At 33.5% G+C, this 72089-nt stretch overlaps 1 protein-coding gene across 1 annotated transcript; it reads left to right on the top strand.

Moving 5' to 3' along the window:
• The first annotated feature begins 65153 nt into the window (after positions 1-65153).
• Positions 65154-69704, top strand: LOC138933591 (uncharacterized). Its single transcript, XM_070296412.1, has 2 exons — positions 65154-65755; positions 65954-69704. The coding sequence occupies exons 1-2, from the start codon at positions 65154-65156 to the stop codon at positions 69702-69704; spliced, it is 4353 nt and encodes a 1450-aa protein (XP_070152513.1).
• The last annotated feature ends 2385 nt before the right edge of the window (positions 69705-72089 follow it).

The raw sequence follows: 72089 nt of genomic DNA, 5'->3' as shown, positions 1-72089 counted from the left end.
ATTAATTCTTTTGTTTCAAATATTGTAAGAAATCTAAAATCAAATATAGTAAATTAAGCGACATTGTTTGTTTTATTGAAATTAATACTTTTGAATCAATAGTTTAAAATAAAATAATATTTTTCAATTAAATCCTTATTTAAAATTAAATAACATATGTATTAATCAAATTAATAAGTTACTTTTTATTTAAACCTTGCTGAATAGCTTCAACTAATGAATGGCAATCTATAAGGTCAGATTTATTGAGATTTTCTAATTTTCGTTGCAAGGTACTTAGAACTGGTAGTAACTGAGAGCTCTGCTTTTACGAAAAGATAAAGCTCTCATTGGATATCGCGCGTCGCGTCGTCGCACTGGTCTGCAAGAGCCATAAGTTGATCAATCACATTCAAGCATTTTTACAACATAATAAGAATGCTAATTGCTCGATTTGCTTACGGCTTTACGGTTAAGATAAAAATTTTATCATGCACAATAGCAAGAATAATATCTTAAATAAATCAAAAAATTTGAAAAAAGTAACGATAAAAGTAACTGTTAAATTCGTTACTCGTTACCGAAAAATGTAACGAAGTTACTTTTTCCGTTACAAATAAAATTTGTAACGCCATTACCGTTACAGTTACCGAAAAAAAGTAACTGTAACGGCGTTACAAGTAACGCGTTACTTCCCAACCCTGCATTTTTCAGCTTCTTCGTCGTCGTCTTTGCTAAAAAAGTTGATTTCATCGGCGTTAAGTGGCGAGAAACGGTTTGTCATATCAAACGCAGTTACGAACGTTACGCAAATATTACGCCACCATAACTTTCCACTTCCTTCGTCGACCGATTAAGAAACTTGATTACGAAATGGCGACAGGAGAAAGTCGGGGCAATATTTTCTTTCTTTTTACGCCCTCACGATCCTGTAACTTCGCGACTGTCTTCGCGAGTTCTTTCTCATCCCTATTGTACATACCAAGTCATTGAGCAGACATCTTGCGTTGATGAGATAAATCGCCGTAAAATTTTGTAGTCATTTGCAAGTTGGTATAAAATATAATATCTCAATTTTAAAATATAAAATATAACATTTTTGTAAAATAGAATCGTTTTCTTATTAAATAAATATTTATTTGTAAAATTAATTAATTTATTGTTTATAATATTTATGTGTTAGCACGTTATGTTTATATACCACGTATATACAGGGTGGGGCATTTATATTGAGACACCTAAATATCTAAAAAATAAAGCAAGATAGAAAGAAATGTTTCAGACAAAAGTTGTTCGGTTCTAAGGGGGTCATAAGATGGTACCATTCAGAAGTTTGACCTTGAGTGGAGGAGCTTCGGAGATTTCAATGTCAATCTTGTTTTATTTTCTTTACACCAATTGATGTCTCTCATTTTTTGAGCTTAAAATATTAAAAGATAACATTATTGCAAAATAAATAATTTTATGAAATATTTCGTAGTTTATGTAAAATTATGTCGAAGTAAAGTAATAAAATAAAGTATAAAATATCTCGTAAACTATTAAACTTTTGGCCATCATATCCCTATAATTTTTTATGCAGAATATTGCAAGGAGTCGATTTATGTAAAATAATTGGGGTGTTTCCATTTAAAAAAACAAGATTGACATTGAAATCTCCGAAGCGCCTTCACGCAAGGTCAAACTAATGGCACCATCTTATGATCCCCTTAGAGCCGAACAACTTTTGTCTGAAACATTTCTTTCTATCTTGCTTTATTTTTTAGATATTTAAGCGTCTCAATAATAAATGCCCCACCCTGTATATATATTAATTTTCTTGTTATGCATACATTCATTTGTGTATTATATATCTAAATAATAACGAAAGAATGCGTTACTCTTTCAACAACAGAGATAACAAATCACAATTTATAACCTAACACTTAAAAAAAAAATAAAATTAAAATTTATTCTACTCTGCTCCTCTGACAATGTAATTAATAACGGAAAACGGGAAAATGTATAAGATCATATTTCGAATTTTTAAAAGCATTTTTCAATAAAAAGCTAAGAACTTTGACTTTAAGTTATTAATTTCTCTTTTATTCTAAAAATCTCTCTTTCACAAAATTCTCGTAAACTTGTTACAAATATATGTTTAAAAATTCTAACTGAGAAATATGCTGAATTTGAGAATAGTTGCCTTAGAAAGACATTGGCAGTCGCGTTCGCGATTTTTCGCAAGATTCTCAAAGGCTTATATCCATCCAATACAATAAACTGGAATGAATAAAATCGACAGGAGATTCGTTTGAACGCATACCGGCAATTTATTGTGGCCAGCAGCGTATGTTGCATTGAAAGTTTTAGTGCGATCGAATCTTCCGGTACAAAAGGAAAAATACGATCGCAAACATATGAGCGAATTCCGAACTTCTTATTCATACTCTCGATCGCAATTGTCCTCGAAGAGAAGATTCTAATAATAAATTCCTCAAGAGCACGATCGAGGAAAGAAATAACGAGATAAAACAAAATATTTGTAATTCTAATAGAAACTTTGTTGGCTAATATAAAATGCCAGTTTAAAGTTACATGCAATTCTTTTTTTCTAAACTTTATTTTTTAAATGAAGATATTTTATTTTATTAGAAAATAATTTTACTTTGATAAAAATGACTCTAAGCTATAAATAATTATTTTTCAAACTTTTTTTCTCTTTTGAATATTAAATTATTAACTATTTAACGATTCTAATATCGATCTGGGACTTTTAAAATTAAGAAAACAATTATGATTTAACATATTAAAAAATTCTGCAATAAAAATAAGATTTTTTTCAATCAAGTAAATACATTTTGTTAATATAGATTTTTTTATTTAAATAAATATTTATTTAGATTGCAAAAGCGTATTGTTATATTAAATAAATTATTAGTTGTATGTAATAAAAATTATAATCTTTAAAATACATTATTTAAAATTTTGATATAAAAAGATATTTACACACACATACACATACATACACGCGCGCACACACGCACGCACGCACGCATCTAAAGATAAAAAATTATTTATTAAAATAAAAAAAATCTGTTTTTGAAACAAACAATCAAAAATTAAAATATTTTCTTTTGTAAGGAAGTAATTTAGTGTAATAAAAATAAAAGAAACAAATTCTTTTTTTATTTCCAAAAAAAGCATATTTTCCTTTTATTTTATACAATATTTTACGAATTCAAATCTATTTGCTGCTTGATTGAAATAACTAATTCTTTTGCAAATATTCAAATAAATAAAATTTTTTAATCAAAGCGAATCTTTTGTATTTGGTACATTTTTTGGTGTATATATTATGATTATTATTTTTTATAATGGTTTTTATAATGGATTAAAGCTGTCATGCGTGCGCGCGATATATTTGCAAAATTTTTTTATCATCCTGGAATATTTAATATACGACAGCAACTTTGCTTCGAAAATCTAATATATTATTTTTATACATACGAGATAACATAACTCGAAAAGCCGCGAATTCTTTCGTTTTACACAAAAATGTTTCTCTTCTTCTTGAGCTCGGCACAGCATCCACTTTCTGAAATATATTCGCGACATAACAACAGGAACAGATCAATGCATGTTGCACACCGGGGCTAGTCGCCGGCAAAGAAATTCACTTGCGGCTTCTAGTTAAAACAGATGGATGGACAAGAAGAAAGATCGAGGCATACGCCGGCTTGAGAATAACGCAGGTGCGCCCGGCAATAGTAGCAGAAGCTCTTAAACCCTTGAAAAAAAATGGAATTTTGTTTTTTATTTTTGCTAGACTCGCATGCCGGATACGCCCTTGACCATCGCGTTGTCCCTCGGGAATCATCTCCTTCCCGTTTCTTCATAGCCGCATTTTGCTTCTCTACCGAGCTTAAAATTATTTTTATCCGCGACGAGAGAGAAGAAGAGAAAATAACGGCATCTACGGATTATTCTTACTTTTCTATTTCTCTCTCTCTCGCTTTCTCTCCCCCCTCTCACTCCTCTCTCTTTTTCTCTCTCTCTCTCTTTTTTGCGTTGTGCATATTTTTCCAGTTGCAATTTGCCGAAGAAGAACTTTCCTACCCATTTGTCCCCGTAGATAATTAATTTCTGACGAAAAACGCGCCGCGTAAACTTGTGATTTTGCTATGACTATTTATACTTTGTCCATTTTAATTAGAGCTCGATTTGAACAAATGGTGATCTAAGAGATAAGAAAACTTGTAATATAATATAAATATTTTCAAAATAAATAAAACATTGTATTTATTTGAGAGAAAGATATATGTATATGAATAAACATATACCATAATTCGCGAATCACCTGTCATGTGCAGGTAGAGCAGATGAAACCGAGAAGAAAAGTCCTTTACCATTTTTTTCTAGAACACTTAATAAAAGAGTTATTATTGAATAAAGTCTGGCCAATCAGCGCCAACCTTTAGCCGGATGCACATCAATGAACCGCGCGCTGTGAAGTGCACGCCATCAGGCGCGCGGCTCACTGACGTGCATCCGGCTAAAGATCGACGCTGATTGGCCAAACTTTACTCAATAATAACTCTTTTATTAAGTGTTATAGAAAAAAATGGTAAAGGACTTTTCTTCTCGATTTCATTTGCTCTACCTGCACATGACGGGTGATCCGCGAATTATGGGACACTCTGTATATAAAATAATTTTGTATTAAACGTATTAAATGTATTCTTCTTAGATGATATCAATTTGTCATATATATTATGACTTGATATTTACTTCTTAGTCAATTGAAGTTCCTTACATTTTTTTTTAAATTATATAAATTAGAAAAATATAAATATATTAAAAAACAGAATGAGAATTTATGTTGATTGTTACCTCGTTATTCTTTGTCTTGAGAGAAGTAATAAAAAAGTCTGGGCCATAATCCTGCTAAATGTTACTTTTTCTCTTCTAATTTTTATCTCTTCTGTAGTTACATTCCCTGCAGCTTGAGATCGGATCTTCTCTTGTCCGAACCAATTGTTCTGAAATTAAAGAACGAGATCAGCCGAGAATGCCTTTGACGAAATCGCGTGTTCTCAGTATTAAGACATCGTAATCCGATGAGTCTCTTCTCTCTTCGTACATTCTAGCTGTTTAATACGAAAAATACCGAAGAAATTGCATTTCTTCGGTATTTTTCGCCCTTTTTGCCTTCGATATTTTATATCTCTTCTTCCACAGGCGATGACGAATTCTGTTACCGACGCGACGCTTCCAGATAAAATTCTCCAAGACTTCTCCCATTCTCGTCCCTGCAATAGGATCTACAGTGGACACTATTAACGTAATTAGTCCCTGGAGAATAAGAGAGAGGGAGAGAGAATGAAAGAGAGAGCGTGTCAAGCGAAGCTCTTTACCTCTCGATCATTAACAGAGACTTTCTTCCGGTAACTTTGCTCGAATTTCTTCAAGTTCTTCGGAGCATTTCTCGCGCGGGCGGCAAGCGCTTTATTCATTTTTAAGTGGAAAGTGGAACGACCTCGGAAATATGCTGCCTTGCACATTTTTCCATCATGCTGCCGGCTAGCTCGCCTTGTCTTCAAGAATAACGAACCCTCGCTCGGTTGATTAAGCCCCGCCTCATTCTCATTTTCGTCCAATTTTCGCGATTTTTTTCCGCATTATTTTCTTCCGGAACAACGATGCCCTCCGATATAATTAACGCCGCGAAAGGGAGATTCGAAACTTTGTTCCTCTTAGCAGTATTTCATCCACCTCAGCCCCGCAAGTGTCTCTAAATATAATAGAAGCGTATAAAAATCTTCATTAAAAGTTTTTAATATATAATCTATCAATCACACTAAATTATGCGTAGAGAGAATAAATCTTCCTATTATATACTTATCAGGAATTTAATATACTGGAAGAAACTAAAAAGAATTCCATTTGTCATTAAAAAAAAAAAAAACATAACTTTTTATTATTTTTGCTTCCTTATAGAGGAAGCTTTGTTTCGAGACAAAATTTTTTTTCAAATTTTTTATCCCAATGTGTTCAGAATCTTTCAAAACGTCAAAAAATCATATTCTTAAAAAATGTCTGTATGTATGTATGTATGTATGTATGTACGTACGCGATTTGTTGTGCAACCTCTAACTTCCGCAATTTTTGAAATTTCCAGTTAAATTATTTTACATGGATAGAATATTGTTAAAGGATGGTTGGTATGAAATTTGATGAGAATCGGTGAAAGGGTTTATTTTTTATAAAATTTGGAATTTTTTGAGAAATGTCTCTATACGTTGTAACTTTCACAAATTTTGAAATATCGGATCAAATTTTTTTATTTCTTTATTTTTTTATTTTGTTCACAAAACTTCTATAAGGAAGCAAAAATTGAAGAATTCGCATGCTTAAAGGAGCTTAAATTTTGTGAAATGAAATGATGAGGAAGCAATGTGCAAGTTTCTAATTTGCACAATTTAGCTTGTTTTATTTTAATTCTAGGAAATAATGTCAATCTCTCTTTCTTATTAGAAGTAAAGAGTAGCCTTCGATAGATTTAAGATTCATAAAGATGTGTGCAAGGGGAGAGGAAGCTGACGTTACTATTAAAAATTATATAATTATTGAAAATAAAGCCTGAACTGTTTATGAATTTTCCTGAAATAATATGTTTTAGATTCTCACATTCTAAAGATTATGTAATTAATTTCTCCAACGCACTAATTACTTTTTCGAATAATATTTCTACCTGTACGGTTTAAATCCCGAAACGTTCAGCTTCGCTCACTGCCATCATCATCTTTATGCTTGGATCCGAAAGATCGCCGACGAAGGGCTGTCGTGTTCCCCCTGAATTAATTATTCGGCATCCAGGCTCGCGCGGATTAGAAAGCACGTGGGCTGAATCGTTGATGGGTTTCTTTGGTATCGAGTAGATTGAAGAGCATGAGATAAGGGGGCAAGGGGAGATCGCGAACGTAAGAGAGAAGGAACATCGATGATTTACGAACATGCCGGATTTCTGATCGATGGTTATCACTTATCTTTACTGGCATGCGATATATCTCGCGGACGTAGTAGTGAATACAGAAAATACGAGGGTACAGGCGTAAATTTGCTGGCTAAATTAAATTCTTTAAAAAATTTTAATTATGTGAGAATTTTAATTTAAGTGAGAAAAAATCTGGCTATGCTGTTAATACGTATTACAAGTATTGTGATAAATAATAATGATAGAATTATACTTACGCAAAGTAAGTAAGTAAAAATTGTCGCTAAAGATAAATGTTTTAATGGGAACAAAGTTCTCTTCTTATATTTTCTTTATTTTTATTTCTCTCCAAAAAAAAAATTTTCTTTTAATTTCTCTGAAAGTTGTTTATATATTATATATATATATATATATATATATATATATATATATATATATATAATTAAAAAAGAGTTTAAAAATATATTATATACAGAGTGTCCTAGACCACCTGTACACCCCTTTTCTTTCAAAAACTAAGCATTTTAGAGAAAAACGTTTTGAACAAAAATTGTATGGCTTTAAGGGAAAAATAAGATAGTGTCATTGGTTTGACCTTGGATGGCATCGTTAAGGTCAAGTCAAGGACACCTTTAATTTCTTAAATGAAAATCCCTATTTTTTATTGCATATTTTTGTAGCTTATCTTGAGAGCTTTCCAAAACACTATAATAAGGTATTTTTTCCTTAAGTACTTTTTGAGTTATTTTATATTTTAATTTGACATATTTTGACATAAAAAATAAAATATTTCGTAAAATATTCAGTTTTCAATAATCTTACCGTAATACTTTTATGTACAGAATAATGAGACAAATCAATTAGCGCCAAAAAAAACAAATAATTATCTAAGAAAATACATTGTAAATAATTTTCTTAAAAACAATTATTTTTAAATACTAATTGATTTGTCTCGTTATTCTGTACATAAAAGTATTACGGTAAGATTATTGAAAACTAAATATTTTACGAAATATTTTATTTTTGATGTCGAAATATGTCAAATTAAAATATAAAATAACTCAAAAAGTACTTAAGGAAAAATATCTTATTATAGTGTTTTGGAAAGCTCTCGAGATAAGCTATAAGAATGTGCAATAAAAAATAGGGGGTTCTATTTAAGAAATTAAAGGTGTCCTTGACTTGACCTTAGCGATGCCATTCAAAGTCAAATCAATGACACCATCTTATGTTCCCCTCAAAACCATACAATTTTTGTTCAAAACGTTTTTCTCTAAAATGCTTAGTTTTTGAAAGAAAAGGGGTGTACGGGTGGTCTAGGAGACCCTGTATATTATTAAAAATATATATATTATATATTAAAAAATTTTGTTTATATATATATATTATATTATATTATATATATTATCAAACGCAAATAAATCCTAAAAACACGACTGAGGAATCCGACACTACGCGAACGAAGGAGGAGGATAATGGCTGATGTTTCTTCACGGGCTCCTAAATAAACTTGCGAGGCGCAATAATTCACGGCAAATGCACGGTGCATCGAAGAAGTTTCGCGAGTGAGTGAATCGCACGCTGAAACAAAACTTTGAGGGAAGTATTTATCGCTTGTCTCTTCTTTAAGAACAGTACTCTCTCTGCTCGCAAACATTCTTCAAACCCTTCCCTTTGAATTACATTCAGCTTGTCACAGTTTTCATGCGTATTCTGGATGTTATATTGACAAGACTAAATTGTCTTTCTTCAAGACGGATTCTATTTTTAACTCCGAAAAGACAGAATTGACGTAATTTTAACCGAATAAGAACGAAAAATGATATTATTAAATAACTCGTCGCTTATCTAGAAGTAGACACACAGAAAGAAATACAGTTGAGTGATAATAATTAAGTGATAATAAATTTATATATATAAATATTATAAATACAATATATTGATTCAGATTGATTCTAGAAAAAAAAAATACAATTTCAGATATTATATTAATCTTATAATACAATAATTTGGTGAAATTATAAGAAAATTAATTTGATAAGACTTAATGAATAAAATAATATTATCTATATCTGTTATATTTTCACAATATGTTTTAAAATTTTTTGATAACGTAATATTTAATTTGCTTATTGTTAAAGAAAATGTAAATTAATTAAAAAAATAATAAGAACTTTAATGTATAAACAAAATTAATAGAATCTGTAGAATTAAGTGAAATACAAATATATTTTGAACAAACCAATTTTGAACAAACAAAAATAAAGTTTTTTAGTTTTTGTACCTACAATGAGTAGTTGTCAACAAGTAAAGAAGATATCATTTACACCCCACTCGAAAGACTTTAGCTTCGCACGTACTCTCATCAAAGTAGCCAGACACCGAGAAGAGACTGTAATTAAGAATGCAAGACGAAATGCACTTTAAAAGTGGAGAGAGAAGAACCGCGTCGAGATTCTCTCTTTTTCTCCCTTTCTGTCTCTCTCTTTCTCTCTTGACCTGAAAACAAATGTCAGTCGGCTTTAAAGCGGGCAAATGTCGCTCCTGCAAGGACTTCGCCAGGTTGTAACGATCGTTGTCGTCGTCGAGCAAGGGAGGGCAAGCAGAGGGACGTTTTGGCCACGTTCCAGCAGGATAAAACCCTGAAACGGACTTACAGGCGCTAACCTCTTAGCCCCTCCGACGGGATTAAGTCCTTTTGAGATGCGCGGGTATTCACTGAAGCTCTTCTTCATCATTGCCGAAATGTCTTCTCCGATCTACTCTGATCTCCCGCTGTTGAGAATCAACCTCGCAGCATTCTCGGTGCAATATTCTCCCTTTTCGCTAATCTGTCTACCGTTATCTTTAATGAAAATTTCTGTTTCTGAATCTCTTTATGTAACTTTATTTTTTTATTTAATTAATTATTATATTATATATATATATATATATATATATATAAAATTTATCAGCGACTACAATTATTTTAATTATTTTCATCCATATATTAAGTTAATAATAATTAACTATTTACATATTATCTATATATTATCATCTATATCTCTTCATCTTTATTGCTTATCAACATGTTATTGTCTATATATTATTGATATTAACATTTATGTATATTATTAACAAAAGCAAAAAATTGTTTTAATACTGATCTTATCGTAAATAAAATATTTAAACTATAAATTGATTTTAAGAAATTTTTACATATTTTTTATATCTCTATAATGCACAATCGAATAGGCCTATAAATATTTTACGTATCATGTTTATTATTTAATTTATAACTAATAGAAACAAAATTTTTAATTCTCAATAATACTATTTGCTCGGTCTATTAAAATAACAATCTCTTTGCTGTCTCAACAATGGCTTCGGCTACGTGCAACTATTTTCGTCATTTTTCCATCCAACTTATCGTCTGCCATTTTTTTCTCGTCCTCGTTTTACCAGTTTGTTCCCGGAGCTTTTTCGAAATTAATCCCTAGGCACCTACTACTTTTTCCTAATTGCTTTCTACTAGTAATACTTTCATTTCCACGCCTCCGTGCGCCATTGTAACGTGTCTCAATTCCTAAGCGAGCAACCCTCTCCCCACTTCAATTCTTTTCCTATCTGTTTTGCTTTTTCTCTCAATAGTTCGAACAACTAGGACTTGACCTTCTTTGCCAAATTATTTTTATTTTTGTTATAAAACAAATATTCAAATATCATTTTTTGTTCTCATTATATCTAAAAAATATCAATTCTTAATTTCTTTTCATACATTAATTTCAAATCTTTTTCCGATATAATTTTTATTGTTAGCTACTATAGAGATTATGAGTAACTAACATATTGCCATATTTAAAGCACGTTTAAACTGATGTTAGATTTGATTTTTGAAGATTTGAATATAATTTTGCGTCAAATTTATTTCAAGACTAAGTTTTAGTACAAATATTTTTTTCTTCTTGCAAGTGGCATAAGGCAATTGAAGATGGCATTTGTTCCTCGAATCGTTGTCAAACGGTTCTTTTCGTTTTGTATGACACTAATACCGTGCTATTGGAACGAATAAATTTACCGTATCCTAAAAACCTGACACATCCAATCTACCAGCTCTTTTCCTTTTGATCCCAAATCGATAGTTACAAATGGAACGGCAAATATATTTGCAGCGCAATTGGTACATAATACGTTTAAATAACGGAATCATTTTAAATTGCTTGGCTTTTTATCAACACATATTGATAATGATCTAATTAATGTGCATACACATTTAACAAATTTAAATATTTAACGATATTTATTTTTTATATTTTGTGATTTTATTTACTACGATCTTGCTGATAATTAATTATTCATTAAACATTTATATATTATATACATATATATTTATTTATTTATATTACATACAAATATTAGGTGTACAACTTTGCTTCCGCCGTTTTTTTTCCAAAATTCGAGGCTTTATTGTAAAAAACTGGTTATACATTTATGATTCAAAGTATTGTCCACTCCCAATGATCGTGCCAATTCTTTTTGACTTTGACTCGAGTCTTCATTAAGTAATGCCTCCAATTCTGCATCTTCGAAAACCTTCTCTCTTCCACCGCTATGCCGGTCTTCGACGTGAAAATCACCGTTCTTGAAGCGTTGAAACCACTCGCGACACGTTCTTTCACTAATAGCGGCTTCACCATAAGTGTTTGAGAGCATTCGATGAGCCTCAGCCGCAGATTTCTTCATATTGAAGCAGAAAATTAAAACCTCCCGCAAATGACGAGAATTTGGCTCGTAAACTGAAATTTTCAATCGAGAATAACTTTATGATGCAGACACGACAAATCGACTAATGTTTCTATGGGGTTATGTTGACAGATGCCCAAGTTTATCGCATGACGTCTATGATCTATTTATTTCGACCACTACTTACCGCTAAAGCCATCTATAGGAAAACGGCGGAAGCAAAGTTGTACACCTAATAGTACAAAAAAATAATTATTCAACAATTTCTTTAGATGAGCGAAACAGTCAACTATCATTTTTTCAGAAAAATATAATACAATAATAGTAAAATAAAAGGCATTATTAAACAAAGCTTTATATTTTTAATTTTCAATTAGTACAACAAATCTTGAATTAAAAAACGTAACTTCCTCTTTTTTGCAAGAGAAATGAAAATACAACGAGCCGAGCACTCGCTAATGACAATTTAAGGTGCGGCATCGAACAAGGGAAAAAGAGCTATCACGATATATCAATCGACTGCAGCACAATTTTTAGCATAGAAGAAAGTTGACTGTAAATTGATAACGCAAGTACGTTAATCTAAATTAAGAACGAAAAAGCAGATCAAAAGTGTAAGAACCAATCCGATATGCGTACATGTATGACACGACTTTATACAAATTGTAATTAATCGAGAAAAAAGAAAATGCGACATCAACCTGAAATGTTTAGCTGATGTCTGAGGGAATTCGTATATTTGTTGTAAGTACAACCGGGAAAATTTATTTTAATAAGTCTCAAACTTATAATAAATAATGTGTAAAGTATATTATCATCATATGAAAGAATAATATAAAAATAACGCAATAAAAATTTTACAATTTTCTGCTTTGCTGATATAAAAAATCTGTGTTATCAAAAAAATTAAAAATACACATTGAAAGATTATCATAAATTCGTTCAAGGGCACAATGCTTTAAAGAATTATAAAATAATATATATTTTTAATTTATATAGAAAATTATTAGAAAATATAGTAAAATAATTGAATGTTTAAATGTAAAATATTTTTGGATGCGAGAGATACTTGCCCTCCAAGTTTTATCGCACTGCAAAATAATCGATAGAAGACAGTTCTCTTTCAACGTGAAGATAATTCATTTGGGCAGGGAATTTCGAAGACGCCCGAACAGTTTTAACTTACCGGCAGTTCTGGCGCGCAAACGTTGCAAATCGAATTTAAATCTACGAGGTATAAATACTCGTCTTGGAACACGGAGAGAAAGAAGACGGAAAAACCAAAGTGCAGTTACTGCATCCAGAATAATTAAACGTTCGGGGCTAATTTTACGCGACTGAGAATGAATTGGCGAGACGTCGCGAGAAGTCTACTTCGAAAACGTAGCGAGAAGTCTATTTCGAAGACGGGGCATAAGGAGCGCTTTATCCAAACCGAATTAAATTGAAGTAGTTTCCTGATTGTTTGATGCTGTCTATGCACCAGGAATGGGACAATGGCAGCGGAATAACGCGAAACCAGGGAGAGGATTTGAGAAAAAGAACATATCCGTTTTCTCGCGACCATTTCTCAGAATGGAGAGAACGCGCGATTTAATTTAATTAACAAATTTAAGAAATTAGGCTCTCGTATGACATCACAAATTTCTGATAATCGCGGGCTAGTAAGAGCCAGAACGCGGATGGTAGTGCGTCAGTTTCATGGAAAAATAAGTTTTCTATGAAACTAATTATGTGCACAGAGTATGAAATTTACTTGGTGCTATATCAAGATTTTTTTTTTTAAATAATCTCAATTCGAGATTTATAATAATCCCTTTTTACCCCCCTGGAAAGACGAAGGCGAGAAAAATATCGGGGCTTCAAGAGTCTTAAAGAAAAAATAAAGACAATCACGAAAATAGATATAATTTATGTTCTATTTATATTTTGATTGAATTTTTTATGCGGAAATTAATTGTTGAAAAGGAATAAGATAGAAGTACATATTAACTCACCCAATGACCTTGACATATGTTAGCAAGACCATTGTCCTGCATATCCTTTAAAAGGTTTCAAACTCGTTGTTAATTAAAAAGTTATTAACAAAAGAATTTCTATAAATTATATGTAATTTACAGACACATACCCATACAGCACTGAAGCTTGCAAGAACATTGCTGCAACATTGTAATATTGCATATTGCTGTTTAATGTTGCAGAAATATTGCAAAGACATTATTTTACAATATAACTTTAGCAATGTTACAACAACATTCCGAAAATATTACAAAAAAAGTATTCAATAATTGCTAGTTCATTCGTTTGCGCTATGCGGCGCATGTGGCGCTATCTATTCCGCATTTAATTTTTAATCATGATGATTATATAAAGTTTACAAAGAGCGGCTAGTAAGATTAAAAAGACATAATAACTATCTTTGTTAATTTAAGTCGTATGATATGACCAGGGTTGGGAAGTAACGCGTTACTTGTAACGCCGTTACCGTTACAATTACTTTTTTTCGGTAACTGTAACGGTAATGGCGTTACAAACTTTATTTGTAACGGACAAAGTAACTTTGTTACATTTTTCGGTAACGAGTAACGAATTTAACAGTTACTTTTATTGTTACTTTTTTCAAATTTTTTGATTTATTTAAGATATTATTCTTGCTATTGTGCGTGATAAAATTTTTATCTTAACCGTAAAGCCGTAAGCAAATCGACCAATTAGCATTCTTATTATGTTGTAAAAATGCTTGAATGTGATTGATCAACTTATGGCTCTTGCAGACCAGTGCGATGACGCGACGCGCGATATCCAATGAGAGCTTTATCTTTTCGGAAAAGCAGAGCTCTCATTTACTACCAGTTCTAAGTACCTTGCAACGAAAATTAGAAAATCTCAATAAATCTGACCTTATAGATTGCCATTCATTAGTTGAAGCTATTCAGCAAGGTTTAAATAAAAGGTAACTTATTAATTTGATTAATACATATGTTATTTAATTTTAAATAAGGATTTAATTGAAAAATATTATTTTATTTTAAACTATTGATTCAAAAGTATTAATTTCAATAAAACAAACAATGTCGCTTAATTTACTATATTTGATTTTAGATTTCTTACGATATTTGAAACAAAAGAATTAATAATAGCAGCAGGTTTACATCCAAAATTTAAGTTAAACTGGTTAACCGGAGAAAAAAGAAAACGTGCTGAAAATTACTTGGAGGATTTATTGGGAATCCAATCAACTGAAAATTCTCCAAAAGCTGGAAAATCTGACGATCACGATGATTTTTTCATTTTTGAGCAAAAAACGGTGCAAAATGAATCTGAACAAGAAGAATTGCAACGGTTTTTAAAATCAAATAATTGTAATATAGAAATGTTAAACGACTATCCAAAACTTAAAAAACTTTTTATTAAATATAATACAGCTCTACCAAGCAGTGCATCTGTAGAAAGAATGTTTAGCATCGGTGGCTCTGTATTAACACCACAAAGAGGGCATTTAAATGATGATACTATGGAGCAACAAATTTTATTAAAAATTAATAAAGAATTTCGATAAAATTTAATCATTTATTTTGTAATAAACCTTGAATGAAATCTTGCTTACAATTTTTTAAAAGTTTTTCTTATGCAAAATAATTTATTAGTTTGTATTGTAAAAAAGTAACGGAAATTGTAACGACTCGTTACTTTTTAGTAACTGTAACGGTAACGAGTTACTTTTTAAAATTGGTAACGAGTAACGGTAACGAGTTACTTTTTCGAAAAAATAACGGTAACGGTAACGAGTTACTTTTATAAAGTAACTTTCTCAACCCTGGATATGACCCTAATACAGGGGCTCAGACATTGGACTAAGAATTCTTTTAATAGTTTCCATTCTTATATAAAATCAAACATTTGATAATAATTTTCTAATATGCAAAAGATACTTCAGATTTTAATAAATAAATTTTGAGATTATATAAAGACAAGAGAGATGTGAAAAAACTCGTTGTATGCGTAAATTCACCACAATCTTTTTGCATCCGGATATCTGAATATTTCGGATACAAAGAAATTGTGAATTTACACAATTGCAAATTGAGTTTTTTCTTATTTCTCTTAGATATTCTCTGTCACTGAAGGAAGTCGAATGTGTACTGAAAAATTAACATTTTATAATTTCGTTATTATTATAATACAGAAAAATTATATACACGCTAGATCCTGACTCTTATAGGCCTAATTTCTTATTATTTTTTTCATATGTTAAGGATATTATGTCGATAAATATACATAAAGCGTTATTGCATACATATTATATTGCTATGTTGCTGCGATATTATATTGCAATATTTCTGTAGGCGGACATTTTACTGTTGTTGCAATGTCATAACAACGTTGCAGCAACATTTCGGAATGTTTCTGCAATGTTGCAATCTTGCAGAAAAATGTTGCTGCAATGTTGCAATCTTGCAGAAAAATGTTGCTGCAATGTTATTGCAATCTTGCGATGCTGTATGGGAAATGTCTATATCAAACACATACTACAATAAATAATACGCTTTTATAGAAAATCTGTAAAAATTGTTTCGCGTTGCCCGTTAATATGCACTTTTACCAAGAATAATTAATAACTAAGATTTAGATTATTTATAATATCCAACATATTTAGACTGCAACATATACCAATATGCATTTTCTGTGAGAAATATATGTAAAACAGTGCTCGGATTTACTTGTACATTTTGGCCCGATTCCGTGGCTCACGGCGCCTATTGCCCCCCATTCCCTGTGCGTTAGCAACGAGTCGCCAGATACGCATAACTAAGGAGCGCGACGTTTTATTTCAGGAGCGTTCATATGTAAAAATGCCCAAATATAATAAGACAATACTTTTCTAAATGCACCGCAAAAATTCTCAAAATTAAAAGTTTTTCTACAATATTTTATATTTCATTGATATAAAATATCGAAAAAAAGAAATAATTTAATAAATTTAATTATAAAAAAGTATTGTCTTATTATTATATTTGGGCATTCTTATATACGGACGCTCCTGAGGCAAAGCGTCGCGCTATTTAGTTATGCGTATCTGGCGATTCGTCGTTAACGTACGAGCGGTGAGTGGGGGCAATAGGCGTGAGCCATGGAATCGGGCTGAAATGTGCAAATAAATCCGAGCACTGATGTAAAATAATATGTATTATATGTATATGCAAAATATATGTCAAAACATGTTTTTATAAAAAACTGCCTTTTGTATTAACAATATTTATCTATGTTACTACATGAATGTTATTTATCTCTAAAACTGAATAAATAATATATTATTTAAGTATTTCCTTATTATTTTACTTATATTAATACAATTAACATAATTATTTTGAAAGGAAGAGTCAATACGGTAAGAGCATTTTTTGACCTCTATAGAATTTTCAAAAAATAATTACTTTTGTGTTGTATGATCATTAGAAATGTCAAAAATAACACATGCGCTCCACATCAGATTTCGTGGCGGAAAAGAACAAGAGCCGCATCGCGATCCAGCATCCAGCAGCAAATCATTGCCGTTGCAATGAAATGCAATGTTCCGAACCCGTTTTACGCGCATGTGCAGAAATACATGTATCAATAAACTATCTCGTATAAGAAAAAGAGGCACTGTTACTGGCTGTTACCATGTAAAGTATTTAAAAATTTGTTTAGGATGTATTGAAAAATAAAATATATGTATACATACAATATACAGGGTATCCCTAAAATCTGACACCACCCCATCTCGGAAACGGCTATAAATATAGAAAAATGTTTCAGACAAAAGTTATATAGTTTCAAAGGGGACATAAAGTGGTGCCATTAATTTAACCTTGAATAGTTGCGTCAACATCACGCAAAGGTCATCTTCAATTTTTTAAATGGAACTGCCCACTTTTTATTACATATTCTTGTAGCTTATCTTGAGAGCTTTTCAAGATACTATAATAAAGTGTTTTTCTATTAAGTACTTTTTAAGTTATTTTATATTTTAATCTGATATATTTTGATATAAAAATTAAAATATCTTGTAAAATATTTAGTTTTTGATAATTCTACCGTAATACCTTTAAATTCAGAAAAATGAGACAAATCAATTAGTATAAAAAAAATAATTGTTTTTAAGAAAAAGTAAGTATGTATGTATGTACAATATTTATTAATCCTTTATACATTAACCGTTAAATTAAAAATTCGAATCAAAATCAAAATCTCTATATAAATATTAACGTAAACTTAAGAAAAAGTAAGTAATTATTTACAATGTATTTTTTTAACAATTATTTGTTTTTTTTCTTTACACTAATTAATTTGTTTCATTATTCTATACATAAAAGTATTAGATTGTCGAAAACTAAATATTTTACAAGATATTTTAATTTTTATATCAAAATTTGTCAGATTAAAATTTAAAATAACTCAAAAAGTACTTAAAAAAAAAATACTTTATTATAATGTTTTGAAGAGCTCTCGAGATAAGCTACAAGTATATGCAGTAAAAAATAGGCAGTTCTATTTAAAAAATTGAAGATGACCTTCACGTGACCCTCACGCAATTATTCAAGGTTAAATTAATGACACCACCTTATGTCCCTCTCGAGACCATACAACTTTTGTCTGAAACATTTTTCTATATTTAAAGCCGTTTCCGAGATTTAGGAGTGGGGTCAGACTTTAGAGATACCCCCTGTATGTAAAAAGATACATTGTAATTAAACAACATTTAAACATACAAAAATCTTATCTTATTGATATAGGATGAGTTCTTTTAATCTTAACAGGCAAATCTTAAAATGCATGCATACATAAACGTTGCAGTATCCTCATTGCCTCGCATGCGTAAAAGAACACATGCATGTACAGCTAATCCCTAATTAGAACTACCTGGTCACATCTAGGCCGAGTCTACAATAGGTATAGTAAATCTTTAGCTATCTGCTCTTTATAAACTCTAAAATATGACATAATTTTCGGTCAAAAATATTTCCCACGCTGTCTGAAGCTATAATCTTTAAGCGAGCTGGCCAGATCCCATTTTTCAAAGTTTACGACTTAAAACTTTCGACCGATATAATTCTAAAGCCTAAAGATTTATTACATCTATTGTAGATCCGATCTTACACTCAGTATTTAGGCCACAGTTTATATCTTAAATTCGAATAACTTATTTAAGCCGTCTGCTGTAAATATTTAGTAGTCGACCCGAGCTGGTTTTAGGTCAGACTTCATATTTTAGTGACCTGACATGAAATAGGGCGCCTGATTTTACTTACATAAAGCTAGCCGGCAGAAAATATTAAATATAATTATTTTTAACTTTTCTGAGTTTATTTTGTTTATAAATCATTTGTGATTGATTATGAGTCTGTTTTTAATCTTTGTAATAAATTAGGTTTTTTGTAATTAACAATTTTAATTTAGTCATGATGTCAGCCGATACTTTTTAATAATAAACAGATTTTATGAGATAACTGATAACTGTAATCGACAAGAAATCGTCTGTTATTTACAAATATACCAATGTTACGTTTGTGAATTGATAAATTTTTTAATAACTCAAAATACTTATTTTGAGTATTATAAACTTTTATAATCGTAGTAATTGCGTTCAAAATGCCATAAAATTGTTAATTACAAAAAATCTGATTTGTCACAAACGTTAAAAACAGACAATCAATCACAAACGATTTACAAATGAAATATACTCCGAAAAGTAAAAAATAATCATATTTAGTAATTTCTGTCGGCTAACTGTATATACAGGGTGTCCCATAATTCGCGGATTATCCGTCATGTGCAGGTAGAGCAGATGAAATCGAGAAGAAAAGTCCTTTACCATTTTTTTCTATAACGCTTAATAAAAGAGTTATTATTGAGTAAAGTTTCAGCGTCGATCTTTAGCCGGATGCACATCAGTGAACCGCGCGCTGTGAAGTGCACGCCATCAGGCGCGCGGTTCACTGACGTGCATCCGGCTAAAGATCGACGCTGATTGGCCAAACTTTACTCAATAATAACTCTTTTATTAAGTGTTATAGAAAAAAATGGTAAAGGACTTTTCTTCTTGGTTTTATCAGCTCTACCTGCACATGACGGGTGATCCGCGAATTTTGGGACACCCTGTATAGATACTGTTTCGTTGAGTTGTCAAGTTAGATTAGATCATAGACATAATATATCTGTGCCGAGTGTTAAGGAGTAGAGATCATAGTGCTCCTTGCATTCTCTCGGCTCGCGTATATCATAGCGAAAGAGAACGCTATGCTACACACACTACACTACCACTACACCACGTGAGAGAGAACGTAAGGGGCACGCCTCAGAATAAAGAATGGCTGCGTTCAGCAGAAAAAGCAGCTTTGCAACTGTTGTAAAATTCTTTAATATTGGTTTATATATTTAGATCCGGCAGGAACTAAGGGCAAGAACCAATCATATTAAAAAATTTTACAATAGTTGCAAAGCTGCTTTTTCTGTTGAACGCAGCCAATAACAGGAGTGAGCATATCGGTAGTGTGAGTAGACTTATCGCCAACGGTAGTACATCATCGCAGTCATCTTAAGCGTCCACTTTGACGTTTTTCAGAGCCGTGTACAACCATTTGTTGCCTTACTTGTTCCAGTCTGCATTCATTTTGCGCACGATCACCAATTCTAAATAAGTGAGAGGAAGAACCAATATTAGGCTAAAAAATATTATTAATGTGTTAATTGTAAAATCATAGTGCATTGCCAGGCCTTTGAAATACTTCCAGTATCTCTGCCATGCTGCGATTCGTCCCTGAGCGACCATCTTGAGCGTCCGCTTAATCCCAAATGCTCTTATTTCTGTTATTCTTTACTCTGAGGGGCACGTATTGAATCTATATATATGGAAAGCGCCGTGCTACTCAAGATGCGGGATGACAAAGAAGGCATTGTGTGACCTTTTGTCTCTTTTTGTTGTAAGCCTTCTTTTTTAGTAATAGAATCACCGTCAGAAGTCTATAGTGGTAGTAGTGTCGACTATATACACATACAAGTGCAAGAGCTAAGAAGAAAAGAAACAAAGGATCACACAATACCCTCTTTGTCATCCCGCACGTTTATGCCAAGCTTATATGAGAGGGCGCAGTATAGAGTTCATTGAAAGCACGAAATTTCATATCCTTCAATCGCCAGGAATGCTTCCTACGACAATGCTGTGCTATCGCGCGCGATCGCCCAGCAACTTATCAAATTTTTAACGTTTTGTCTTAATTTTAACAATAATGTAAATTTGTTAAAACATGTTAATTTTATTAAATTAATTACATAAAAAAGAGAAAGAAAGAGAATAATAAATTTTACTAAATATGAAAAAAAAAATAATAAATCTGAAAATAGTTATGATAAAGTCAAAAGCGCATATGTGTCACAAGTACTATTATACCTAGATGTTGGATTAATTGTTTTATTTATAAAATTAATTCATAATATTTATTCATTTTATTTATAAAATTAATTTAAGGTATTTTATTGATAATGATTAAAAATTTATTACATCCTTATGTTATTTATAGTCAGAGTGGAAAGACTTTGGGGCTAAATTTTTAAATTATATTATCATTATATTATCGTTATGATACAAATTTTGTACAAATAATAATAAGCTATATTTTCTTATAGTGCAATCTTTTCCTAGTGTGACGTGTGAAGAAATGAACCTTAGAAAGCTTGCCAACCTGTAGTGCGTGTACCCGAGACAATCAGTAGAACGTAAATAGCTAATGAAATCTTTCACATTGGACCTACATTTAATGAAGAATTATTGTCTGTGTAATAATGTGTTAATAAAGTGATAAGTGTAATTATAGTATAAGATCAAAAACGCTATGTTGTGCCATTTATCTGAGAAATCTAAGTCATTTATCATATTTATATCTTTGTCATATATTTTGACAGAAATAAAATATATTAACATAACTAAATTTTTTGCTCAACCTAAAAATGTGAGAGTTTCTATTCTCTTCTAGCAATCATTTGTTACTCGTAGATATTTTCCCATATAATTTCATGCAATGACCTGTAGAATTATTTCGTTTTATTAAAAAAAAAATTGCTAAATATATTTATTGATATACACTATTTTTCAAATAGATATAAGATGAATATTTTTACAGAGATACAAATTGTAAAATGACGTTTATAATACCTCACTGGAACCTGGATGGTATGATAGTTCTAATAATTCTCGTTATAGTCGCTTATCTTTACATGACGCTCAAGTTCAAATATTGGAAAAAGCGCGGCGGAATTATCACCAATATCTTTCTTAGGGTGCGAACCCATGCAGCGGAATAGCGTAACGCGGAACGAGAGCGGAACCAATCACAAGCGTCCTGCAGTTTCGTTCCGTCTTCAGTACTTCTTAGCGAAATAGGTTTTGCAGATCGCGTAATGTACGTACACATCTATACACATACGCATGGTAGTAAAAGTTAACTTCAAAATTTTTCTTTATTTCTCGAAAATGAGTAATAACTTGTAATAATTAATAATGTATCTCTGTTTCTGTACTGACCATGTATCTACGCTGCCAATTTAACAAAGTATATGTGTATATATATACAGTTTCGTCATTTTTGTTACGTAAATTTCAAGTCCCCAGATAGCTCCATTTAAAAAATTGAAGGTGACCTTCACGCAACTATTCAAGGTCAAATTAACACCACCTTATGTCCCCCTCGAAACCATACAACTTTTGTCAGAAACATTTTTCCATATTTAAAGCTGTTCCGAGATCTACGGTTGGGATCAGACTTTAGAGATACCCTGTATGTAAAAAGATACATTGTAATTAAACAACAATTAAACATGCGGAATGAGCGCAAGCAAAACGAGCAGAATGTCTCTAAAATGACTCTTAAATATCGTTTTTATTGGTCGTTTTTTATTATTATATACATAAATATTGAAATAAATGCGTTCTTCTTGGAAATATTAATTAAAAATGTTAAATAAGTTAAATAAATTTCAACGCGGTTTTAACGCTTTTGAAATAATGACTCGTAATTGGTTGCGCATTGGTCTGCGGTCGCGGTGCGCTCGTACGCTCTATAGGGATCTAGGGACTTGGAATCCACATTGCGAAAACTGCGGAACGCTCGTGATTGGTTCCGCTCCTTTTCCGCGTTACGCTATTCCATCGCATGGATTCGCATCCTTAGGCAATTATACGGAATGTATTCTTACAATTAGGAAAAAATTATCGGGATATTTATTACAGAAGTTCTATGATCAAGCGAAGGAGCAACCTTACGTAGGTTTCTTTGTTTTTAACAAGCCTTTCTTATTGATTTGCGATCAAAAAGGCAAGAACGTCTTTGTGAAGGACTTTAATTATTTCTCGGACAGATATTTCTGAATAAGAATGATCGTCTAGGTTATGCAAATCTCTTTTTTATAAAAAATCCAGTGCGGAGGATGCTAAGATTGAAAATGACACCGTTCTTTACGTCCGACAAATTAAAGAAAATGGTATATTTAATGGAGGAATGTGCCAAGGATGTAGTCGAGTATCTGGATTCGCTGAATTTGGAAAATATTAAATGATACTAAATGATTTACGGAATGCGCAGGATTCTAAAAAATTCGAGCCATCGGTAAATGTTCGGGTTAACTTATATATCACGCATCGTTTTCGTTTTCGTTGCTATCTATGGCTAACTTGTGTTATTAGTTGTAGATTGGCGCCATCATTATTTTAAAACAAACTCCGTGCCCCTGTGCACACGATATTTCTTTTTTAATAGAAGTTTAAAGAGTGTATCATTTTAGTTTTGATCAGTACTTTGTACGCCGGAATATACAATCGCCGTATTTGTTACTTTCCTTGCATTGGGGCAAAACCGGATACTTACACATATAATGAAAAGAGGAAGAATGAATGTTATCCTGACTTTGTGTCCCTACAAAAAACAGTTACAAAACGAAAAGTAACGCTCAGAAAAAGAAACCATTAAAAAAAAGCTTTTTGAGATCCCTAAAGTTAAAAAGCTAGATAAGAAAGTTCTGCAGCAATGTCGAACAAGAGGATATCTTTATTTGTGATTCTTGTCAATATAGAATACATTTTTATATTGTATTTTGATTAAAATAAATTTAGATTTTGTAATTGCACGACATTTTGTATATTTTCAAATGAGCACTCGGTTTGACTCTACCTGTAAGACAAAACCGGGTATTTGGACTTCTCCACAAAATCTTGTTATTCTTAGTAACCAAACTTTTTTTTTTCAGCAACCAACTTTATTTCCTTATAGTTTAAGGTTCACTAAAGATTACTAACGGTCGGCAAAATTTATAGTTTTATTTATAGTTTTACTTGTTACTTTTATATGTGATAATAATTTTTTTTTTATAAAGTACTCAGATGAAATAAGAATTTTTATTTTGATCTTACTTTCCAATCTGCTTTCTCAAAAAATATGCAGTTACATAAAAATCCGATGTGTTTTATATCATATAAAATACATACATACGTCGAGAGAATACTTCTTGATTCTTGACGTGCTTTATTTGCTCGACGACTTGGTTCGAAACGACGAATTCGCCTGATTGGTGTAGGACACGTGCAGCAAGTACCGAGCCAAGGAATACACATGTGTTTCAAAGACGCAGAGAGAGAGAGAGAGAAAGAGTACGAGCCAAGTTGCGAGACGTGGTTAGTTAACTAGTTAGTATTTACTAACTGCGAATAGAGACACGTGTCAAAGTGTGCGCCAGCAGTCAGGAACAACGTACCTGCGAAGGAGTCGCGCTTCTCTCATTCCCGACGTCAAAGTACGCCTTCGCCAAGTATATAGCGCGACGAATGTTGTTTCGCGAATTACGACAGAAATTAACACCGCGAATTGGCGTGATTATACGTTATTGTTACCGGCACACCGAGAGACGATGTTTGTGATATCCATATACCGCTATTTAGCGAGCCATTTAACAGTGAATATTGCAACCTGAGCTTTATTGGCTCGATATTATTTCCTTATATACGTGCACATCAATTATGCACAGTGACGTATCGCTAATTGACGTAAACATTATTGTATACGTATATCGCGGCATCTTACTATCTGCGACAAGCGTTCCGTGATTATAGCAAATTGACATTAGTAATTGGCGTGATTATGCGTTATTCGCCTCGGGATTGAGACGATGCTTGGTATTCATCTTGATATTTGACGCAATATTTATGCCCGTTTGCGAGACTTCATTTGATCGACATTAATATTTTATTCGCGACAAGACGTGAGATGAGAAGTAAAATAATTATATTGGAAATTGACATAATTAACGTACCATCAATATTAATATATTTGATATTCACGAGTAAATCATTCCGCAGCAAAATATTATCAACGTATACAAACGCAGTGATCTGAAATAAAATATTCAGTTTCTACAGAATCGAGGGAAAAGCTCGATATTCCTTCAACAGAAATATAATGCATTCAAACTATTGAGCAGATAGCGCATCCGTGTCCGCGCATACATGCTCCATATATTCAGGAAGCGTCCTGCGATATTTCGAAAACCGTTTAAAGCGACTACGTGACACACGATGAAATATGGCCGGTTATCTCATATACGGAATGTGTCATATAAGAAGCATTGATTTTTCATTCGTCACAACTCGTTAAAATCATTTTTCTTTTAGACCGTCCGATCGTTCTCATTACGAGACCCGCGCTTGACAAAGAGTTTAAATAATAAAAATAATTGAAAAAATTCTTTTGATACGTTCTTACTCTCTCTCTCTCTCTCTTTTAAATAAATTTAATTGAGGAAAATATATGTATTTCTTTTTTTCTGATTATTTTTAATTGTATCTTCTAATTTTCTTAATTATTTGTTTCTCTTTGTTTACAATTTTTTGTTTATAGTATTAGTGACAGAATAACACATTTATTAAATTAGAAAGTATAATATTTTAAAAAATACACTATTTTAAAAAGAGAGAGAGATTAGAGACAAGAATTCGAGAATATATATACTCAAAATAAAATTTTGTTCAAATCAAATATATACATTTCGTTAATTTTGATTTTTTATACTTAATATATAAATACACTTTATTTCCAGAAATTTGTTTTGTTATATTAAATAAATTATTAGTTACATGTAATAAAAATTATAATTTTTAAAATATATTATTTAGGAGTTTAATATAAAAGGATATTTGAAGATAAAAATTTATTTATTAAAATAAAAAAAAACATTGTATTTTTAAAACAAACAGCCAAATATTAAAAAATGTTGTTTTAGAGGAAGTAATTTAGAATAATAAAGATTGGAAACAAATTTTTCTGTTTTATTTGCAAATAGAAGCATACTTTAATTTTGATTTATATTTTACCAATTCAAATATATTTGCTGTTTGATTGAAATACCTAATTCCTCTTTACAAGTATTTAAATAAATAATTTTTTTTTTATTAAAAACAATTTCTTTTTATTGAGCGCACTTTTTTATTTATTTTGTGTGACAAATCACAAAACTTAGTAATCTAAGGGCTCGCCGAAAACTGAATTGCATTTCGACGAGCGGGAAAGGATGGGTGGAGAAAGAGGGGAGGGAAGGTGCGAGCGAAAATTTATGCGCGATGCCGTACGTGTACCCAGTGTCCGCGGAGTACGGTATTATTCCTGGCGGAGTCGTAGGGAGCTGATGGCGCTTACCATGGGCTATTGTTCGTGGGTGGACGAGAGGAGCTATTAGACGCCTAGTTTAGTGGTTACTGGTCTCCGGTTAGGCGCTTCTACTATCTCGCTCGATCTCTCCGCATCGCATCTTGTCCGTCCCTGGTGCCGTCCCGACCCAAACCCCTCCGGAGATGACGGCGGCGGTTTGCTCGGGGAAATGGAAGACTCATGGTTACTGGCACGTATTCTTGCTTGTTGGCGGTGAGCGCCGGAAGTCGCCCGGGGAAGGTAATGAATAAAATCTTAACTCTCGCGTATCTCCCGCATTTCTTAGATCCTTAAACTGTCCCATCTCTTCATGATTTATAAAATTAGTTGGTCGCGTGATTCTCGATTATGTCGATCCACATTGTAGACGTAGGAAAAAAGACATCCTCTGAAGTCAGAATGGAGATAATTTAGCAAATATTCGTTTGTTAAAAACTGAAGAAAGGAACGATTCTATCTATTTATCTTGATATCTATCAAATTATCTTATAATTTTTATTCTAACAAAATCAAAAAAGCTTAATAAGAATTTCTACTTTTTCTTACTATATAAAAGATTAATAAATTTAAATTATTATTAAATCTTTATAATCTACTCGCGTCTCTTTTATTTATCAATTATTTTACATTGCAAAGATTTTTATGTGAATTTTTGGTTCTCTCGCCTTTATGTACAAATGATTACTTATTTATTCTCGTGCAAAATATATAGAGCGAGTGGCGGTAGTTGTGTATGTACGTGGGACTTTGCAAACCCGGCAGGAGTTCTGGCTGGTTGGTCGTTGCTCGTTTGCGGCGACGTCTCGACCGGAAGACAACAGGGACCAGTAACCTCTTGAATAAAATCTTAGGATATATACCGCGTACATCCCCCGAGGTATTAACTTCGCCTATCTCTCTCTCTCTCTCTCTCTCTCTCTCTTTCTCTCTCTCTCTCTCTCTCTCTCTCTCTCTCTTTCTCTCTCTCTCCAACTATAAGATCGAGAATATCGTCGCTAAGCACATATTAATCCAGGGCGATAACTCGATAGATAGCTACGTGCATCTGCCGATATCTTCTCCAATAGAATTGATCTTAAAGAAGATTAGTCGAACTCCATGCAATTAATACATCTTCCTACAAAGATCATATTCTTGCAGAATTTTATTTACTTTGATACGAAAGAAAAGGAGAAATGTATGATAAAAAATTTTTTAATATTAAATTATATAGTTTATATATATAAAATATAGAATATATTCAGGATATTCTGCCGTTTCATTGTCATTTAATCTCAATTTTTAATTCAATTTTAATATTTCAAACAATTAACCATATAATTGCATTTTAATTGAAATCTATTATATATTTTTCTTTTATTTTTATTATATATATATATATATATATACAGGGTGTCCCCAATTTAAATGGCAAAACTTCAAGAGCGTGTAGGGGACCGAAAAACTTTTAAAAGATTGTTCGTTTTTGCTCCATTTTAGAGAAAATCGCAAAAATCCAATCTCTCATTATCAGTTGTTCTCTTGAGTTGATTGGCACCGAATAAACTTTCTGCTTCAAGGTTCCTTACATATGTAAACACTTGATGTTATCCTTTACGGTGCCAATCAATTCAAGAGACCAATTAAGAGACCGAATCATAGATGCAGTGTACTAAAATATCACTAGAACAATGTCTAGCTGCAATTAATGAGGTCAGTGCTAGATGTAATGCTTACATTGCTGCAAGAGAGCAACATTTTGAACAATGTCTGAATTAAATAGATGATAACATAAATAAAATATAAATAAATAAGTAAAAAAGCGGAAACTTGTTTTGTTTCTTTTTTCGTGATTTTCTCCAAAATGGAGCAAAAACGAGCAAACCTTCAAAAGACTTTCTGTCTTAGCTTTTCGATCCCCTACACCCTCCTGAAGTTTTGCCATTTAAATTGGGGACACCCTGTATATATATATATACACAATGTATTAAGAAAATTAATTATTTGCATTTTTCTTGTAATTGATTGGACAAATTAAAAATTTTTTCCTACAAAAGTTGTTTCTTTTTAAAGATTCTATTCAATGATACCTCACTCGACCTCTCTTCCCATTTAAAAAATGAATTTCATATCCGTTTTTCCAATTTCACCGCTTTTCCAGAAAACGCGAGTGTCATAATTTGATTCTTCACTATAGCTTTTACTATAAAAATTTTTTCCCCAACCTGCTACGACAAACCGTTTAAAAAAAAAAACACCTGATACAGGCGCCCTGTTACACCCTGTATACATATAATAATATATTTAAATATTTGTTTTTCTCATTTTAACATATCAGTAATCAAGATTACATTAAATATATTTTTTCTCTAATATACTTATCATTGCAATTAGAGACGTTTGGTGATAATATTGGATGATTGCATAAGTTCGTGCCCGATTTTCATAGATGGCATTAAGTTACTGCATGACGAAGTTCTATTGTTTTCGTGTGGTAATTGTTGCTTACACCGAATAGATGACGTTGTCTTATGTCAATTTAGCGTCAGATATTGTTCAGATAAGTCCATTTGTGCATAAGAAAAATCATTAAAAATGGAGAACGAAAAGGTGCATTTGCGGCATGTAATGCTATATGAATTTCGGAAAGGCGTGAGTGTTGGGATTGCACAAAAAAATATTCAAAGCGTTTATTTGGACCGCGCTCCTGCTCTTCGAACAGTCAAAAAGTGGTTTGGCAGATTTCGTAATGGTGATTTCAACATGGAGAATCAACCCCGCTCTGGACGGCCTTCTGGCATTGATGATGACATTGTGCATGCCTTAGTGGAAAGAAACCCAAGGATTACAACTGAGGATATTGCTGAGAGGTTGAACATCGATAATTCAACCGCTTTTCGTCATTTAAAAAAGCTTGGATACATTTCCAAGCTTGATACGTGGGTGCCGCATCTTCCACCACGACAATGCTAGGCCACACGTCGCTCAACAGACGCTGCGAAAACTGCAGGAGTTGCAATGGGAAATTCTGCAGCACCCGCCGTATTCTCCAGATATTGCGTCTTCAGATTTTTATCTGTTCCGGTCTTTGCAGAATAGTTTAAATGGCAAGAATCTCAATTCCGAGGAAGCTGTCGAAAACCACCTTACAAACTTTTTTCAAGAAAAACCAAGTTCTTTCTTCAAAAATGGGATCGACAAGCTTATAGATCGTTGGAAAACCATTGTAGAAAAGAATGAAGACTATATAATTGATTAATAAAAGTGTTATCTCTAAAATATAATCTATTGAAGTTTATACAGTATTTAAATTGGGCACGAACTTATGCAATCATCCAATAGAACTAAGATTTTTTTTCGACGGAATGTATAGTTGCTAAAGGCAATCAGGACGAACGAAACCGAGAATTAGACGAGCACAGATCGTTAGCGGCGATAATTAATTCTAAGAGCTAATATTAACAGAGAGAAAGAGCGAGAGAGGTTGGGGGGGAGGGCTCGACACGAGATGAGAATGAGATGGATCGTCGCCTGGCCAATTCTCGCTTTCGACAATTACTCGGCCGTGTTCGCGTCAATGGCTTCTTGCCGAATTAAACGTTCGCCCAACCACTTCTTTCTCCGTCTCATCTCCGGATTAAATGACCGTTCTTCCGGAGTCAACCTCGTAACACGGATCCTCCCGTTAGAGTCTCCCGGATTGCGACGTCTTCCTCGAATGGCTTCGACTCCTTAGCTCGATGAACACGAAAATTAAATTACTCATTTCAAAAAGTGTCTTATAATAAATGAATATGTGTTTACATCTATTAATGGAAAATATTTTATTTTTAATTTATAGATCTAGATATGGTATCGCAGTTTGCTTCAAAGAACTTTATTCGTAAAATTTTGCTCTTGAACTTTATCTTTTCACGTTGATAAAAATATTGTCTAGTCAATTTTGAAATAATATCCTTTCTTAAATAATTGGTTTCGTAGCATTCACTTTGGAAAAAATATATTAGAATATTAAATATAAGATATTTTGTTTTATAAAAATAAAATTGTTTATGAATCAAATTAAAACTCTAAATATATAAATTTCTCTAAAATTATTTATATATACACAAACATACACAAACACACAAGAAGAAAAGAAAATATTTGGAAAGATTAAAGTGTACAATTTGTTGAGCTATAAAAAAGATTTTTAATGAAATCGCGACAAACTTAATATGTTTAATTGTTTAATTGTTTAACAATTACAACTAATCGTTGAACTAAAAATATATCGATAAAAAAATTTTAATATGTTAATATATTTATAAAAATAGTTTATATTTATTTAAAAATACAAGTAATTTATATATTTATTGTCTTCTAAATTACAATAGTTACAATATTTTACTAGAATATAGAATTAATCCTTTCACTATTCTCATATATATTAGCTTTATTTAAAGAAATTAAATTAAAACAACATTTGGATTATAGCGAGTCGACCAATAAAATTGGATACAATTGTAGTGGCACTTTCTTTTTACGCAGAGTCATCCCTTTACGAGTTATCTCACTTGTCGAATTAAACGACCGACTGGCACAAAGTGACACTTCCAATCGTGCATTGCCGTCACCCTTAACGCTCTCAACTGTTTCTCTGTCAGTGTGCGCCGTCATTCCGCAAATGAGAACACGTGCTTCTTGATGGAACTAAACATCCTAGGGCACTTCATGTCGGGACAATACAATTTTGATGTATTAATTCTCAAATCAAATAACGGTCTCGAACAATGCCGTATTAATTTTTTACAATACATAATTTTTTATAATCTTTTTTTAAATAATTACATTTTTTAAATTAATTATTTAAATTTAAAATATTTAATTATTAAATTATTAAAAAAATTTAAATTATTAATTGTTTAAATAATTCTATTTTTATAAAAAAAGAATATCTGGGGCATTGCGGAAAAATGTAAAGAAAATGTATGAGATTGTGTTTCTTGCAAAAATTTTAATTTTTCTATCTACAATATACAGGGTATCTCTAAAGTCTGACCCCACTCCTAAATCTCGGAAACGGCTTTAAATATAGAAAAATGTTTCAGACAAACGTTGTATGGTCTCGAGAGGGACATAAGGTGGTGTCATTAATTTAACCTTGAATAATTGCGTGAGGGTCACGTGAAGGTCATCTTCAACTTTTTAAATAGAACTGCCTATTTTTTACTGCATATTCTTGTAGCTTATCTCGAGAGCTCTTCAAAACATTATAGTAAAGTATTTTTTTATTAAGTACTTTTTGAGTTATTTTATATTTTAATCTGACAAATTTTGATATAAAAATTAAAATATCTCGTAAAATATTTAGTTTTCGATAATTCGACCGTAATACTTTTATGTATAAAATAATAAGACAAATCAATTAGTATAAAAAAAATAATTGTTTTTAAGAAAAAATATGTAATTATTTACAACGTATTTTTTAAAACAATTATTTGTTTTTTTCTTTATACTAATTGATCTGTTGGCAGTTCGATTTAAAAAATCGAAGGTGACCTCCACGTGATCTTCAGGTGACCTTCACGCAACTATTCAAGGTCAAATTAATGACACCACCTTATGTCCCCCTCGAAACCATACGACTTTTGTCTGAAACATTTTTCCATATTTAAAGCCGTTTCCGAGATCTAGAAGGATGGGTCAGACTTTAGAGATACCTTGTATAATTTTAATTTTCTTTAAATGAATATATTTAAATATAAATATGTGATATAAAGGAAAAATTTAAATAGAATTAGTAGTTTGATGGATTCATAAAAGTTCAAGTTTAATCATAGCTTTAATTGTAAAACAAGATTAAGCTAATTGCAAAAAAACTGATTTTTAAAAATAAATTTGGTACAATATTTTTTTGTATAATTCTATAATTGTGTTGTGTGTATATGTGCTGTTCACAACTTTGTCATTCCAAAACTTTAGCATCTCATCAGTTTAAGTCGTGTTGAATGCGCGATATGATAATTAGTTAGTTGTCAAGACATGTACAGTTTAAAGTTAAACAGATTCGCAGATAAACGTGGAAAATTTGAATAATCACCATTTATCTTGAGTAAATAATGGAAGATAAAATATTCTTTATTTCAAAAATATTGTTTAAGTAAAAGCATTCACATGAAATTTGAAGTATTTTTATAAATTGACTATTACGCAAATATATAGTACGCAATATATAATTTATGCTGTATATTTATATGATAAAATAAATTTTTATAAAATATAAAACACACACACATACATAGTTATTCCTTTAAGTTAGAAACAAGTATATTTATGAAATTTTTTCGTATATTTTAATATTATATGACTGATTCATTGACTTCTATATAGATTTAATAAAATTTTCAATCTACGCGTAAACAAATTAATCGATTTAGATTCTCAAGATATCAGTGAATGTGAGAGGTGAGTTTTTTTAGCTGGTCCTAAGATCTATTTTCTAATTTTGGAGCTACAAATTCAATCTCCCTTTCTCGTGTACTACCCCATTCTACGCTCATTGAAACGAAGAGCTATCCGACAGACTTTGCCCATGATTCATAGATACTTGGTGCAAGGGTCAACTGGTTTAGCGTTTAGAGTGCCGCACGTTTGAGTGAAAGAGAAAGAGAGAGAGATAAAACGCGAGAAGGAAGGCAAGTGGAAGAGCAGTTGCCTGAGCCACTCATCAATCCTTTCCCTATCGGGCTCTTCGCACGCTCTTGTTAAAAATCCAAATAGCAAAACATGGCCCAGTTAGATCGATCGAGCATTCGTACCTTTTTTTTTCTTGACAGTCCGGAATTTTACTGTTAGTTAAATAATTTCTTCCGAACTGCAGGAAATTTCTTTTTAATATACATGTATGTATGTATGTCTTTATTGACTCCCCAATGGAGTTGCAATTTTATACTCTTACACTTTTATACAAATTTCCAAACATATTTCATTTTCTTACATTTGCGCTCTTACAACTAACGCTCCTACACCTAACCTAACGCTTTACACAACGCTTTACTACACCGCTTTCCTTTTCCCTCTCTCTTGCTCTTCCCCTTTTTGCTCCTCACGCTCCCTTTCCTCCTTCATCATTATGCTCTTATCTTTAACACTTCTAAACACACATAGCTTTCCTATCTTTTCTCTTTTCGCTCTTCTCCCTTGCTCCTAACCCTCTTTTTGTCTCCTCCCTATTCCCCTCCTTTTTATCCTTCTTTCCTTCTCTATCATTTCTCCTTCTCTTCTATAAAGAGGTATATGGTGGGATGAGATCCGAGCGGAATCGAACCTGGAACGTGGCACTTGTCAGCCCGCGACTTAACGCTCTAAGCCACTCATCGCCCCGTTTTTTTTTTTTTTTAAATATACATATATATATTAATTTTCTTTTTGTAATTTGTTTAAGTCTTCAGCTTTTTTACAAATTATTTAATTAATAAAATAATTAATTGATAAATTTAATTGGCAATGTTTTATGAATATACTACGTTAACTTCAAAAAAAATATTACCTATTCATCGACTACGAGAAATTGATGCAATTGCGTTTTTCAATTATATGAAATATTTCAGATTTCATCAACCATGCAGTTGACTATTCGCAAACAATATCTCTGTAATAACCGACAAAAATGTTAACATAGCATAAAGTACTGCCACTAAGCTCAACAGTTACGTTATTGTTTCCGTCGGAAAGAGCCAAATATGATTTCGTCGCTTTGCTCCCTATCTTCTTATCTTAAAATACGAGTTTGTAAATATATCCCACTTTCTTTCCGACAATTCGCGGATGCAGAAACCGCAGTAAACGCGCACAGTAAACGAAATCATGCCAGTACGTTGATTATTCTATCCAACAACGTATCTCTCGTATGAAAGCCGGAATTTTATTGCATTCTTCAAAATTCTATTTGAGACAACCGGCGAGATACAATCTTTGCCTTGATTTATCATGCCGTGAATATCGCGTGTAATACGAAAGTGGATAGAGAACAATAAGAAAAGCGTAAGCAAGTTCCACTCACCGAATCGTAAAAAATTGGATTGTATGATATTATAACGACGTAATCTTTATAAATTTTATCAAAAAATTTTTAGAGAAAGAGAGAGAGAGAGTTGTCTGACACTGCCCCTCGAGTGTTAATAGAAAAAATGATGGACATCTTAATATTTTACAATTTACATTTTTACGTTTTTTTTTATTAATATTTTTCGAACGAAATAACCGGAGGAGATAAATGAAATAATCAAATAACGAATCTTTAATAACAATATATAATTTTGTCATCATTTTATAGATATAATATAATACGATGGCAAAGAAAAAGAGAAAATTTTCAATATATGAAATTGTGATGCTCGCAACGTTTTGTTATATCTGTGAAAAATTTCGACGCGAAGCGCGTATCTTTTTTATATTGTCAACCACCTTCAACCAGATGTTTAATTCACACCGATGTTCGCGAATATTCATGAATAACGAAATACAAATCGAGAATAGAAAGAACAAGCGACACGCATGGCTGGACGGTGTTAAAATTCACGATATAACATTACTGTTTCATCGTGATACCGCATTATATGTATAATTAAAACACGCCTCCGAGTTGCGGTTGCATAATTGCAACGTCATAGCGAGCGTTGCACATTATGACTCACGCAGAGAAAAAAAGGGCTAATGCACATGCAGCGAGGCCTCTCTCTCTCTCTCTCCCCCTCCCCTCTCTCTCTCTTTTTCTCTTCCTCCTTCCCTCGCTTTGTTCGTTAGTTACTGCGAAAGAAATTAGTACTTTCTGTGGCGAGACATAATTCTCGCCATGCAAGTCGCAGCAAACTACTGAGAAGCAAGTAAAATAGAAAGAAGAACGACGATGAAAAAAAGAATGGAGAAGAAAAGGAGGAAAGCTCCGACCTATTCAGCAGTTCTTCCCATTTTCCAAGAGCCGAAAGAATAGGATCGGCAGGATAGAGACGGAAGGAATGGGTAGCCAGTGTTAATTATATCAATGTATGTTGGCACGTTGCCCGTCCCAGGTTCTGTTGCCTAAAGATGCAATTGCAGAATGGGTGCGAGGGCGAGGAGGAAGATAGAGTAGAAAAAAAAGAGGATAACATTAGCGCACTGATGAACGAAAGTTGGGACAAAACAATTAATGATAGTTACGCAGCGAAGAGAAGAAGTGAAGATCAACACACTAGTGTAGAACTAGAATCGCAAGTTTGTGTGACACGATAATAACGCAACAAGGGAGAAGCGAGCACAGGAAGAGATGACCGATATACGATAAGCAATGCTGGAACAACAAAGTCGGAGCGAGATAAAGCAAGATGTGACGAAGTTATATGGTGGAAGCGAACGGTAGCTTCTGGAAGGGAGTGTAGATGCGCCGGCGATCGATGAGGGGTTTGGTGTTGGAAGAAGGGGGAGGGGGATTGGCATGTTGCCCATTTTGCCTTCTCCTCTCTTTTAGCTCCTCCACCTATTTTTCTTCTCGTCTCTTCATCCTCAAATTTCTTCGGCGTCTTGTCGAGCAAGAATTCCGCGCTCTTAGCTCGAATCTCCGTTTCTACTGCGTGAAATTTAAATAGGGGTCGCGACGAAGCGAGTTACTCGGCCGATTTGAATGAGAATTTCGTCTGGTACGGAACTTCCGGTATTCGCTTTTTCGTTGGCCGATTGCCCGCTCCGTGTTAACTCTTCTCTCTCCCTCCCTCCCTCCCTCTCTCCCACCCTTCCTCCTCTCTCTTTTTCTCTTTTTTTTTGCTCTTTATCCTTGGCTTCGCCTGCAGGAAAAAATCTTTGACAGGATCACGTTTCCTTTCTCAATGATTTAATTGAGACCTGAGTTAACCGAACAAATTTGCATGATCTGAGATCGATGAAGAGCCGCATCTGACATTCTTTACACGATTTTATCTGGAATATAATCTCTTTATAATCACATCAAAAATATTAATTTTATTTACGCTCTTAGAATTCGAGGAATAACAAGCTTACCAAACGCTACGCGCGCTTTAAGACATTTACAAAAATTATCAAACTCATTTGAAAATAATTACGATAGGTACTTTAAAGCTTTTATAAAAACTAATTAAAGGAGACTTTTTACCTTTGATGAGAAAACACCGACATTTTTATTCAGTCAACAAAGACTTAAATGTGGAATTCGCCGAGATTCATGAAAATACGATATTTCATGCCCCAGACGCGGAAATCGTCGAAGAGCCAGTTATAAAGGCCACGATCGAAGGCGACGTCCGTTACATTTCGGACGAGTTTTCTTTTCCCGGGGAAAAATTCACGGAAAAATAAACTTCGACGTGCTCGACCCGGCGAGTTTTGGTAGTTCGTGTTCATTCACGCGCGTTCTTCCGCCAGTGTCCTTTCAGTATAGTGTAAGTCCATTGACTCGGCTCCAAAAATGGCAAGTGCACCCTTTCTTTCTTTGTTAAAGGGCGATTCCTCAGAAATAAAAGTCGCGGAGGAAAATAAGCAGGAATAGGATCAAGTTCAATATATACTTAAAAATCCAAATCGAATCTAATAATCAAGTTTTATTTTCTAGTATTCAACAAATACTCATAAGAAATAATATTTCATATATTATACTTGCAAAGTAATTGAATCTAGAACAGTTATATTCAAATTTTAAAATAAATACCTACAAGATTTGACATATACTTCTAAGTACTTTCTATCATAAAAAATCGAATATTTTATCAAGAGACACGGTAGTGTCTCGCGCCAAGACACGAAGCCAAAGATTGCGCATAGCGACAGTGAGACACATCGTGTATTTTCACGCGAGTCGATTAGTTGAGAGTACTTGAGATTATTAGATTGCAATAACTGCTGAATGGATCGAGTTTTTATTAGACTTAATCGATAGCTTGAGTTTGATTTATATAAGAAAAGTATCTTTATTTTCGTTCTACATATAATATAAACGGAGATATTACGATGCAAAGTCCGAAACAGAAAATTTATGAGTAAGAAACGTGTTGGTCTCCTTGGTCGTCTCGGGACAAACGTACGTTTCTCGTTTCTACCGCATCGCAGTAACGGCGCTCATAGGTGACTGTGATATAATATATCAATGATAACTATCTGTAATCCGTATACCGATCATATCGTTTAATATGTCAAATATTATCCGTATACCGATTATATTGTTTGATGTCAAATATTATGTATATATAGATCAACAAAATGGTTATGTATACATGTTTATGTGTATAATTTTATATATACAATATGGTATTCCTAGAATATGTAGAGTAAAACATAAAGACACTTTTCGTATCGTATATACATATAAATATAAATATATATATATATATATATATATATATATATACCTTTTCGATTTATTTGACTTTGTACAGATTTGCTACAAATTTATTATTGTTAATAATACTATCGTAGATTTGTATTTATTTGAAGATGTTACATATATTACAAAAAAGAATGATATCCCTAAAAACTTACCTTTTCAAAAAAGGTAAAAAAAAAGCGCTAAGTACACGCGCCATTTGTGAAAAATTATATTTATATACAATTTATGAAATAGTGTTATTTTAAATTATTGGAAATACAAACTTAAAAAAATATTTTAACCTCTAAAAAATAGCACAAATATATTTTATAAAAATAATATTACAAAAATATCAACAAATTGCACCAACTGAAAATAAAAATTAAATAAATATTTTAACCAAAGACAATTGTACAAAAAATAACTGTTTTAATTTCTATAAAAAATTAAAAATTTATACAAAAATTAAAAATTAATACAAATAAAAAAGAATTTAATTAAAAAAACTTGGCGCTGCTAAACTAAACAATATGCTAAAATTTATATATTCTTTAATACATTTACATTGTAGTTATTAATGTAACTAAATTAAATATATTTCTATAAATTAAATTTAAATCTAAATTAAATTTATTATTTGTTGGTTTTAATACTTTGAAAATTAGCAGGGCCACATTTTTTTAATTAACTTTTTTTTATTTGTATTAATTTTTAATTTTTGTATAAATTATTAATTTTTTATAGAAATTAAAACAGTTATTTTGTACGATTGTTTTTGGGTTAAATATTTGTTTAATTTTTATTTCCAGTTGACGCAATTTGTTGATGATTATTTTTGTAAGATATATTTGTACAATTTTTGGGGGGTTAAATAAGTAATACTCGAACACCAGAATTAGACCTACTTATGATATTTGCTACATATACACACAACTTTTATTCCACCTATGTCCACAACCAAACGCATACACAAATTCTGATAAAAGATTCGAGCGTATTTCATTCAAGTTCGAATCTTCTTGAACGTAGTGTTCTTGTTTTTTGAGGTACTCATAAAAGGTTCGAACCTATCGTTTAGGTTCGGCATCTACTTGAAAGTATTATTTTCTTTCTGAAGTAATCATAGAGAGTTCAAAACAATGCAAACGAAATTCGTATCTACTTGTAAGATATTTAATCCCATCGCCAAAAACAACGTCCCCGCGTTTGTCCAATTCCAATCTCGTTCGCGTCACGTGAGCCGAGCATCGATCTTGCGATCTCGAGTCAAGAACTTACGACGGCGCATATAATGAGGGTAATTAATTTCGTAGTTCCTACGCTACCTAATCGTCGGAATAGACTGAGTCCGAGTTGCGCCGCTCGCAATTAACCCGATTATCTCGTATCAATCTGGCCATTTATCTTGCGCGAAGAGTCGCGCCAGCACGGGGGTAACAGTTTTCGTAGAAAGTTGTTGAGTCGAGTTTATATCACGATTCTCGTACCATCATCCGAAGAAAAGGAATCGCTTGTACAATGTCCATAATTCAATCTATTCATAAGTTTTAAATCTCTGATGCACAATTTCGAGAATTTCGATGAAAACCTATTTCCTTAGAATTCCATTGTGAATGGAATGTGACAAAAGAAATTTTCTTAGAGAAATAGCACGCGTAATAAAAATTTTGCAGACTTGGAAAAGGACGTGTGTGTGTGTGTGTGTGTGTGTGTGTGTGTGTGTGTGTGTGTGTGTGTGTGTGTGTATGGTGTGTGTGTGTATCTGTGTACACATGCATATAAAATCATTCCGAATATTTTTCATCGTCAAATTTTGAAATTTTTAGCTCTCTTTTCCGAGTTACAAGCTGCGAGTTGCAGTTTCCGCTGCGAAATTCTGCGGAAAAATGCGATAGGGTATGGGGAGTGGTATTACCTTCATACATGGACGACTGAATTCGGAGAGATGGATGAAGGACGAGGCAAGAATGTGAGGCGAGGCCCGCCACGATGCAGAAACGATTCGATTCTCGTGAAAGATAAAAGCGGATCCGCCCGATCCGTTAACATTATAAGGGCGGTTCTCTAAGTTTCCTCGCGACAATCTCTCGACGATAGTAATCAGCGAACGGCCGAGGAGAGGTTTTAAAAACGATGTGAAGCTAGCGGGTAGCTAGTGGAAAATTGGCAAACAGTCGAAGCGTTATAGAAGTCACATTTAGATAGGTTTATAAAATGTGTCTTACTCTCTTAAGTCGAAATACGTATCTTACTTTTCAGATCGATTATTATAATACAAAGATATTGCCTCGAGATAAGAGTTTAAATATGATTTTAAGAGATTCGAAATTTACAAAAAAATGTCTGGCTTCTTAAATATATTTTCTGAAAGAGAAATGTGTAAAAATGCCAATAATTAATCGTATCTCAAAAATAGAATGCGAAATCTTAATTTAAACTATTGGAATTAATGATATGCTGATATATGTCTCTTTAGTTTAAGAGAGCAGTGTAGTTGAAAGGACTCTTTCAACCGAGAGAATTTAGGACAAAAGTAGATATCAGGTGCATAATTTATAACGTCCACTTTAGGCAATGAAATCATATGTAAAGAAGGTTTATAAATTATGAACTTGGTTCATTTTTATATCCGGAATTCTTCAATTTTAAAAGTCATTTCTCGTGTTTGAAGTCCTCTCGTGTTTGCCTTTTTTTTTAATTTTCTCGCACACAATCTAATATTGTAATAAAATGACATTTATATAATGACATTATATCTATATTATACTAAAATAACTTATTGGTATATTTACGAAAAGTCTAAGAAGAAAAAAATAATAAATTTAGAATACAAATTCTTAAAAGCACCTTTATCGATAAATTGCGTTATTACAGGTAGGGATGTGTTGCATTTCCTAAAAAGTAGAAAAAAATGAAGACAAAAAGCAACAGGAAAAAAAGCAAGAAAAAGAAACAGTTGGACTCTTCAACGACGTTCGTGGTTCCAAAACATGCTCGAGTTCTTGCTCGTTGAATTTCAAGCTTAAGTGCGCTGATGTTTCGAGTACGCCGTGTTGCAATCTCGTATCTTGATACTGATAGTTTAACGCCAAAAAATTATCACTTGGATCGCTCCTTTTCTTTTTCTAAACGAAAGAAGTTGTTGACACTTTAAAAAGAAGTAATGCTCTAGGGCCGATTTTTTTTTCGTAAATTATTATTTATTGCACAATTGCAAAGGAATAGATTTATGATATTTATTGATCACTTTTTATAAACTTTTTCGTGAATTTAAATTTTATACGCTGAGAAAACATCGCACATTTGTTCAATGAATGAAATATAAGTTGAAAGCAAGACCGGCGAAGGCAATGAGATAAAAATTTAACTCATCTCACGTTCGAGTGAGAGCGAGATAAGAACCGAGGGTACCGAATCGATTTCCCAAATAAAGCACCGAATTTTTATTTAAATTATCCAGCCACTCTTTTATACGAGGATCAATTCCAGTTCTACAACCCCTCGACTTTTACCAGTCAGCATCGTTTCGGAGTTACTTTCCGAAAAGATATATCTTTTGCAAATCATGTTTGTCACATTCGATTGATGAAACCCTCTAAATATAAATTTAAGGGACGTAATATTGTTTTAAAAACTACTATTTTTATTTTACGCATATCAGAAATATTAATTTTAAGAAAACAAATATATGTGTATTTATTACAATATGTGTATCTCAAATTATATAATTATGATTATTATTTGATAAACAGTATTTAATTTATCTGTTTCTAATTTATTTTTTAAATTCTTCACTCAAAGTTGCGTTCCATCAAATTAAAATTCTGTTTAGAAGGGCAATTCGATTATACCGTATTAAAAACAAAATTTGTTTCTATTAAATAAATATATTTTGTTAATTTTAATTTCTTTTGTAACTCGAATAAAATCCTTTTACTTAAAAAAATATTTTATTGTATTAAATCATTATATGTAACCAAAAATTATAATTTTTAAAATTAATTATTTAAAATTTTAATATAAAAAAAAGTAAAGGTTAATATAATAAAGATAAAAAAAAACAATTTTTTTTTAATTAGAAATAAAAGCACACTTTGCTTTTATTTTATATTTTACTAATTTAAAATATTATTTGCTACTTGATTGAAATAACTAATTCCTTTGCAAGTGTTTAAATAAATAATTTTTTTCAATAAAAAAAAATTTTTTAGACAGTATATTTTTTTCAGTGCAGCGATATACTACATCATTTATTCGTTAAAAAGATTTGAAATAAATATCGTCAAACAAATACTTCTGTAATCGCAGCAGGGAACGTAACCACTTTTTTTTTCTTTTCTTCGTGCACGCGCGAGGCACAAAATCCGCTTAGCGTGCGACTTGACGAACGACGCTTTTAAACCTCGATAATACGCCGCCGTTTTTTTTTCCTCATGCGGGCTCTCGAAATCTCTCCGGAGCGAATTTCATGAATAAAAACGAATGCGAAACGGGAGGGTTCGTGCGAGAGGGACGAGAGGGCGAACAGATAGATCTTGAATCCGAGAGGATCATAGATTAAATGTTACAAAGCGAAAGCGCGTGTCGATCTGGGCAAATCATCTTCATAAATCATTAAAAGACGATTATTTTTAATCGAATCGTTTTATCCAACACCTGGGATTAACTAATTTCCTGTCTAAAATACCATTTCTTTTCAAGGTACGTTGTGTTGTACTTGAGTGACCGCGAAATTAGCTTAAGGCAGTTATCGTGTTCCTTAATCGGTATTCCTTATTCGACCTTTTATATCACGACACAATGCACCTCGTTACGAGACTGGATTAGGAGCCTGACTACTTTCGTCCTTTCTTCTTCTTTTTCAGAAGCGACGAAGAAAGCCCGCGGCGGTTTCACCATGAATATGCATCAAAAGGTAAAGTTTAATTTCACTGGGTGATAATTAAATTCTTCGGGTTAATTTCGGGCTTAAGTTTCTTTCGTTCGGAATTCATTACGTACATCCGCCGGCGCCACCGTTAAAGGAAACACGCGTCTTTTATTTCCTACTCATTTGACTTGCGATTACAAGCTTTAAAGCCTTGCAAATTGGAAAACCGCGGGAAATCTTATTAATTCTCGTGAAGATTCGCGGTTTAATGGTATTATGAGACTGCAATAATAAATAATTAATAAAATTTTACATTTTCTTACTTAAAATAATACAAAACAGGAGATAATAAGCTTCTTCAGTGACACATTGACATAATGATTAAAAGATTATTAAAATATATAAAAGAATCATTTATTTACTTAAATTTATTTTAGATGATTGCTCTCGATAAATCGTTCATAAAATAAACATTGAATAAATAAAATTATCAGAATTAATTTTATAATTTTCTTTAATATATATATAATATATATATAAAATATAATATATATTATATATATAATATATAAAATAATATATTATTTTAAAAATACTGCCATTAATTGATGTAAAAATTTATAATATAAGAGGAAAGAGTGCGCATAAAATTTGTAATACTTAAGAATTATAATTTTAATTACAACATATCAATTTTTTTTATAATCTCTCTCTTTTAATTATTATAATCTTTTAATGTGACCTTAATATTTATTCAACGGATACGTAATCTTTGAGTATTCACGACGCATTATTTTCGTTTAATTTACTTCGTGTGTGAATAAAGTATGTCCGATTGTCATTAAAATACTCTAAAGAAATTTCTCTCAAGTATACTATTTACTAGTTGCAGCCGAGCTCTCGAAGACATAAAAACGAAACGACGTTCAACAGCAGCGCCATTTTTATTGGCGTAAGCCGCGCGGATTAAGCCTGTCTACACCCTCGACGCTCGTTACTAGATTTGACACCGGGAATTACACAGAGACGGAACACTATTGGTGTGTTCGTGGCCTTAAGCCAGTGCTCCTCAACTTTTTTACACACCTGATCTTTCCTTCTGCCCTTTACTTATTCTTATAATTTCTCTATATGTTGCTTATAATTGCTATTAATTTGAAAAGAATTAGATAGATAATACACTAAATATAAATTTTTTAAATCAAATAAATACATTTTATTAATTTTGATTTTTTTTACCTAACTAAATATATACTTTGTTTCTAAATATATGTGTATATATATATATATATATATATATATATATATATATATATTTTATTATATTAGATAAATTATTAATGCATGTAATAAAAATTATAATTTTTAAAATACATTATTTAAAATTTTAATATAAAAAATATTTATAATAATTATTTACTATAACGGACCCAGCTCCAATGACGTTGACCTTGACATATGTTTTCAAGGACATAATCCTGTGTAACTTTTCCTTATAACTTAATCGGTGGTCATTGTTTATTAAAAAGTTATTAACAAATAAAGTTTGAGAAATAAAACGTAATTTTTACATGAGTTTGTAATTTTCGCGCAAGAAGCGAGATCCATCCGCATCAAGACGTTGTATAACTCAAATCAAATTTTCAGAAATAGGTTTGGGTTAGGTTATATTTTTCGGAAGTGGAGCCCTCCCGTAGAGGGGCGGGAGGGAGAGGGCGGAATCGCTGCGTTGACGCAAACATTTTCCCATTCACATAACAATTCTGGGCTGAACGTCACTTCGCATTGTAAAGTATACCATATGCATGGACACAGTGGGTTCCGCCCCCCCTCCCTCTCTCCAACGGAGGTGCTTCACTTTTGGAAGATATAACCTAACCCAAACCTATTTCTGATATAGAACTAAACTTTGATTCAAGTTACGTTATATATAACTCAAACCAAATTTTCGTTTCAAATCTAACTTCAACTTTAAATATCTCAAAAATTATAAAAGATCGCCGATTAAGTTATAAGAAAAAGTTACTCAGAATTATGTCCTTGACAACATATGTCAAGGTCAATATCATTGGAGCTAGGTCCGTTATAGTAAATAATTACCCCAAAAATAAAAAAAAATAAATGTTTTTAAAGTAAGTAGTTTAGTATAATAAGGATAAAAAAACAAATTCTTTTTCTTTTATTAGCAAATAAAAGCATACTTTATAAATTAGCATACTTTATTTACAAATAAAAGCATACTTTGCTTTTATTTTATATTTTACTAATTCAGATATACTTGTTGTTTGATTTAAATAACTACAATAATTCCTTTGCAAATATTTAAATAAATAATTTTTTAAATAAAAAATAATAATTTTTGGATTTAATACATTTTTTTTCAGTATACAAATCTACTATTTAATCATTTTTTACAAAAACCACATTGATATTCGCATTGAAAGCCATTGCATCGATCAACTAGAGAAACGTTTGTGTACTTTTTTTTTGTCTGATATATGGAAGAAAAAGAATTTTGCTCCCACTGGCGCTTGGAAATTTATTCTTGTTTAATTTTATATGTAATCCTTTAGAAATATATAACGGGGCATATATGAAGGATCTGCAAAACCTGTATTGAGAACTGTGTGCTTTTCACCACATCTGTAAGTACTGCTTGTCTATATACACGGTCGACCGTGTTCGAGAGAGAGAGAGAGAGAGAGAGAGAAAACGTAAAAAAGAAAAAAAAAGAGAGAGAGAGAGGAAAAAAGCTCGGATTATTGGAGCTTCCAGCAACCATCGCAAACGTCACTCTTTACCCTCGCTCGCAGCACCTTTTTACAACCATCATTGACCAAAGATCAGAAAGGAAGAAGTTCCGAGCTGTTCCAACTCCCAGCTTCACTTTTCCTGTCCGCCAGCTACCTCTCTTTCAACCTGATTTTATATTACATATAGAATATTTCATGAGAGTACCGCGTTAATTTTTAACGAACTCTCTTTCTCAAAAAGTTTGAAGTCTATCTCGGCAAGGATTATACATGAGATTCACTCTCGACCGCAATTTTTTTTTATTCGGCATTAGATATGCTAACCACGCGCGCGTTCTGATGAAATCAAAGTAAAGTAATTAATATGAAGGCAGATTAATATGAATACATTTATATTCGATAAAATAAAGTTTGGAAGTAAATCTTAGCTTAATGTATCATTGCATCAAATTTAAAAGCTCTTTAATTTGATGCAGATTATTTCGCGGTTTATTTAAATAATCCTTTTCACGCGATAAATTGCGCGGGTTAAAAATAAATAGACAATTTAAAAAATAGAAAAAATTTTAGAAAAAATTGCTATTTGGGGCAATCTCGGCTAAATGCATTCGACATTAAAAAATATAATGCTGTAATTATAAAATATTTATAAACCGCACTCACAATGATTCAATAATCCAAAATTACATATAATTCTGAACGATATATCATCGTCCTAGTTCCCTATGTAACGCAATGTTTTAATTATACTTCAAATGCTTACTGTTTTAAGCTTCGCGTGTAGACTCGACATGACGGATCACTACAGGGTTTAACATAAAACATAATTTATCTCGCGCATATAGATTACATAGATGTACGTTTTCGTAATTAGAATGAATAATTGTTCTCCGCATTATGTACGCTTAATGTCTACATACACATTTAACGTTTACATATACGCCTAATGTTCCCGTCAACTCATAAATTCGCTCCGCCACTTTCATTCCGTATTCAGACGCATTCAGTAACTTGTGTAAGGAAACGCAAAATTGTAAAGTTGAACAATCTTAAAAATCAATCATGCGCATAAGCAAGAAAGAGCTCGAAGTGAAAGCATGACAATATATTTTTAAGGATGAATTTTCTATATAGTGAATGCTTCACTTAATCAATCTATATAATATTTTCTATTTTGAATGAAATCAACAACCCATACAGCAGCGCAAGATTGCAATAACATTGCAGCAACATTTTTCTGCAAGATTGCAACATTGCAGAAACATTGCAAAATGTTGCTGCACCGTTGTTATGATATTGCAGCAACAGTAAAATGTCCGCCTACAGAAATATTGCAATATAATATTGTAGCAACATAGCAATATAATATATATGCAATAATGCTTTATGTATATTTATCGATATACAATAATATCCTTAACACATGAAAAAAATAATAAGGAATTAGGCCTATAAGAGTCAGGATCTAGCGTGTATATAGATTTTCTGTATTATAATAATAACGAAATTATAAAATGTTAATTTTTCAGTACACATTCGACTTCCTTCAGTGACAGAGAATATCTAAGAGAAATAAGAAAAAACTCAATTTGCAATTGTGTAAATTCACTATTTCTTTGTATCCGAAATATTCAGATATCCGGATGCAAAAAGATTGTGGTGAATTTACGCATACAACGAGTTTTTTCACATCTTTCTTGTCTTTATACAATCTCAAAATTTATTTATTAAAATCTGAAGTATCTTGCATATTAGAAAATTATTATCAAATTTTTGATTTCATATAAGAATGGAAACTATTAAAAGAATTCTTAGTCCAATGTCTGTGCCCCTGTATTAGGGTCATATCATACGACTTAAATTAACAAAAATAGTTATTATATCTTTTTAATCTCACGAGCCGCTCTTTGTAAACTTTAAATAATCATCATGATTAAAAATTAAATGCGGAATAGATAGCGCAACATGCGTCGCATAGTGGTAAACGAATGAACTAGCGATTATTGAATACTTTTTTTGTAATATTTTCGGAATGTTGCTGTAACATTGCTAAAGTTATATTGTAAAATAATGTCTTTGCAATATTTCTGCAACATTAAACTGCAATATGCAATATTACAATGTTGCAGCAATGTTGTTGCAAGCTTCAGTGCTGTAATAGATTATTTAAATTTTAAATCGATATATGCATATGACTAAAGAAAATTTAGAGTTTATAAATTTTGTGTATTTTAATATACATACTTCAAGAACCAATTTTTTGACAAGTTTGAAATAATATTTCTTAAAAAAAAATCTATTATTAAAATAATATATTTTTAAAAATGAATATTGTACATGGTAAATGTTCTACTGAATTAATTTATATAATATTTCTTATTCTGAATGAAATAAATATTAATGGGATCATTTAGATCTATACATAACTAAAAAAAATTCGAAGTTTATAAATTCCGTGTACTTTAATATACTTCAATTTCTGGAGCCAATTTTTTTGAAAAGTTTTGAAATAATGTTTTCTTTAAAAAAATTTTGTTATTTAAATAACACTTTTAAAGATAAATTTTCTCCTTAGTAAATAATCTACTAGGTCATCTACAGGCCATTAGGATTATGTTGAAAATAAATAAAGTTATATTTTTCTTCCTCAATTTCGATGGTCATTTAACTGATTAGGTTCCGGTATATGAGACTTGTCAATTTTATCTGAGCCATTGTACAACCTGGTTTACAAGTGTCAGAATGAACGCGCTAAGCATCGAAGAAAAAATGTTTCTTATCGAGTGCTTCTACAATAAAGACAAAAACTATACTGAGGCGCATCGTGGATTTCGCAGTAAATTTGGATCACCATTTTGAATTTAACAATTTTGACATTGAATTCGTATTCAGCGATTTAAAAAACTCTTAAGTTTAAATAAATATAATTGAAAGGTATCTGGTAAATCATCAATGACTTAAGTCGCAGCTAACTTCTTCAATACACCCCATATTTAACCATAGATGTCTTATTAACCATAACCGACACCAAAAATTTCTTTTGAGAATTGAAACAATTAACAATATACTTTATTCTGATTATAATAAAACTTCTCCAACACGTCACATATTGTAGCTATAATATGATAAAGTTCATGAAAATAACTCTTTTCTGCAATTTTAATCGCAAATTTCTCAAAATTATGATGTGATGGAACAATTTCACAACCGGATTCGTGTTCAGCGTCGAAAAACTTATAAGGAACAGGTAGTCTCGTCTCGGTGTTTTTTTTCTTTTTTTGTTGTTGTTGAACTGTGTAATTTCGGTATATATGGCACTTTGAATGATCGTAGACATGATTTACCCAACCCATCTCGTACCGTTACAACAGATGAAACAATTGATGAATTGATTCCTGCGGCCATGTTGGACAACGTATTTGAAAGTTTTCGAAAACAATTCTGTGCCGATTCCGATGGAAAATGTACACCATTAACTCATGCGCGCAGGCAAATTTTTACCCCTTTTTTAATAATGTGTATTTAAATTATTAAAATATTATATATTTGTTTCATACTTATGGTAATAAAATTTGACAAGTCTCCTCTACAAAATGGCGTTTTATTCATTTTGTTTGACTTACTTGTTGCGCAGTAATAACCATTTCCTTTCAACACAATTCTTAATGGTCACCCTGTATATATAATAATTTGTATTCTCAATAAAATAAATATCAATGAAGTTACTTAAATCAATATACATATATGATTAAAGAAAATTTAGGATTTATAAATTTTATGTATTTTAATATACATATTTTAATTTTTGAAGTCAATTTTTTGACAAGTTTGAGACAATTTTTTCTTAAAAAGATTCTGTTTTTAAAATAAGACACCGCTTTTCCTATGTCTTTCTTTTCATCGTGAACGTCTCTGTTCCTTTCTTCCATGGGTCTTACCGCCGTTTCTTCTTATCTAGCGGCGCCATTTGACCCTTCCTAGCGAGATGCTCGCTACGAGATAGCGTCCGTTACGACGTTTCGCATCCGCGCGTTTCGCGTTCCGCCTGATAATGAAGAAAAGGCGGAAGTGGAAACTTGACCCGGCACTCTCTTATCTGACAGTTGCGTTTCTTTGTGCGACGGAACGTCACGTAACCTAACGAGCTTCGCTTTCACGACGTAACACGATTGTGTGCCTACTCGTACTTTCTAAGAATCAAGAAGACGACGAGTTCCCGCGAAACTTTTTCTCGAGCTTTCACCTTCGCGTTATGTCTATCTTTCTGTAAATCGCAATTTCCTCCCATCTTCATCGATATTATTTTATCATTATTCACGTCGTCTTCTTTTGCATTATCTTTCTTATCGCAAACCAGCTATTTTTATCTCTTATCACGTTTACATTTTCCTTTTTCTCCATTGTATTCGCGTTTTTTTTTCTTTTCTTTCGTTTTTCTTCGTCAAATTTATTTTTCTCCAAATTCTCATGATTTCTTTTCTCTTCCCATCACATCTATCCTAACAACACAAATGTCCAGAGATTATTTAGAGATCATCCAGAGGATGTTTCACACGAATAAAACATTTTTTAAATAAAACATCCTCTGGATGTCCTCTGGATATTTCCTGGATGTCAACTGGACATGTGTGTTAGGGTAGATTCGAAAGTTTTGTTTTCTTCATTTTTTTATCACTTTGCCTTCTTCTTTCTTTCTTTCCTACTTTTTCTTTTTTTTCGACTAAAATTCCACTACTTCGCCTCGTTCATTATCGGATCTCTATTTCCCCTTTTCTTCATCAATATTTCTTGCACTTTACATTTTCTCTCTCTTGTATATCACATGTTTATTTCTCTTTGAGTTCCCCATGCTTTTCTTCTTTCCAACAACCCCTTTTATACAACCTTTCTACTTTTTTTTTCTTATTACATTTTAGCTTTTTCTTGTCCTTTTGCTTTGAAACGACGCTTCATTCTTCACGCTCGAGGCTCCGGAAACGCGATGCGTTTTTCGTTACGCAATTCCCGAGTGAAAATCAGTTTTCTTTATCTAAGAGGCTTACTCGCGAGACTTTTTTCTTTAGCTTTCTTTTATACTTTCTTCCACTCCTTCCTCCACCCATCTTCTCTTCGCGACAACCGTGAAAGGAGCCTTCACCGACAAGCGCAACATCTTCTACCCGGGTTCTTCTGCCATTCATTATATATATGTCGACGAATACTTACGTCTCCTCATTCGATTTCCTTTTATCACGCGAAGAAATCGATCGCCTTTTCCTTTACTCTCAATCAAACTTTTCGTTCTTCGACTTTCGCGCTTTTTCTTATCGTCACGATCTTCATGGGATGATCTTCCGTCAGTTAGAACTCGTTACAAACGTCATCGAAATGCAACCTCTTCTTATTAAAAAAAAAAAAAGGAAAAGATACTATAGAAAAGTCGAACTTTCTTAAAAGGCTTCCGATTCATTTCCGAATTTTTTTTCGCTTTCTTTTAATTTGCCCCGCTGGCACCTTTCATTTTTTCATTTGTTACATAAATAGTAACATAAATATGTCATCCGTCGCGACATTGTATTTATTCAAAAGGAATTTTCTGAGACGTGCGGATTCCTGTCTAAATAGATAAATTTGTGGTAGAAATGTCGGAGAATTCCTTCGCCCAAGTGTGCCCTTACTAAACGCGCGATCGCATCTACTTTTCACGACATCGCGACAGAAATCCCAGCCAAGTGTTTTATATGATAATGTACAAAGGATGATATTTCATTTTTTAAGAAGCTTTGCCTTATCTGACCGACCCAGTTGACCCCTTGCTTTTTGCGAAAGTTTGCTTCTCCTTCCCAAAAGACGCTTTTTACATAAAGGAGCTTAATCATGCCGATTCAATCTGATATAACTATTTCCTCCATAAAGAAATACGGACGACATAGTTTCAAACTACTGATTTTTAATTAACTAAGAGCCCAGTCTACCAAAACAGCATGAAAAATTAATAATTTTGGAGAATTTTTTTGAAGAATATAGGAAGCTGATTTTTTTGTGACGTTGTACATATGTTTTCATAGATGATTAAATATTACGTTAATATTTTTAAATCTTAGATATTTAACTGTTTTTTATTCAATATGAGCCTCTTCTCGTAACGTGTTCAAAAATGCATAGTTCGATGGTATGACATGTTGCTTTTTATGTCTAAAATAAAAAAATTCGGTCTAGTTTTATTTCATAAGATATATCTTTGGAATACCAAACCTCAATTTTTCAGAAAAAAAATTGAAAAATAACAAACTAATGTTACTTTAAAATTAGATATTTTAATTTTGTTGAAATTTTTTCATTTCTCGATTTCAGAAAAATATTAAATATTAATTTTTAAAATTTTAATTAAGTTTAGTAGCCGTAAAAAAAGTGTTCTCTTTCATTTAAAAAGAAAGTTGAAATTATTCAGTTTATTATTTTTAAGAAATCCGTCACACCAACTGAAAACAGTGTTTTGAGAAAAATGCATTTAAAGTTTTACAGGTTCAGTTGATAAACCATGCGCTATCTTATTTAAAGTCATAACTTTGTCAATTTTGCAAATTTTTTAATAAAATTTAAAAAATGTATTTTTCAGACATCGTACTTTCAGAAAATGTAAAAAAGGACGATTTTTTTAACTCCCTCTAAAGATTGGATTGTTAATGTCTGCGAGAGTATATTAATCCCTAAAAACTTACTTTTTTAAAAAAAAGTAAAAAAAAGCCAAATATATGCGCCAAACGTGAAAAACTGTATTTGTGTACGTATATTTGATTAATTTAAAATTTATTATCTCAAAAAAAGCATCGATGCGTTCATCAAAATTGTATCTTTTTTTAAATAAAAATTTAGCATGATAATTTGTATTTATTCTTATCATACAATTTAATTGTTAATAACTTTTTAATAAACAACGAGGGACGGCTAAAGCCTCTTGTGGATGTTACTTAGGGTCATAACCTTGACAACATATGTCAACGTAATTTTCAAAAGTGATAACATTATTTTTGCAGAACAAAAGCAGATTTTAACAATAAAATATACATTTTAGCAAGATTCATTAGCACAACAATTTTTTTGGCGTGGACCAGATATTTATAAATGTTATATTTACACGTTTGTGCAATTTAAGGAGAGGCTCCGTTCACCTACATTTCCGATTGCTAACGACTTTGTTTGCTCACAACATTTTGCCGACAGCTTTGTTTGCCGACATTTCCGATTGCCTTCAAGCATTATTGTGCGCATATAATAATTAAAAATACGAACGTACGTTTGCGCACATGACCTTATTACCAGGGTTAGAAAATAACGCGTTACTTGTAACATCGTTACCGTTACAGTTATTTTTTTTCGGTAACGATCGTTACTTTTTTCTGTTTGTAACGGTAATGGTAACATCGTTACATTTTTACAGTAACGGTAACAAATTAGCCGTTACTTTTATCGTTACTTTTTGGTTCTTTGTTATCTTATATCTATTCAATACATAGATGTATTTTTTGAAAAATATTTTGTAGTCTTCTATCATAAGCTGCATTCTGATAGTCATTGCCAGGACTGAAAATCTATAGTAATGTAAATTATAGATTTTACAATACTGGCGAATATTGGAATACACTCTTTTAATAATATTACCAATATTTAAAAACAATGTTTGATAAAAATTTTCGACAAAATTGGAATTTGTAAATTATAATTTAAATTTCTGTAAAGATAAGTGTATTAAAAAGTAAAGATATTAACATAAAAAAATTAGAATCATTAAATAAGTTTAATATAAAAAACGCTTGCTATATAGAGACTAATTTAGAGTTTTTAATTGTAACTTAGATTATTACATTTAATATTGATTATTAAATAATTTTATAATCTAATAGCTTATATTAGCATTACAAAAAACAAAAGCGTAACGAAAAAATAACGAATCGTTATTTTCTAAGTAACGGTAACGGTAACGCGTTACTTTTTAAAATCAGTAACGAGTAACGGTAACGAGTTACTTTTTACAAAAAATAACGCGTTACTTTTATAAAGTAAAGTTCCCAACCCTATTTATTACTCACAAACACATTGCACACATAACTTCATTGCATATATACATTGCACACATGTCTTTATTGTACATATACACATTGTATACATGACCGTATTGCATATATAAATAAAGAAAATCATATTAACACTTTGCGCACACGACTTTGTTGTGCACATATTGTACTTATGACGTTATTGGGCACATACACATATACATGTACACATATATACATGTGTACAATTACACATTACATATATCGTATACACAAAGCGTATGAAAATCTTGTATTTTGAATTTTAATAATTAAAACGAACAACAAGAAAGTGATAAAAAACGAATATACAAATATATAAATATACGCAGTTATTGACTATTTAGTTTTAGAAATACAACAATAAAAGAATCTCACGGTATCATTTCATCCTTGTTGTTCACCAAAAGTTAAACAGTTAAACAAAGATAGGGGCCATATTCTTGAAAAATATCGCATACGATATTTATCATTGCGCAGTTATTTTCCGATACGTTTTAGCTTAACCCAAATGATGCTACCGATTGCGGGTTGACTTGGCCACAGCGTACAGAATGTCCAAAAGTTTTCAGTCCGTAACGTAGATAGTCGGATGTTTTAACCATAGACATAGTATATCTAGACCGAATGTTGAGGAGTGGGAGCCGAGGTGCACGTAGAATACTCTGTTTCGTGCTCCTTGCGTTCTCTCTCGCTCGCACAGAGCATAGCGCTCTCTTTCGTCATGCTACGTGCAAGCGAGTGAGAACGCAAGGAGCACGAAACAGAGTATGTCCTTTTCTACGTGTATCTTTACCCCCACTCCTTAAATAAAGGCAAACGCACGGTCTAGATATATTATATCTATGGTTTTACCGTTGACTCAGAATATAAAATTTTGAATTGTACTATTACGAGATAACTATCTCAGTCAACCGTGTGCCACTCAAGATGACACTCTCATTATACATGTACAAACATTATACATATATAAATACGCTCTTAACTGGAAAACGGCTATAAATATAGCCGCCTCAAATTTATATTATAAGTTCGCAAAGTTTTGTTTTACTCGCACATGTATCTATTTGAAGATATTTGCAATTCCATTTAAACATTTGTGTTTCAACTGATCGTGGCATCAGATGAATTTCTTAGGTTAGGTTAGGTTATGTAATCGGTATTAGGTTAGGTAATCGGTATAGTATTTGTGTAAAATAAAAATGGTAAATGTTCGGATTAACTTACATCTCACGGATCGTTTTCATTTTTACATATATTATAGAGGGCATATTCTTAAGTAACACGCACTTTGAATTTTGTAGTGCTCTCTTCTGATATGCGATTCTAAAGTATCACAATTTTCGTATTTATTTCTATGATCTTTTCACTATATCTTACTTGCGTGTTTACGTTTTTTTATTTACATTTGCGTCACTGTCAGTATATTTTCGCTAAGAATTTCTTTTGTTTACATTTAGAATTGTTTTTATGTTACTGCTAGTACGCTTCAGAATCGTACACTTTTTCACAATCGTTACTCCATGCCAAGCGAGGTTCAACGCAAACCTATGTGTCTAGTTTTTTGATAATGGAGCACCCCCGCAGGGGGAGCGGAACATATTGTTTCACGCATATATTTTTTAATACGAAATGAGGTTTTACATGGATTTACAACTTTCCACTTTAGATTTACGCACTAAAAAGTATATGCGTGGAGACAGTGTGTTCTGCCCCCCCCCCCCTGCGGGTAGACTGTGTAACTTAATCCGAACATTTCCCATAAAAATTTTATTGTAAAATCTAAATAATGTTTAATAATATTAAAATGAGTGTAAATGCATTATTCTTACATAAGTTTTCTCAAATACCGTAAATTGTTAGTTTGGTACAATTATTATAATCTTAGTAAATGTATATTATATTATTTTTACGGAAATTTTTAACAATTAAATAAACAAAAGAAGCCTTTATATTCAAAGATTAGTAAAGCAGTAAATGAAGAAAATCAAGCTTAATCAAGAGCATCACATCAAGAAATGATGTTTATCACTATATTGTTATCTATATTTATTTTATTGGTATATTATTATTAGGTACATTATGGAAGAAACGGGCAAATCTTTAATCTTTTACCGGGATCACCGGATGATCCAATTGCTGGCAATGCATTTCAATCATATGTTTCAGCAGGCAAATATAAAATTTCTAATCTACTTACATTAATTGACGCTTTGGAACATATATCTATCAAAAGTATCCGCATGCAGATTTCATATCTTAGCCCTTCTCTCGGCAATATCCATTTGCAAATCATTATTTTAATTATTATTTGTCTATTTTCAACATATCTGAGTAAACACGCAATAAAATAAAATTAATTCCACCAAAATTTTTAAATCGATATTTATAATATATTTTTCAGGATAACAATGAAAATTGATGTGTAGCCTATCTGATAAGTATTATCCTATTTTTAAATTCTAGGTTTTCTTCATGTGTGGTGTGTTTAGAGTCATTCAGATGATCTAGAGATAATAAAAGAAATTTAATTATCTGTAAGCATTACAACTTAATCAGATTTAGAAATCTTGCGTTTCACAGAAAGATTTTCGCACGTAAAAAAAGATTCCTTAAAGTTCGCACTGTTTTTCTTGTTATTCTATCTTATAACAAAGTTTTTTAAGTGAGAGTTTCTCTTTTTTAAAGTATTAGTCGTATTGCGCGTTTTCGATTAATCAATATCGATTTGCGGACGTAACATTTTGAGGGCTTGTCCGGGATCAAAGACAACGCAGAATTTTTTTTAAACAAATTCAGAAGCAATTATCATAATGAGAGAAATGCAACAGAATTCACAGTCTGATACGGGAGTGACAACGGGAAAGAGGTTACGTGCTGCAACTCCCCTTCGAGCTGCAATTCCTGAATCATCGACGGCAGCGATAACTCTCCAGGTGGTGATTCAAGAAATTCGACAATTGTGAGAGACACAATAACGACAACAAGCTGAATTTGACATACTCCTTTTTGTGTTATCCTATTTTATATTAAAATCTCTTAAGTGTTTTTTAAGTGAAAGTTTTTCTTTCTTAAAGTGTTGATAGTGTTGTGTGCTTTCGATTAATTGATATCGACTCGTGAACATAACAATATAACTACTCACTCAACTATATACTGGAAAAAATCGTCAAGAAAAAATATGGTATTAAAATTATTAATGGGGAACAGGTCAAATTACAATACAAAAATTCTTCTGCGTATGTCAAAATAGTAAAAGAACTAAAAGAATAGGATCCGGAATTTCATACCAGGTATATAAATATGAAACCGGAATTTGCCCATAGATGGCCCTAGCTGTCAATGTAGTTACCGTCAAACCGCGTCATTGGCGCCATTTTCTTGTTTTGACATCTGATAAAGATTTTCAACTCACAACAATACAAGTTTCATACAACAGCATAGTTTGTAATAGCGTTGAACATGTCGAATTTTGTGCCTGGAAACTACGATTTGCGGACAACATTGATTTTCTGTTACCATTTGAAGAAAACTGCTGCAGAATCGCATCGAATGCTTGTCGAAGCTTACGGTGAGCATGCTCTTGGTAAATCACAGTGCTTTGAGTGGTTTAAAAAATTCAAAAGTGGCGATTTTGACGTGAGAAACGAAGAACGTGGAAGCCACCGAAAAAGTTTGAAGACAGCGAATTGCAAACATTGTTGGATGAGGATGACGCTCATACGCAACAACAACTCGATTTGAATCAAGCTTTGCGTGAAAAACGACCAGAATATCAAAAAAGGCAACACAAAGTGATTTTGCTTCATGATAATGCACCATCACACACAGGAAAACCGGTCAAGGAAACGATTGAGGCATTTAGTTGGGAAATACTTTCGCATGCGGCTTACTCACCAGACTTGGCTTCATCCGATTACTACTTATTTGCATCGATGGGACACGCACTTGCTGAGCAGCGCTTCACTTCTTACGAAAATGTACGAAAATGGCTCCATGACTGGTTTGCCTCAAAGGAGCAACAGTTTTTTTGGCGTGGCATCCACAAATTGTCAGAGAGATGGGAAAAATGTATAGCTAGCAATGGGCAATACTTCGAATAAAATATTTTTTATCATTTTCATACAATAAACATGTATTTTCTATACAAAAATTCCGGTTTCATATTTATATACCTGGTACATATAAACTAAAGCAGGGGTAAATATGCATATTAGGTTAACCTCACCGATGACTTTAACCTTGACATATGTTGTCAAGGACATGACTCTGAGTAACTTTTCCTTATAACTTAACCGGCGGGCTCTTATAGTTTCTGAGATATTTAAAGTTAACATTTGGGTAATAATATAAAGACAGAGAGACACCACCGATTTCTATAATTTTGTAAATTATTAAATAAGTAGAGAAAAGTGTTCTAAGTGACTCTCCACAAGAATCTAATAGTGGACGATATTGGTTTAGAAGATATAATAAATTCAAGTTTGACAATTTTAATGCTTTTATTTCGGTATTATAAACTGATATTAGGAGCACTCGTATTTATATACGTTATATTAGTCTGTTTATAATCTTTTAAGTAAAAAAGTTTTTATTTACATTATTTGAAACGTAGCTACATGATTATTGATATTTTGTCAACAATTGGGTTCACTTCCTCGCAGTTCGTTGAAAGCTTTCAATATGCAACTACACGAATTTCTGAGCCTCGTTAAGGATAATAATAAATTAATGGATTATTTGACACAGCAAGAAACTATTCACGCACAAATTAATTGCAGCAAATAAATAATGTTAACTTTTTTTATTATTTGTTAATAGTAGTATTAATATGCGGGTTCTAAGCCATAGTCCTCTGAGGGGAGATGATGGAATTCAGTGTAAGACTTCGAATTGTGTTGTGAGACTACCTGTGACCACAGCGATCTCCATCCAACCTGACAGCACGAGCCAAGATCTTCTCGCCCCCGCAAGGCCTTTGTGGTTTAACTCGGTCTAACAAATTTTGAGACTTATCATACCATGTCGAACGTGAATTCCTCGAATAATAAATTTTATTTCGATAAGGATGACACGGAAATTACGATTTCCAAGGGATTGTACAAGATACACTCCATACACAAGTTTTTGAAACGTGCAATTTCACGAAAACGTCCGCGACGCGTAGTTCGTTTCGGCAATCGTATCGACAAACGCGGTGGTATCGCGGTGATATCGCGAGAGGAGACCGTTCGAGCGAACGATGACGAACACAAAGCTGTAGAATACTATAGTGCTTCGTGCTAATTACAATACGATGAATAGCGAGATCTAGTGTGCTTTCAGAGCAAACTTTAACAAACCCAATAGCATTGGATCTCTGCTGGGATTCTCGTCGAAGCGTATATTGCAGCCGGGACAGTGGCACCAATTGGACATACCGATTGATATCATCAACGTAAACATTATCCGCGTAGAGCGTAACGTAACCGCTGATGCGTACAGCAACGGCAAACGCGTATACACGATACATGAATTTTCACCGAACGTGCCGCCAGGATCAAGACGGACGATTGCTCGATTTTCGAGGAGAAGAGATCACCATCAGATTGCAGATATGACGGCAACAAAATTAGCGATACGTGAGATGCTCGGTTGAGCGGAACGAAAGACGCGAGAGATAACGTGAGGTCAGCGACAATAACAACGTCAACATTCGCTAATATCCTATTATCCGGTTGCACCAAGAAGAAGAAACTCGCGTCGAACGTTGAATTTTTACAATCTTTGGGATTCGCGGTGCGAAATATCTGAGAAAACATGACCGATATCCTTAACATCGGAGGCGAGCCGGTCTTTGACGATCGTATCGTCAAGATCAAGACTCACACATACAACCCGTACACCAATTCGATGTTTGAGTACAGCGACGAGATATGAATACCCATACAACAACAGGATCTGTATACGATGAGAGTCTTTTATACATCAAGGGAAAACTAAAGATAAACCAGGTGAAAGGTTTGATGTAGTACTGGGAAATAATTGCGTCGCGTTCATGTTCGATGAGATTCGATACAAACTCGATGGTGTGGAGATTGATCGTAGCAGAAATGTGGAAATAAGCAGCACACTCAAGAACTGTGTAACGATATCATCCGATAAAACTGTGATTATAAGGAACGCCGGCTGGGATGCGCAGACTAACACGAATGGATACTTTAATTTTTGCGTACCGCTCTACATGTTATTGGGATTTTGCGAGGATTACAGACGCGTGGTGATTAACGCTCGTCACGAATTGATCTTAATACAATCGCGCAACGACAACAATTGTCTGATTGGAAATTTGGTGTTGGAGCCTGTGATCGACATATTCAAAATACAATGGCGAATGCCGCACGCCGTATTGAACGAGATTAACAAGCTGTCGATGCTGCGCGCCTTGGAAAGCGGACAATACCTCAGCATGGGTTTCCATTCGTGGGATCTGTACAAATTTCCGTTACCGCAGCATACAACCAAACATTCGTGACCCATTAAGACCGCGATTCAGCTGGAGAAGCCGCGATACATTGTTTTCGTTCTGCAGACAGACCGGAAGAACGTCATGTCCGAAGATACGAGTCGATTCGACGACTGCAAATTGACCAACGTGAAACTCTATCTGAACTCGGAATGTTATCCGTACGACGATATGAATCTGGATTTCGATAAAAACAGATAGTCGATTCTGTACGACACGTATCAGCGTTTCTGCAAGAATTATTACGGATACGAGTATCTCGAGCCGAATCTCACCGTCACGCAGTTTTAACGGTCGGTTTGTGATCATCGCTTGCTCTCGACAAAACGAATCGGTCAAGAGCGCAACCGTGGATGTGAGATTGGAATTCGAGTGGGATCGCATGATTCAGTACAACCCGTTGACCAACATTGTGCGCAAAATCACCTAAGTGTGGGGGGATGAGACGATATAAAATCTATAATGCATCAAGATCAATCGTAGTCTTCCTCTCAACGTGCTGATATAAAAAACATTATGTCCTTACCAACGTGGACCTGCAAAGATTCTTCGTCGGGATGAAATTTGTGGTAAAGGAAGTGGCGGTGCTGAAAAAGGGGACCGTTCTGGCGCATTATATTTTTACATATCCCTTACCATGGAATCTCCTCACAAAATCCAACAAGTCAGGCTCTTCCTGGCTGATAGCGGATCACCACGGATTACAATGAAAAGACGGAAACGATTTTATTTCTTATTTTCCCCACTCCTTTCCTCGCGAGTCGTTTCTAATTCTTTTTAACGTTGGCCGTTTCCCCTTTTCTTAAATTTTCAGAGCATTAATCTCCCACCACATCATACGCTGACCGTTTCCCCTTTTCCTAAATTTTTCATAGCATTGATCTCTCACCGCATCATAGTTTTGAAAAATAAGCGTCACGTATATTCGGTTAATTTTTATACGATCAGTGTTGCGTCAACTGCTAGTACCAACGGTCCATTTCTCATAACCGAGAGACAAAATGTACTCCGCTGAAGAAAGCATCAGCAACGGTTGCAAACGCATGAATTACTACGTTTCACGAGATGAAATTAAGCCGTGCAAGAAACCACGAGATGAAATTAAGTCATACAAGAAACCACTTGATTTGTAAGTATCACAAATGTTTTATATATTTTTCATATATGTTTTTTCCATGCTATTTCATATTTAATTGTACTTTTTCAGATGCGGTAAACCTCGTTGTATACCACGTATTTTGGTACGCAGATTTGCTTTGACGCGCACTGCTTATAGATACTTGGATATCGGAATCAGCGTTGGAATAACATCTTACGTGGAATTGCATCTCGGCGATAATCGAGGCAATCAAATCGTATTGTCTATCGATACATGGGAATTGTTAATGCTGAAACGAGCGGACGTTGAACGACTTGTACAAACGCCTAATCATGCACCAATATGGATTAACGACTTAACAATTGAGATTGTTAAAATAATGCGAGTGTTGTTAAACTTACGTTGCGCGATTCTTGCTTGTACATGAAACCATCAACTATATTTTTCTTATTCGAACTCGAACACTGTGTTAATCACGAATATTTAAAGCTGTGTGAGAATTTAGAAGCCGTAAATGAGTTTCGATCAATTTGTCCGGAGTTTGCAAAGTAATATGTTTGGCACCGAGACAGATTCTGCGGTCAAAATCTTGCGCGAAGTCTATGATAAAACATCTATTATAGATTGCAAACTATTAGCTTATGCTGTGGATGAAATTTTTTTGAAGCCTTGAGACGAGGCGATGTATGGTAATATTAATAAATAAATAAATGTGTTTTAAAAAATGAAAAAAAAATGATTATGTGTATTTCTTCCCATTCTTTCCGCTGTATGAGAAGAATAGCGTTCGTAAGACGGTGGGTATGAGGGAGATAGCGCGAGACGATCGCATGTACGTATGTGGGAGAAGGATAGCGCGATGCGCCCCGAGGCGTTCGTATGAGCGTGGGGAAGGGATAGCGTTCGTAAGACGGTGGGTATGAGGGAGATAGCGCGAGGCGATCGCATACACGCATGTGGGAGGAGGACAGCGCGAGGCGTTCGCATGACCGTGGGAGAGGGGTAGCGTTCATATGGACGTGGGAGAAGAATAGCGCGATGCGCCCATATGAGCGTAAGACAAGGAGAGCGTCACCATGCACAGTCTATACTTCCTATCCTTAAAATTAATATTAATATAAATTATTATCTAACGTTACGCACAATAGTGCGAGACGCTATTTGTTTATAATGTTTATAAATTCAAGCATCCGTATCAATCGACACCCGCCTTTGTAATACACCGCGCCAATTATGCTTCCCCGCCCGCCTGACGTCTTTCCTCCTCGCCGCCAAAATTAATATACCCGATCGAGATAGAAATTTAAGATACAATTATAAATTATTTGTGTATCTAAAATTCAATGATATAATAAGCTGATGTTTCTCTCTTAACATTCTTTCGATGATTTCAAACGATACTAAGCAGTACCAAGCACATTGAAAAAAGTTTTCTATATAACTTGTTTCATTCTTGATTCGGCACCTTTTTCGGCATCTTTTTACCAGCATAGATAACATAATGGCATTAACATATAAGCATACCGTATTATTAGAATTTGTTTTCAATTTGTCTCCATAGAAAATCAAATAAAATGTTAGTATTAAACTTGAATATTATTTTTAACGATGAACTCTTATGTAACTTCATTGTTGTACAAAGTAATAAATTTGAAAGAAATTCGCAAATAAGATCATGTTGAAAAATAATTGCACTGTGATACATGTATTCTCAAGTAAGTATTGTAGAAGTAATAAACATTTTAATTAAAAAAGATTTTTAATTAAATCGAACATCATCACACACGTATAACAGACTTAACATTTAAATGACATTTAAATCACAATTAGAAATAACATTTTAATTATAAAATAATTAAGTTCAAATTTATACTTGCAACTCTTCTTACCGCAAAAATTTTATGAGCAAAAGATTTAAAAAATTATAAAAGAATTTTGCGATATAAATAAACATAAATTTAAGATAATAATGTTATTTGAATATTGCTCAATAAGCATTAAACTAAGAAAGAGAATAATCTTATATGATATTATTTGTATTTTATCGTATAATTTGCCAGGGTTGGGAAAGTTACTTTATAAAAGTAACTCGTTACCATTACCGTTATTTTTTCTAAAAAGTAACTCGTTACCGTTACTCGTTACTAATTTTAAAAAGTAACTCATTACCGTTACAGTTACTAAAAAGTAACGAGTCGTTACAATTTCCGTTACTTTTTTACAATACAAACTAATAAATTATTTTGCATAAGAAAAACTTTTAAAAAATTGTAAGCAAGATTTCATTCAAGATTTATTACAAAATAAATGATTAAATTTTGTCGAAATTCTTTATTAATTTTTAATAAAATTTGTTGCTCCATAGTATCATCATTTAAATGCCCTCTTTGTGGTGTTAATACAGAGCCACCGATGCTAAACATTCTTTCTACAGATGCACTGCTTGGTAGAGCTGTATTATATTTAATAAAAAGTTTTTTAAGTTTTGGATAGTCGTTTAACATTTCTATATTACAATTATTTGATTTTAAAAACCGTTGCAATTCTTCTTGTTCAGATTCATTTTGCACCGTTTTTTGCTCAAAAATGAAAAAATCATCGCGATCGTCAGATTTTCCAGCTTTTGAAGAATTTTCAGTTGATCGGATTCCCAATAAATCCTCCAAGTAATTTTCAGCACGTTTTCTTTTTTCTCCGGTTAACCAGTTTAACTTAAATTTTGGATGTAAACATGCTGCTATTATTAATTATTTTGTTTCAAATATTGTAAGAAATCTAAAATCAAATATAGTAAATTAAGCGACATTGTTTGTTTTATTGAAATTAATACTTTTGAATCTGTTCAAGAAAGTAAGCGTTTTATAAAGTATATTATTAATTTTGTTTCTCGAACGTTCTAAAGCGAGACGTTACGTGCGAAGCCTTGTTTTCATTCCGTTTTTGCGGTTTCTTCGTATCGTTCGATTCTGACAAACACCTCGTTGTCGATAGCCGATTGGCTCTCGGAATCGAACGATCGAAATTCCTCATTTTTTGTAGTACCCGTATCAACCAGGACTATTGTACGTGGATCGAAGAGAAGGTTTTTCGTTAAGACACTTCGTCGCAAGCCTTCACCGGGAGCACACCGAACGCCTAACGCTCATAAAGTTATAATTAAACGATAATTCGCGTGTCCGCTCATATCTTGCTGTCGCGTGCGATTACCTAAGACGGTCCGGGAGTTGGTGTCGAAAAGAATAAATACTGTTCAACAAACTAAACCCGGACAACTCAATTACGTCCTATCTCTCCGATCGGCGAAACAAATAAATTCTGTTAATGTGGACGTGTAAATCGAAGGCGCGGCTACATTAAATGGTCCTTCGAGCCGGATTTTGGAAAAACAGATAGTGATTCGGTAATCAGTTCGCGGAGTGCGAGTGAGAACGCTGACACGCTAAGGTAACAGCACTTATAAAAACTATCGCGAGACGGAGACGGTGCGCGATATCAAAACATCTATCCGCATTCCGCTGCCGTAAATAATAACGCGAGTGCGTTGAAAGGACTTCCGGGAAAATAAAGTGCGCGAAGTCAACCTTGCATCCCTTTGCATTATTAAAGTTGTGCTCTTAAGCACAACATATCATTATTATTTGCGCCCTGCGTAATCCGCAGTGCCGCGCAAATCTCGCGCTTCTTAGCGCTTTGCACAGCTTAAGTGCAATCTTTGTGCTCTTTAGCACTCCGCACCTCAAAGTGCGTCCTGCGTAATCCGCAGTGCCGCGCAAATCTCGCGCTTCTTAGCGCTTTGCTCAGCTTAAGTGCAATCTTTGTGCTCTTTAGCACTCCTCGCCTCAAAGTGCGTCCTGCGTAATCCGCAGTGCCGCGCAAATCTCGCGCTTCTTAGCGCTTTGCACAGCTTAAGTGCAATCTTTGTGCTCTTTAGCACTCCGCACCTCAGAGTGCGTCCTGCGTAATCCGCAGTTACACATAGTTGTCGCACGCTTTAGCGCGCGGCACTGTTAAGTGAAAATTATAGTGCGTCTTCGCACCTCCGCGTGCGACGGACCAGTCGTCACGCTTCAGCATCTCTACAACCCAAAGGTGGTGAATTGTTGCTGAAAGGCTTCATCTTATCGGCCTACCATCATGACGGACTCGCTGCAGGGCCTCCTCATCGAGCAATCTATTACAATAAGCTCGATGAAACGAGTGTTCCCCAACTTTAAGAAAATGGGCAAGGCCAACGTCACGCAATACAAGGCGAAGAGTCGACTGGACGCCTTGGAGACATTATGGGAAAGGTGTCAACGTCTCAACGTCCAGCTTCAGCAAATAGCAACGGCCGACGAACAGCGTACAGTCCCATACTTCACCGAGGAGGAATTCTTTACGGCCGAGGACGTCTACCACGAAGCGGCGGACTACCTCGCAGACGTGATAGGTAAATTCTCCCGGTGCGACCCAAATGCGGCATCAACGGTAAGCGACATTTCTTCCCGCGAATTGTCTGGTGCGGTTTCATTGCAATTACCACGCATCCCGTTGCCAAAATTTTCCGGTAATTTCGCGGAATGGGAAAACTTCCGCGGAATATTCGAATCGCTCGTCGCCTCGAAAGAATCGCTGTCGAATACGCAGAAATTACATTATTTAAAAGCCAGTGTCACGGGCGAAGCTGCTGTATTAATTAATCATGTTAAGATTGCAGACGCAAATTACGATGGTGCGTGGAAATTACTTATTGAAGAGTACGATAATCAAAACGCGATTATTCATGCGCATATTCATGCTTTCGCTGATTTGCCTATTATGAAAACGGAATCCGCTGTCGAACTCAAAAGTTTACGCGATACCGTTGCCGCGTCATTAGCCGCGTTAACAAATTTAGGCAGACCTGTTGAAAAATGGGATGACTTATTAGTCTATATTGTTTCGCAAAAATTTAGTCCACGCACACGTAATGAGTGGAATCTGCAACGCGGTAAATCAACCGCATCTCCGACGTATGAAGAGATTCGAGATTTTATGACGTTGCGAATTCGAGGACTAACCGATCATTCTAAGTTAAATGCCGATACTTCGTCTCATAAAAATAAAGGCTCTAATCGGGCCTCGGTGAATAACGTAGCCACCGAAAAATGCTTGAATTGTTCCGGCAATCATAATTTGATGTTATGCGACGAGTTTAAGCGTAAATCCGTCGAACAGAGAACTCAGTTTCTCAAATCACACAAATGTTGCTTTAATTGTTTAAAAGTCGGCCATTTCCCGACCTCTTGCAAGAGTAAAAAACGCTGTAATTTGTGCCGACGAGCACATCATACGCTCTTGCATCGTGCATCAAATATACCAGTACAGAAGATTAGTGAAAATTCTGTTTTGGAAAACAAAACTCTTAACGCTCAACCGAGCGGCTCGGCCACCCCTGAGATAAAGAACGAGACCGCCGTCGCTTCCGTTCAAACGATTCATTCGCCGCTGAAAAATCCGCCGAACGTGTTACTAGCCACCGCATGGGTAATACTGCGTACCATCGAAGGACGTAAATTTAAAGTTCGTGCGTTGTTAGATCAAGGCTCGGCTGTTAGCTTTATTTCGGAATCGTTGTGTCAAACTATGCGCACGAAACGTTCCCGCGCGAGCCTCCACGTACAGTGTTTCGGCGAACGATACAGTGGCGTAGCGAAATCTCAGGTGTCTCTTACTCTCGAGTCTTGTAATGGGCGAGGTTCCTCCACCTTTTCTTTGACTGCTTTCGTATATCAAAAAATTACGTCATACGCTGGCTCAAAGACTAAAACCGTAGATTATTGGCCGCATTTACGGAAATTATCTCTCGCGGATCCGGATCCGTTTAGCAATCATCCGATCCATCTGCTCATCGGATCAGATTTATATGGATCGTTATTAAAGCAAAAGGTAAAACATGGTCCGACCGGCACTCCGACGGCCCAGCTTACTGCTTTAGGATGGATATTATCCGGTCCTACCGGCACTTCTAATTCAATTACCGGTTCCGCGACTTCATTAAATTGCGTAACAATTCCTTCGCTCGATTCTCTCCTTCAAAAATTTTGGGAGATCGAGGAAATTTCTTCCGAACTTCTGCTGTCGGAAGAAGATAAAAAATGCGAACAACATTTTATCGAAACACATCAGCGTGCCGAAGACGGCCGCTATATAATACGGTTACCATTTAAAACCAACCCTCCGCTCGATATAGGAGCTTCGCGCGAAACTGCCGCGCTTCTTTATTCGAAATTAGAACAACGCCTACGAAAAAATCCGGATCTCGCGAAACCCTATCATTCTTTCTTAAATGAATATAAATCTATGGGTCATATGGAATCTGTCTCCGACGAAAATCCGACGCTTAACCAAGCGGTGTATATACCGCATCATCCGGTACTACGCGAGTCTAGCAGCACGACGAAACTTCGCGTAGTATTTAACGCGTCGTGCAAAACGAGCAATGGTTCTACATTAAATAATCATTTAATGACCGGGCCTAAATTACAACGCGATTTGTCCTCAATTATCCTTCGTTGGCGTCAATTTCGTTATGTGTACACCGCCGATATCGAAAAGATGTTTCGACAGATCCGCGTTCATCGAGACGATGTCGATTTTTTGCGGATTTTTTGGCGATCTAATATTAATTCTCCGATACAATCTTATCGATTGCTTACAGTTACATACGGTACTGCTCCAGCTCCGTATTTAGCCATGCGCGTTATCAATCAATTAGCTATCGACGAAGGTCATTCCTTTCCAAAAGCACAAACAATAGTACAAGATTCTATTTACGTCGACGACGTTCTATTTGGCGCCGATGAAGTTCCGTCGCTAAAGGAAAGTCGCGATCAGCTTACGAAATTGATGGCGCGAGGCGGTTTTCATTTACGCAGATGGACTACTTATGTGGCGAATCGCGTATCGGAAGTACAAACTCGGCTGCCGTCGATTAAATGGAATCACGTCCCATCTAAAGAAAATCCAGCGGATTGCGCGTCGCGAGGTTTGTCACCCGCTGAACTCCGCGATTTCAAACTTTGGTGGGCCGGCCCTGCCTGGTTGAGTTCCCCTTCTACCGCGTGGCCGATCCATGATAAATTAAAAGATCAACTTGAAGCCGATCGTCAGATAATCGAAACCGAAACGCGAAATACGATCGTTTGTCATGCTCAACATAATCTGGAGTGGCAATTACCGAACGAAGTCTCTACATGGAGGAGGTTAATTCGAGTCACGGCACGCGTGCAACGTTTTATTAATAATCTAAAATGTCGCGCGACCAATACGAACGTGAATACGACGTGCTTGTCCGCTGCCGAACTCAAAGAAGCTTCCTTGTTTTGGCTCCGTTACGTGCAACAACGTCATTTTCCATCCGAAATTCAAGCGTTAAACGATAAAAGTTTACTGCCAAGATCCAGTTCTTTGTTATCGCTTTACCCCTTTCTCGGGAAAGATAAATTAATTCGCCTTGGCGGGCGGATTGACCATTCGTCACTCAGTTATGATGAACGGCACCCTATAATTTTACCGAAACATCGAATTTCGGATTTATTAATCGCTCAAGCTCATAAAGCCTCTCTTCATGGAGGCACTCAATTGATGTTAAGAATTTTACGCCAAAATTATTGGATAATTTCAGCGCGCACCAGTGTAAAATCTCTTATACGTAGTTGTGTAAAGTGCGTACGCGAACGCGCATGTACCTCGCAACAGCTGATGGGGAATCTCCCCCAGCCCCGCGTCACGCCTTCGGCTCCGTTCTCGCACACAGGCGTCGATTACGCCGGGCCGATGAATATAATTCCGTCAGTCGGCCGCGGTCAACGATCCAAAAAATATTATGTTGCCGTTTTTATTTGTCTCTCGACAAAGGCCGTCCATTTAGAATACGTAGATGATTACGCTACTAACGGTTTTCTCTCCGCCTTTCGGAGATTTGCAAGCCGTCGCGGTCTCCCATCCGACATGTACAGTGATAACGGCACTAATTTTCAAGGCGCGGACCGCGAATTAAACACTACCTTTCAGCGACTTGTCGCCGACCCTCAAATACAAGACGCTATAGCTAATGATAACGTAAAATGGCATTTTATACCTCCCTCTGCTCCGCATTTCGGCGGACTTTGGGAAGCCGGTGTCAAAGGATTAAAGTTTCATTTGAAACGAGCGATTGGTTCCCGAACATTATCGCAGATCGAGTTCGCTACGCTGCTGTGTCAAATCGAGGCTTGCCTAAATTCCCGCCCGATTTCCGCGTTACATGATGATCCGAATGACTTTTCCGCGTTAACTCCGGGTCATTTTTTAGTCGGTCGCCCGTTAGTAAGTCCGCCTGAAGAATCTGTTTTAGATATCGATTCGAATCGGCTGTCTCGATGGCAGCAAGTGCGTACGATTTTAGAGCAGATCTGGCGTTCTTGGTCTTCTGATTATTTGCATACATTGCAACAAAGGCGTAAATGGCAAGAAAACAAACCGGAGCTCAAAATTAACGAGCTGGTATTGTTGAAAAATAATTTGGCACCTCCTTCGAAATGGGAACTTGCCCGAATATTAGACGTACATCCGGGATCGGATGGGCATGTCCGAGTAGTTACATTGCGTACTGCCAAAACCACTCTAAAGCGACCAATAACGCAGATCTGTCAGCTACCGATATCAAGTGACACTGGCTCTTAAATTAACTTGCGTTTTCTTTATGCGTTAATAATTAAGTTTGACTTTAATTTTCGTCACGCTGTATATGTACATATATCTATGCTAAGAACGCCCATGTAAATAACCCTATGCTAAGATTTACTGATTAAGTTAATTCATGTATTTCGATGATCTTTATCTGTACTCTTTTCCTATTATTGTATGTTGAAAAATTTGCTGTAGAGCTCTTCGGACCGTCTGATCGAGAATTATCATTAAGATGCCGTGTATCGATTATGTTGGTAGGATTTAACCAGTTATTTCGTAACCTACCCGGTATACGAGGCGAGCGGGATGTTCAAGAAAGTAAGCGTTTTATAAAGTATATTATTAATTTTGTTTCTCGAACGTTCTAAAGCGAGACGTTACGTGCGAAGCCTTGTTTTCATTCCGTTTTTGCGGTTTCTTCGTATCGTTCGATTCTGACAAACACCTCGTTGTCGATAGCCGATTGGCTCTCGGAATCGAACGATCGAAATTCCTCATTTTTTGTAGTACCCGTATCAACCAGGACTATTGTACGTGGATCGAAGAGAAGGTTTTTCGTTAAGACACTTCGTCGCAAGCCTTCACCGGGAGCACACCGAACGCCTAACGCTCATAAAGTTATAATTAAACGATAATTCGCGTGTCCGCTCATATCTTGCTGTCGCGTGCGATTACCTAAGACGGTCCGGGAGTTGGTGTCGAAAAGAATAAATACTGTTCAACAAACTAAACCCGGACAACTCAATTACGTCCTATCTCTCCGATCGGCGAAACAAATAAATTCTGTTAATGTGGACGTGTAAATCGAAGGCGCGGCTACAGAATCAATAGTTTAAAATAAAATAATATTTTTCAATTAAATCCTTATTTAAAATTAAATAACATATGTATTAATCAAATTAATAAGTTACCTTTTATTTAAACCTTGCTGAATAGCTTCAACTAATGAATGGCAATCTATAAGGTCAGATTTATTGAGATTTTCTAATTTTCGTTGCAAGGTATTTAGAACTGGTAGTAAATGAGAGCTCTGCTTTTCCGAAAAGATAAAGCTCTCATTGGATATCGCGCGTCGCGTCATCGCACTGGTCTGCAAGAGCCATAAGTTGATCAATCACATTCAAGCATTTTTACAACATAATAAGAATGCTAATTGGTCGATTTGCTTACGGCTTTACGGTTAAAATAAAAATTTTATCACGCACAATAGCAAGAATAATATCTTAAATAAATCAAAAAATTTGAAAAAAGTAACGATAAAAGTAACTGTTAAATTCGTTACTCGTTACCGAAAAATGTAACAAAGTTACTTTTTCCGTTACAAATAAAATGTGTAACGCCATTACCGTTACAGTTACTGAAAAAAAGTAACTGTAACGGTAACGGCGTTACAAGTAACGCGTTACTTCCCAACCCTGTAATTTGCGTTATTTTGGTTTGGTTTTAGGCGCTAAGTGGCACGCACAATAAAAGATATTAACACCTGCATTCCACTTCAATATATTGAATCAATTTGTTGATACTTTCATCAAAGAGAACAATTGTATGACAAAATCTTTGAATGGTGTCGAAGAGATGATTGTAAAAGATTTAGCATCATTTATATATATATATATATATATATATATATATATATATATATTAAACATAATGGCTAAACGCCATATGCGGTAAGGTTTCTATTGTATAAAGTTCTTATTGTCTTGTATTATGTACGGGGGATTTCATTTTAAATGATATCATAACTTAAAATAAGAAAATAATTTGTTTGTATACAAAGTACCGATGTCGCAGAAAAGATAAATAATATTCGACTTTTTATACTCAAAACTATTTATGAAATATTCAATTGTAATTATCTTTGAGGATATCCGGCTTTTTTGCAGAAACTTCCATAGGTGCCTCTCTGCAAAAACTCAGTGAATTCCAGCAACAGTATCAAAATGCGATTTATGACATAATCAAACCGATATTTTATAGGTAATTTATGGATATGGTAAATAATTGTGTGATATATTTATGATCCTTTAATTTATGATTGTGATATATATTTTCTATATATACATGTATTTTGAAAAATAAATTAAATATTGTATCATGTGAAAAGATGAACAATTAGTTTAAGACTAAATGTTTCATTTTAAAACAAAAATTGTTTGCATTCTTTAAAATATTGAAAATATTGAAAATGTTAGAATATTAAAATATTATATTAAGCAAAGTAAATTGTGCAATAAAATCTGAAGAGAAATCATTTTCGGTCAAAAAATCTATTGTTAAAGTATAATGTTTTTAGAAGATTTTTAATTCTTTTTGTTACATACATAAGAGTTTTGAATTTATTTTTTATTTATATTTTCTACAATCAATAATATTACT

This window comes from Polyergus mexicanus, unplaced genomic scaffold (genome assembly GCF_030449975.1).
Source record: "Polyergus mexicanus isolate NDT 795.1 unplaced genomic scaffold, iyPolMexi1.0 SCAF_5, whole genome shotgun sequence".
Lineage (NCBI taxonomy): Eukaryota > Metazoa > Arthropoda > Insecta > Hymenoptera > Formicidae > Polyergus > Polyergus mexicanus.
This window is presented reverse-complemented; position numbering and strand designations above follow the sequence as displayed.

What these genes read in the sequence shown, in the direction of transcription:
- LOC138933591 (XM_070296412.1), top strand. Translation starts at nt 65,154, where the DNA reads ATGACGGACTCGCTGCAGGGCCTCCTCATCGAGCAATCTATTACAATA. An exon ending in TGGAAATTACTTATTGAAGA is followed by an intron (nt 65,756 to 65,953) that starts GTACGATAATCA and finishes GCAAAAATTTAG; the next exon opens with TCCACGCACACGTAATGAGT.